The following is a 72089-nucleotide window of genomic DNA, read 5'->3' on the forward strand; positions in this document are numbered from 1 at the left end:
TTTCAAAAAGGTACTACATAGAACCATCTATAACACTTTCTACATCAATCTAAAGAGCCACTGCATGATGCGAAGAACCCTTTAATCATGAAAAGGGCTCTTTGTTCATGGTTGTATGCAGAAACATTTTCTTTACTGAAGAACCCTTGAAGAACCATCCCTGCTGAAAACAGATCATTAAAGCCATTTGGACTAAAACCTGATGGTTCTGCTTTCTAATGGTTGCCATTAGTTTCCTGTGATTCAGGAGGGTGCACTAACTGTTCATGCTAACCATTTATGCTAACTGTGTGTGAAATATCGTGAACACAAGCTAGCCCTGTTAGCATGCTGTCGGCTTACAGTCAGTAATCCTGTCCTCGGTTCCTCTCTCCAATCAGTGACCCAAAAAACCCTCGAAGGGCGCTTATCTCCGGTGGGTTTGATCGGATCAGGTCGAGCAGCTGATTTAGAATCTTATTAAACTGTGAGGCTGCGGGTTCATTTTTAGCTTCGCTGTTTGCATTTGACTGCTGCGTTAGCCGTGCTGGTGAGGAGGCTATCACAAATCCTCTGTGTTTATTGATTTATTGAGTCAAAATAAATTTTGTGATTTTTGAACGCTCTTTGATGGACTCGTGTATCCTGTTCACATTACCTTTGAGCATTAGCTCAGTCAGGTTGACCTGAGGACATTAGCGCTAAGCTAATGCTAAATCCTCTCCTCAGCCGGCACTGGCCGTGTAAAGGGAAGAGGCTCGCTAATTGGTTTAGCTCACTTTGTCTCTGTTTCCTTATCGGGTTCAGTGTTCATCTTTGATTCTAACTAAAGAAATCCTTCAGAACCCTACAGAATCCAACAGAACCAACTCAAACAAGTGCAGACACAGATAGTGAGGGTTTCTGAGGAGATATTGGTGAATTCAGGCTCATACATATTATCTCTAAAGGTGAAAATTAGTTAATTTTCCACACATTGTGAAACAAGGAAAAGAGGGTCATTTGGTGAGCTAAAACTACTCATAAGGCTGCGTTAAAGAGCTTTATGAGTCATATTTTAATTATTATATGATAAAAAATGAGAAAGTTGAACAAAGATCATGAAATGACTGCATTTCTTATCCAGGCTCAGCAGTTTGTGGTTCTTTGGCAACAATAACCTACATTAAAAAACCTACATTTCTCGTTAAATAATTGTTTATTGTGATTATTATTAATTATAACAATTTTTTTTTTACACCAATTGTGTATTTTATCATATATTACATTGCTGCTGTTTTATAAAAGCAATAATCCACCTGTGTTACAGTGATTTTAACACAGATAAGGTGGTTTTACTCTTATTGTGGCTTATTGCTTTAAAATATTATATAATTATATTGAGTGTCATCACCAAATATAAAAAACACCAAATTATATAATATTATATGAATTAAATAGCTGTCAGTGCAAATTTTGACGTTTTATTTCAGTCTAATGATTCTCCACCCAGTCCAAATCTTGGATGGATGGATGTTTAAGTGGATTGTAGTTTTTCTGAGTGATTAACCAAATAACTGTGAGAGAACGTAGACGTTTCACTGGCCTACACTCTTCAAAAAGATGGTTCTTCAAGTGTTCTTTAGTAAAGACCAAAAGCACAGAAAATGTGCTATGTAGAAACATTGTTACAAGCTTGACATCATCACAACAGCAGAACCTTTTTGGTGCTATATAGAACCAGCACCTTCTCCATCAGTCTGAAGGACCATTTCATCATGCAGACAACCATTTAAGCATAAAATGGCTTTGAGTGTTCATTGCTCTATACAGAACCCTTGAAGAACCATCTTTTTTAGGAGTGTATCACATGATATTGAAAGGATGTTTGTACAAACCCATAAACACATGGAGAAACTGTATAATAGTCATACGAATCATTCCAGCATGGTGTTAAAGATAATAAAGTCTTTTTTCTCCTATCACTCCTGCAGGTCAGTATTTCCTGACCGTGTCCTCACGACGCCTCAGAAAAGCTGCTTCCAGTAAATCCAGGCTTAGCCAGGCCTCCAGCAGAGCTTTAGAACCAAACTGAAGCTCCTTCACAGCCATGCGCTCCCATCAAGAACAAGAGTTAAAGAAGAAACTTCATTCCCCTCTAATGTCTGAGGTCACAAGTCATGTACAATCAGTAAAAGTCCATTCTACAGACTTTCAGTCTGACGTTCTATGATGTTCTCAGGTGCTCATCGTCACCACGTCAAATCTGCAAGCGCATACAAGGTGATGATGATGGCAGATCCACTTGCTTCTGTTTGTAATTTCCTTTGTTTCTGAACTTTTTTGCCAGTACGTCCATTTGGCTGCAGATTTAGCCAAAGTCTGCTGAAGTCTGCAACCCAGACGGTGTGGAAGATCACAAACAGTTCACGTGATCACACTGAAGTCTGCCGACTTTGTGGAGCTTTTCAGAAGTCAGTTGTTTTAGTCTGTGAGTTTGCAAACATGGGGACGTCTGGAGTTTTGCGGCGTGTCCTGAAGTCCACACTCGTAGATTGTGGTTTTGCTTAAATGCACACTAAGGTGTATCTTTCCGATGTTGTCAGGATGTTACGTTCTTCTGTGTTATTTCTTAAACAACATGTTCAAACACCGCCACTGCATTGAACTGTGGGATATAAACAAACCCAATTCCAAAACAGGTTGGGACAGCGTATGAACTGCTAATAAAAACAGGAAGCGGTGATTATTCTGATCGACCTGTGTTACATTGAAAACAGTACAAAAACATGATATTATATGTTTGTCCTGATGAACTTCATTGTATTTTGTAAATATATGTTCATTCCAAAGTTGATACAGCAACACATTCCAAAAACATTGGGACAGGAGCCCATGTTGTTCTTACATTATTGGATTTTTTTACTGATTTTTTTTTTGATGTGCCTCATACATAAAGCATCCTGCCTTTCCTGGATGCTCCTTTTATACATGGCTGCATTACCTGTTTAAGATGTTTTTGAACATTAAACGAGTCCTAAATTGCTCTTGTACCAATTTTTTTTTTTAATGTTTTGCAGGCATCGACTTCAGAATGAACATATATTTACAAAAAACAATGAAGTTGATAAAGTACCACACATCTTGTCTTTGTACTGCTTTCATCCATATTCAGGTTAAAGTATATATGAAAATGCAAGTGTGATCTTCGGGACAAACTGGTGGTCCCAAGATTATTCCCAGGTTAAGTGCTATTTCAACAGCTAATTAAGTTCTAATCAGTTCCTACATACAGAAGGAGAGCTGAAGTCCAGCATTACAGTAAAAAGTAGACCCAGTTCTTTATGCTCTGCCTGAGGTTTTTTGGTATTTATGGTGATCAGGTGGAGTCTGCCCACCACTACACACAATTTTCCCTCTGGAAAACTATCCCATGTCCCATCTCTGAAAGAATGAATTAAATAGATTTATAAAGAGCTTTTATGTTTTCTACAGAAATACCTAATTAACTAACAGAGTTCATCATCTGCCCATTGGCTTCTATTACAGAGAGCTTGGTGTTAGCAGATTTTCGGTTCTAAGTGTAGAAACAGTCGTTGGTCGTAACCGACTGTACGCTGTACTCAGCAGATGTGGTTGTAAAATGCTGAAATATTCCATTAAAGCTGAATTAAAGCTGCTTCTCCACCGCAGGGTACCAGCTCGGCTCGGCACACCTTTTTTGGTTCTCCATTATGCAAACAAGGTAGCTAGTATTGTTTCTTTTATCACCTCTTTCGAGTGTCCAAGCAAGCTGAGCTGATACCAAAAGGTGATGTAAAAGCGCTGCAGACTGTTGATTGGTCAGAGAGAACCGCTAAACACATATGCTAACGTTAGCTACCAGGTTAGCGTAGCCTCTTGCTACACCTTTGAGCACCAGAATCGTCTTGTTGTCTGAACTCTGATGTAGTTTTTCCCAAACTCTCCTGTTTTTTTCAGCAGTCTTTTTGCTGCCATCAGCCTCTTCTTAACAAAATCTGTCTCCTTCACGTCACAGCAGTTTCATGCTGCGTCGCTATGGTGACCAGCTACACTGAGGGGCCACTATATCTGCAGTGGAAATCAAAGCAGCTGGTACCAAAAGTGAGTCGAGTAGAGTTGAGCTGTACCTTGTAGTGGAAAAGCAACTTTATAAATCCATCAGCAGTGCTGGAGGTGCTGAGGTGGTCTTGTTCGTAGGGTCAGGGGTGGAAATAGGCAGAGGTCAGAGGGCACTCCAGGGTGGAGGTGCTCCCTTTGGTCTCAGTTAGGGGGGTCCTGCTGGGGCTCCTGCTAGGGCTTCTGCTGGGGCTCCTGTGCTCGGGCTGCAGTGAGGGGGCGGGGCTGGAGGGGGCGCTGTGGGCGCCGTGGGTGCTATGAGTGCCATGCAAGCCATGCGAGCCATGCGAGCCATGCGAGGGGAAAAAGTGAGGGATGTAGGGAATGACCGCCAGCAGGGGGCTGGCCTGGGGGCTTTCCTCCGGAGAGAGCGGAATCACCACGTCATCCTGATCCCACACATGGAACGCATTCGGGTGGGACATGGTCAGTGCAGGGGGCATGTGGGTGGGGGTAGAAGTGCCTGTCTCAGTGATCTCCTTTAGGTCATCTTCATGAGGACCCAGAGTGTAGTCTAGAGAGAGAGAGTGAGAGATTGAACTACTCTCACTATAGTACTTGACATTTCACTGTAACAGGACCTTTTTAATAATAATTTAATCATATATGATGTTGCTTTTTTCCAATAAAGCTTTTCACTGTAACTGTTTTATTTTTTCCATCTTAGTAATTTTAGTCAATTTAATCTCTCTGTCACATGACGTTACCAAGCTGGGAGGGTGAAGGAGCTATTTTTATTCTTAATAACTACAGACAGAGTAAAAGTAAAATCTCTGCTTTTTTAAGCAATAAAAAGCTTTTTAAGGCAGTTTAAGCAGTAGAACAACAGAAGTGTTTTGTGGTGAATAACATTACAGGTGTAATTCGGACACGAGTACAGTAGATTATTCACCATAGTAACCCATATGGAAAAAAAAATACATTCCAAATGTATTTATCAAATATGTGTTTTCAACTGTGTGTAGTTTTAATAAAGATTACAGATGTAACTAAATTGTACTGGCTTCTGTGATCTGCATTGTACTTCACATTAACCATGTATGCAGTAAGACACTCACATACAATGTATTTCAGATAAACAAGATATCAAATCATAACTGCATTTTCACAGAGTATCAATAACTACAACACCTGCTTTTGTCATGTTAAAGATTAATTTGCTAATAGGATTTTGACTTTTTTGTACATTTTAAATAGATTTGATAAACACATTTACATACATTTATTTTTGTGAAATATTTCCTGATACATTTTAAAATGAATGTATTTTAAAATATATTTGGTCAACATGGTAACATATTCTGAAATATGTTTTAGTGTTTAAAATGTATTTCAGCATGGACTGCAATGTGTATGAAATGTGTTTCAAATCTATAAAAATACATGTCCATATATTTTCCATATTGGACATGACCTCCATGACAAACACTAATAAATAAACTTATTACTGAACTTCAAACAAGTATATTTAAAGCTTGTTGTCTGTTCTTCACAACAAAAAACACTTCCTGTCCTGATTTAAGAGCTATAATACAATATTTATGCTCCCACACGTTAGCAGTGCTTTAGCCAATACATCTGTGAATGTTAAAGTATTTATTTAACATCATCCAGTTTTATCAAAAGACACATCAGTAAGGTCTACTAATCAATCACTGATCTGCTAAATCATTACCGAGGACGTCATGTGCGAGGTCTTTGATCAGGTGACCCACGATGGCGTAGGCGACGGCCACCACCACCACGGCAGCCATCAACAGGTAGAGCAGCGTGCGGGGCAGCTGGAGCAGGTCCCGGGGAGGGGGCCGGTACTGACGGTACACCGAGGGGTCCGCAGGGTCCATCACTAACACACTCCTTCTGAGCTGCTGAGGGCGAACTGATCAGCCTTAGTACTGAGCTCTGTTCCTCCCCACCAGCAGCTCAGTCTTTATTGGATTAACACTAAAGCCTCTCTGACTATTAGCAGGTTAGCGCAGGGCTGTGTGATAAAGGACCTCACAGGAGGCGCGCTAATCTCCCCAATTACCGTGATTCACACGTGCTGGCCACTTTATTAGAAACACCCACCCTGTGCTTCCACCCTGGCCACTTTATTAGAAACACCCCCTTGTACTTCCACTCACTGTAACGCCATTGTTATGAAAAGCACTCTATAAATAAAAGTATTATTATATTTGCACGACTTAGTCATAGATGAGTTTCCACACATCAGTTGTGGATGATTAAGGTCAGTGTCTGTTAGTCTGTGTCACTCCACTCATTTAAAACCATTTAAAGATGTTATTGAAATTTTAAGAGCATCTGTCAACAACAACAATTAATATTTTAAATGTAGTCTTACAAAAGATGTTGGGTGTGTGTGTGTGTGGAGCACAGCAGTGTAGTTTGTGTGTGTGTGTGGAGTACAGCAGTTTAGTGTGTGTGTGTGTGTGGAGTACAGCAGTATAGTGTGTGTGTGTGTGTGTGTGTGTGTGTGGAGTACAGCAGAGTAGTTGGTGTGTGTGTGGGGGTGTGTGTGTGGAGCACAGCAGTGTACTTAATGTGTGTGTGTGTGTGTGTGTGTGTGTGTGGAGTACAGCAGTGTAGTTGGTGTGTGTGGTTAATTATAGTGTGTGTTTTTATCGTGCGGCTCTTGCTCTCCCAGAATAACTCCACGCTGCTCTCTTATCATCCAGCAGCAGAACTCAAACCACGTCTAACCACCCCAGCTGACCCCCTCCCCGCCCACACACACACACACACACACACACACACACACTCATCCACTCCACCCTGCACTTACCACACCCTTTTTTTCCTCTTAGTTTATTGTCACGCTGCAATAAACAAATCCATGTTTTCAACATTTCAGCATTTATTCTTGGTCACTTTAAAGATGAACTAGAAGGGAAGGTTCATGTACAAACAAAGTTGGCTTGACAAAACCAGCGCTTTTGAATCCCGCGTGGTTGCGAGGCTGTTGCTACGGTATCCCAGGTGGTTGCTAAGGTGCTGCTACGCCGTTGCTACAGTATCCCAGGTGGTTGCTAAAGTGTTGCTGTGCTGTTGCTATGGTTTCAGCCACAGGAAAGGAGGCCAAACTATGGGAAAATACAGATAGCCAGGCTAACTTGCTAACCTCAGCTGTTCTCCACATCTGCGACTTATTTCTGTGTTTGAGTAATCAGTCTCTCCACTATGATCTGCACACAGTTACTGCAGTTACAGCTGCAATAATATCGTCCTCTTTCAACCAGTAACAGTGTTATTATTATTAGGGTAATAATAATAGTAATTATAATAAAAAAATAATAATAATAATAATAAAAGCTCACTCTGGAGACACTACTGAGCCGTTGTAGTGTTTTTTAAACGAGCTTTTTTACCAGCAAATAAAGATCTGTGTTCTTCATGTTAATCATTACATCACAGAAAAGGGTGCTCATTCTTCGAAGGCAAAATAACAGTGACGTCACTGGCCTTTTGTTTCTCACAGCTAAAGTGTGTGTGTGAAATGTGATTCTGTGCGTGTGTGTATTTTTAATGTGAACACGCCTCGCTTCACGCGCCTCGTTTCTCAGAAGCCCCACCCTGATGCTCCTCATCTTCATCCTCATCCTCCTCCTCCTTCTGCTCAGTAATATCATCTCTCTGCAGCGCTCTTTGTTGCTCGTTTTTCTTCTTGTTGTTTCTGTTGTTGTTTATTATAATCGTCTGCCGTTTTACTATAATCCCAATAAAAGGGTTTAATATGTGAATGTATTTGTAATATTCCGCTAAAAAAGCCACGCTGCGTGTGAATCGAACACGATGACGCGACGCTGAGCTCCTATTGGCTTAAAAATCTGTCAGTCTGATCTTCTGTGCTCTGATTGGAGGATTCGGTCACCGCGCTCTCTCAGCCGTAAAGCAATCTGGGTTGCCAGATTGGGATGATTTTTAATCACTCTGAGCTGCGGGGCGTAATTTGGCTGATTCTTTGAACGTTGATTTGTGTATCTTATGAATATTAAATTCAGCTTTATCATTGTGTGTGTAGTAGAAATAACTGAGCTGCCAGCGCTATGAAAAATGCTCTATTAATAAAATACTGGGTAAGGTCAGCGTTTATAAGTGATCACTCATTTAACACCATTTTAAAAATGTTATTGAGGTTTTGAGAGTGTGAACAACAAACATTCAATATTGCTGATTATTTAATATGCTTTTTAGAACATTTACACTGTTGTTAGTCAATCAATCAATCAATTAACCTAGATTTCGACTCAGTGGTATACTTAGGGTGACACTTATGTCCAGTGTAGCTGAATTGAAAACCAGAAAGTTTATAAAGCAAGAAAAATAACAATTCAAATAGGAAAATATGCATAAAACAGCAGAAAAATATAGGATGAAAACACATTTAAGGTAATTAGAAGAACCAAGTAAGATAATAATCAAAAAGAAAACTAAAAATCTTAGAAATAAACATTATTTAATAAAACCGTGAAATAAAACAGAACAGTATAAAGTTGTTCTGCTGCTGTTGCAAGCTTGAAATCGTCTATATACAACAACAGCAGAACTGTTTTAGATTTTTAAAAAGATTCTATATAGAACCATATACATCGCACTGTCTATCACTCTGAAGAAATTTTTTACCATGAAGAGAACCATCCAAGCATTTGAGTGCTCATGGTTTTATGTAGAACCATCGTCTTTACCAAAGAACCCTTAAGAACCATCTTGCTTAAAAGTGTGCTGTATAACTGTCCATCCATCCATCATCTAAACCGCTTATCCTTCTGGGTCGCGGTGGGGTGCTGGAGCCTATCCCAGCTGTCATTGGGCGGAAGGCAGGATACACCCTGGACAGGTCGCCAGTCCATCGCAGGGCAGGCTGTATAACTGTGATATTTATTAATAGTTATGCTTCGATTATTGTTAATAAGTGTTTCTGTTTTATTTTCTTATGTTAATAGAGCACAGTGTGAGCGGGTGGGTGTAAATGTGTGTAATAGAAAACTGGGCTTTGGACTGGGTTTGGGGTGTCAAGGACCAATCTGGCAACCCTGCGGGGAGCGTTTGTTTCCAGCAGGCAGAGAGAGGCGGAGAGACAGAGAGAAAGAGAGAGAGCGAGAGAGAGAGAGAGCTTTAACACATTCCTACAGGACTAACGCAAAGCAGCAGCAGAGCAAAGCAGAATGGAGCCAGAGGAGAAAAAACCCAAATACGGTGAGTAAACAGCTTTATTACACACACACACACACACACACACACACAGAGAGAAACACAGAGAAACGGGGAGAAGGAGAGAGAAGGGGAGAAGGAGAGATGGTGATGGGTGTGGATTTGAACCCTAACACAGAGACGAGCTCTGCTGCTAAATCTGTCTGTTCAGCCCCGCCGAGCCGTTTACAGTCAGACACACAGAATAAATTATAAAAAACCTAGAAAATACAGCCGATTATTCTGAATTCCTCCTGTTTTCTCTGCACAGAGGCTTCAGCTGCACCCCCTCACTGAGAGCACACAGGCCTCACTGCACACTTAGTCATAATACTACTACTGAAATAATAATAATAGTAGTAATATAAGGATAGCATTCAGAAAACTTCTACAGCAGCATCATATACTGCTATAATAATCTATGTATGTGATAATAATGTAGAGCTCCAATCTACACTCTTAAAAATGGTTCTTTAAGGGTTCTTTAGTAAAGACGGGTTTTATATAGAACTGTTTCATGCTTAAATGGTTCTCTGCATGGTGAAATCATTTATTAGTTTGATGTTTTTGAAAATGGTTCTGAATAGCACCAAAAAGGGTTCTGCTATTGTTATGAGTCAAGCTTGTAATCAATAGCAGAACCCTTTCTGGTGCTAAATAGGAGCATTTTCAAAAAAGGTTCTGTATTGAACCATGCACAATACATTCTCCATCAGTCTGAAGAGTCATTTCACCATATGAAGAACCACTTAAGCGTGCAAATGGTTCTATACAGAACTCATGGATCTGTAGAGAACCACTACCTTTACTAAAGAACCATATTTTTATTGCTTGTGTAGTAAACTGTAGTAACTTCTTGAATGCACTGATAGATGCTCATGAGAACCCTGTAGGTCATCATAGATAGTTTTCAAGGGTGGCAACAACAACAGTCCAAAACAAAACAGTGTAATTGAGCAGTGTCAGATCAAAGATCAGGATAATCTGATTAAGGAGCCGAGTCTGAATGAGGGGAGATTTGGTAAATAAAGATTTAGACGGCTTTAGCTGTAAACTGTAAACACTGTCTTTGTATGTTTTATACTGTTTACCACATTACCACATTAGAGAACCAGAAACACACGGCTAAACCGGCAGTGTAAATGGAGTGGATCTTGAGTGAAATCTACTGTTTTAGTCAAAACTCTGATTTGCCTCATTCTGACTCCTGATTAAAGCTCTTTTCAAGCTGGATTAGTCTCAGCAGAGGAGGTCAGTAATGTAATCTGTGTGTGATTTGACTGGCCGATTCGTACAGGATAAAGGATCTGTAATTTCCCCCAATTACCCCAAATAGCCCAGATCCAAACATCTTCGCACAGATGTTTACATCAGCATAATGCAACAGGAGCCACACTTATATAGAATAACAACGCGCTGTGCGAGGCTAGTAAAAGTGGGTTCATTCAGCTCACCAAACGCAGCCCAACGGGACAGAAAACTTTCAATTTAGAAGTACATTTTCGAGGTATTTAATTTTCCTACTCTTTGTAATTTGCCCGTCACCAAAAAAGTCTGTGGATTTCAGTAGACGCACCATGAACGTGACAATTAAGAGTCAAATAGAGCTGACATTTTTGCTTTACATAAAAAGAAAATAAAGGGAGGCACTGTTTTCTACAAAGTCTATGTCACTTCTTATTTGCCAGCTTCTTGTTAAAATTTTCCTGTTCCACCTTAAATAGTGCAGCATTTTCTTATTCATACCAATTTCTTATTCGCCAGCTTCTTGTTCTCTTTAAGTGGTGCAATTCAAACAAGATGCTGGCAAATAAGAAATCTGCGAGCATAAGAAAATGCTGCACCAAGGTGGAACAGGAGAATTTTAACAAGAAGCAGGCGAATAAGAAGCGACTTCAGCCTCGTCCGTTTTCTGTTAGCTAGTTTTGTTATCACATTATTGAGTTGTGAAATAAAAGGTAATTTTCTCCAGAATTATTACAGAAGAGACTGTAAAAAATCATTCATTCCAACGAGCATGTAGTCTGTTTCAGTGTCGCTCCGAAAGTGTTGTGTAGCATCTGGTTCCGGGCAGCGCTCTGCTTTTACACATGCACATACTGAGAGAAACGAAAGAAATCAGAGTAAGGGTTTGCACTAAAGAACCCCATTACTAAGCTCAAATACAGCCTTTTTATCAGATTTCTTAATCAGATCTATAGACCTTAGTCTGATCTAAGAAATCAGAGTGTGTGTTTACATGACCACTAATAACCAATAATCATTACAGAAATCAGATAATGATCAGATCATTAAGTGCATGTAAACGCACTCAGCAACCACATTTACATGCAGCCTGATAATCCGTCCATAATCTGACTAATAGCTCAATTGGAATAGAATACTTCCATGTAAATACCTCAGTTGGAATAGACTAATCCGATTGAGGCCACTCGGAATACAGTTTCTATCTGATTGAACATGGCGGGTAATCCTGTAAATGATCTATTAAATAGAAGAATAATATCCGTGTAAACACCTGTATCTGATTACAATCAGAAAGTTTAAGTACGTTCTGCACACATGCGTTCACGTCATAGCGAAAATTTATAACGTTCAAATGGCGGGAGCAGAAACTGGTCTGCAGAGGAGACAAATTTTATGCTTTGAGCTTTAAAAAAATGGTGGTGGGACGGGCGTCCAGTTTATGTGTCTCAGAACACGTCTTCCTCTCGCCCTTCTTTAATAAGTACATATGAAGTACGTTGTCCTAAGTCTGACATAATTTTAAAGTAATTAACTGGACTCATGTGATGCTTGTTGTCATGGTAACGTCTACACTAAGCGGTTCTCTACGCATGCGTGTAATTTTGGATCTGATTTCTTGTAGTGTACATGTAAACAGAGATTTCCCATCAGATTGTTGAGTAGGGGTGGGAATCTTTAGGCACCTCACGATTTGATTCGATTACAATTCAGAGGGCGGCGATGCGATTATAAAACGATTATCGATGCATCTTTTTTTCTCTATACAGGATTTCTATCTTCCTACTGTCTAAAAACTTGGTAGTTTTAAACCAAAGTATTTGTAATGATCCATAATGTAAATGTATTATGGATCATTACAAATACTTTGCTTTAAATATCTAAAATATCTTTTATTAATTAATCAAATGGAAGTGATGTGACAAGTGAACTAGAAGGCTCTCATTCAGAGACGCTGCTGCCACTCATCTGCGATAAAATGCGCTGTTACCCTGAAATAAGATCCAGAGGTAATGGGTGTCCACGCAGCACGTTACAGCCATCCTTCCCATTTTCTTTAGTCATTTTATAATTTCGGTTTTGGTCTCGTTGTAGAGGCGGGGGGCGGTATTTTCGAGACTGGACGCTGAATCTCGGCTCCAAAGTGTCCAGCATAGCGCGAAAGCCCTGGTCCTCAACGACTGAGAACAGACAGCAGGTCACATAGCCCCGAAGTCTGGCCTCGCCAGTAGCGAACGAAAAAACAGAGATTAAGACGAACATTTGGAGGACTTATTCGCATTTGTAAGCAGCGCGGTTGGTTAAATCTGCAACAAGAGACTGTCTTTCTCTAAAAAGTCGCGAAAAAGAACTCGCTTCTCTTCCGAATTTTACCGTTCCACCTTAAATGGTGCAGCAGTTACATTCGATGCCTAAGGCGACTTCAGCCTCGTAAAACAGCCAGATGCTGAGACATTTTACAAGAAACTCTTCTAGTTTTGAAGAAAAGTTTTCTGGCGGAGATGGGAGGAAAGCTGCTGTAGCTAAAGCTTAAAGCGGAGCGAAGTAACTTAAGTCTGCGCTCTCGTTCATATTGTTTAGCCCATACTAGGACATTAATACATACTAAGACATACTGGGCATTAAATGTTGTGGCTCCCGAGGTGGTTTGACTTTGTTGAAAGGACAAAATGGCTCTTCTTATCATTTGTGTTGTGACTCCTGACCTAACCTGGCTTTTAATGCAGAGGAAGCCGCTCGGATTTCTCACTCATCCTTTTGTGTTTTTGTTATGTGCCGCGAGAGACTGTCCGGGCGCTGCATTTACCCATTTTCATTACCCATGTTCCGCCTTTTGCGTTCCGTCAACATTACGTTATAAATTAAATATTTAGAAAATTGATTTTTGACATTTATGAATCGATTCAGAATCGTTCACGTCCGCATCGCGATGCATCTAAGAATCGAGTTTTTCCCGCACCCCTATTGTTGAGTAGTGAGATATAAACACCTCTCAGTCTTCATCTATAATCGGAATGAATTCACTTGAATTGGCAATGTACTCAAATTTTCTTTGCATGTAAACACACTCAGTGTCTGATAGTTTGACTTCTGTTTTGTCAGTTTTGACTCATTCTGGAGCTAAATTAAGCCCACTGTGCTGTCAGCATGTGAATGTTTCATCAGGATCTATCCATCCATCCATCCATCCATCCATCCATTCATCCATCTAAAAATAAATGAAAGAAATAAACACATTCATAGAGACACACCACAGCACTTATTTGAACCAAAAAAGTTCAAACTTCTAATGTGGTTCTCTAACACGTTTAGAGGGCAGTGCCTATAGTATTCTTTTGGTTTCTTAGCTGTGTATCCAGTTCTGGGGGGTGTTTTACAGGAGTTCTTGGTAAGCCAGATAACTTAAGCCCAAAGATGAGGACTGTCCAGTAGGAATGTCCCTCAGCTCTTTTCATATAGGACAAGCTTGACTTACACTTAAAGAGGACCTATTATGCTTTTCTGTTTTTTCCCTTACTTTTGGTGTGTTGCAGCTTTTTGTGCATGTAAACATTGTGCAAAGTCACAAAGCCCAAAGTTTCCTCCAGAGGGAGAAACTCTTTCCCACAGAAACCACTTTTCTCAGCTGCCTGAAACGGCTTGTTGGGATTCTAGCCCTTTTCCTTTGTTACAAGATGACGCAATCTCATAACACAGTCCTTACTGCCCGCCTAAAGGTGACCTCGGCACGCCTCACACAGTGCACAGCAGCTACTGGAGGAGGAAGAGTGTGTTCAGTGTTGTAACGTTTGGAGAAGACGCTGACTGGACCTTCATGGCTGACTCTGGATCAAACTGATACAGCTGAACCGACGCCGCTGGAGAAACAGCCACAGTGGAGTTTACAGCTGCTCAGGAGAGAAGGGTCTGTCTGCAGACTGCAGGACAGGGGTGGAACGTGGAGGGGCGGAACCGCTCTGAACCAGTCAGAGCACACTGGGCCCATCGGGAGGCGGAGCTTAAAGACACAGGAGCTCTAACAGAGCGTTTCAGACAGGGGGTGAATAGAGATGTACAGTATGAGGAAAAAAGTGTGGTTTTGGAACATTAAAGCTGTAAATCTGTTCTGGTAGAGCCCAAAAATGAAATTATGAATACTGAAAATGAGCATAATAAGTCCTCTTTAGGTTATCTGGCTAAACTGCTTTGTGAAATACTCCCCTGATGTTTTTAGCATGCTGTGCTAACAGAATGAGGTTTTTAAAAGCTTTGCTTGTGTTCGCAGGGTGAGGGAGTGTGTCGTCTCACAGTGTGAGAGCTTGTGTTGTCTCACAGGGTGAGGGAGTGTGTTGTCTCGCAATGTGAGGGAGTGTATCGTCTCACAGTGTGAGAGATTGTGTTGTCTTGCAGTGTGAGGGAGTGTGTCATCTCGCACTGTGAGAGATTGTGTTGTCTTGCAGTGTGGGGGGGTGTGTCGTTTTGCAGTGTGAGAAATTGTGTTGTCTCGTAGTGTAAGGGAGTATGTCGTCTCGCAGTGTGAGAGAGTGTATCGTCTCGTTTGTTGTCTGTAGTTCCTCATTTAGGCTAAATGAATCAGAAGAAGATCGGTCAGCAGTCCTTCCAGTTTCACACAGGTAGAGCAAAGGGCAGACTGTTTATGTAATCCTTAAAACTCTAACCCCTTAACCCTAATTTAAACCCTTAAACTCTAACTTTAACCCCATAACCTCAGACTTTAACCACTTAACCTCCAACTCCTTAAACTCTAACTTTAATCCCTTAAACCATAATTTGAACCCCTTAAAACCTAACTTGAATCCCTAAAACCATAGTTTGAATCACTTAAACTCTAACTTTAACCTCTTAAACTCTAAATGTAACTCTTTCAAATGTTAAATTCTTTGGATCTGTATGTTCCTCTTTCCTTCAGTTCCTCACTCTCAAAATAGTTTTATAATAGACGCTGAATGATTCATAGTAGATACTGAATTATTCATAGCAGATACTGAATAATTCAGGGTAGATACTGAATAATTCATAGTAGACACTGAATAATTCAGAGTAGATACTGAATAATTCATAGTAGACACTGATTATTTAATATTAGATACTGAGTAATTCATAGTAGATACTGAATAATTCATAGTAGATGTTGAATAATTCATAGTAGATACTGGATAATTCATAGTAGACACTGATAATTCATAGTAGATGAATAATTCATAGTAGATGAAAAATTCATAGTAGACACTGAATAATTCATAGTAGATACTGAAAAAATCATAGTAGAGAATAATTCTTAGTAGACACTGAATAATTCATTGTAGATGTTGAATCGTTCATAGTAGATACTGAATAGTTCATAGTAGATACTGAATAATTTATAGAAGATACAAAGTAATTCATAGTAGACACTGAATAATTCATAGTACACACTGAATAATTCATAGTAGATGTTGAATCATTCATAGTAGATACTGAATAATTAATGTTATTTACTAAACAATTCATAGCAGATATTGTATAATTCATAGTGGATACTGTCCTGTTTATCTAAATTGTCAGAGGGAGAAATAAAGGAGAACGAGTTTAGCATTTCGGCCATTCTCTTATCAACTCATACCATCAGGAATCTAGCAGACGTTCAGAACCTTCTAGAACATCAGTGGGCGCTATTGTGTGAGGGAGATGGAGTTGGTGGTAAAGGTCAGTGTGAGTGCAGCGTCTGTTTCTGCTCTGATTCTCACTGTAATGAGGAGACTGAGGCTGACAGAACTGACACACTGCACTGAACTTTCACTGTTAAAGACAGAAACCATAAAGTTCAGAGAACAATTTAACTTATTCATAGTTTTTGATAGTATTTTTAAAATGTGGTACTACTTTTCTGTATCTTCTCGTCAGAAAAGTAAATATTGTGACACGTTATGTATCATAAAAGATCCTGAAGTATTGTGATATTACATTACTGTTATATCGCCCACCTCTCGTTTTAACCCATAAATGTCCATCTCTGCGTTTTCACATTTGTCCCAAATAGTTGAGTCCGTATGTAGTACTGAACAGAAACTTTCAGTGGTTTCTATGATTTTTTTCTGCAGTTCTGTAACAGTAATAAGGCACTGCGGTTTTTAAAAATGATTACATGAAAAATTTCTGTTCCACTTTATATTTTAGAGGTCACTGAAAAGAAAAACTAAACAGCTTAGCAGCAGCTTAGCGACGGCCAAGAGCTCCACTCGCCACAGAACACGCTCAGCTTTCACTCCAACACGAGCCGCTCCACTCTGAGCTCTCAGATGTCCTTCAAATGGGTGATTTTAGCTTCAGGTAGCTAAAACCAAGGCTGTGCTGTGCTGAGTAGTGCATTTGGCTTGCTAACTGAGCTATCATTATATATATCCAGCAATTAGTTGGAATCAAACCTATACTGTGGTTTAGAGCTCTGTTTGGGTCTATAGCCTGCTTGCTAAGCTAATGTTAGCTTAGCCAAAACCGTACAGTCCCAGTCACCACAGGATACATTCAGCTTTCACTCTAACACCAGTTGCTCAACTCTGCACTCTCAGATATCCCCTAAATGCTAGAGGATAGAGTTCAGCTAGCTGGAACTGAGCCTGTGCTGTACTGAGTGGCATCTTTAGCCTGCTAACTAAACTGTTTTTAGCTTAGCCAAAAAGGTTTAATTTCAGCTTTCTGTCCCTTCAGTGCCATCTGCTCCACTTCACTCCATCACATTTGAATCTTTATCATCCAACCTTGTGTCCATGCTTTACTTAGCTAGAATAGAACATGTTTTGTGTTGCGCAGAGCTAGCTAAGCTAATGATAACCAACTCCTCTTTCCTAGTAAGCAGCACTGTTTATAATTTATTATAATTGATTCATAAATAGATATGTTCATTTGATGACCGTGTAGAAAAAAAACTTTGTTTATTGTTGATCTTCAAGAAACGCATGACAAGATGGCATAAAAACGACATAAATGCTACGTTAGCTCTGAGCACAAATCTGAAGAAAGTTTTCTAAACTTATCAAAGCAGGGGTTAAGGGTTAAATTTTGTTTTTTTTATCAGTCATTAAGCTCAGTCTTTTGATCACATGGGATTTTTAATATAGGATTTTCCACAAAGCAATGTAAAATACAAATATGACTGTAAACAAAACTATTAATAATAGCTGTTAAATATTTCAGAATACAAATATTCCTTGTTATTTTTTTTTATCATACTAAATGTAGCTGTTGGACGTGAAATTGGTTCATATCGACTGATTTTATCAGTTAAACGGTGTATCAGCGAGCACCTGCAGCAGCTGCTTCACGAAAAAACAAGTTTCCTATGAGACAGGAAGTGCTGAGAAGGCAGCAGCGTTGGTGTTTATATAGAGAGAGGAAGTCAGTCATGGAAAGCAAAAAACACGGTAAACAAGCTTTAATTTGTACTTTAACTTATTTTCCCAAACAATACTAAACAAGCTGTTTATTAACTACTGATCTGTCCCGGCTGCTGAACAAAAAGGTTGTTATAGTAACTGAAACAGCCCATAGTGCTAAAACTAAAACTAGTGGAGATAACTCGGCAGTTATAACACGGCAGTTATATTGATAATGGAAAACGAATGTGGTGTTTATATCATACAGGTCTGTATCGGTTGTGGTGTTTATATCATACAGGTCTGTATCGGATGTATTGTTGTCCATATTGTTTCTGTTGCGGTGAGTTCAGTTCTGTGTATCTAGAACTGTTCACTCAGAGGGGTTCTGCTTAATGATTTAAGCAAATGCTCAATATCACTCAAACAGACTGGCTATCAGGCTGCATTAGAGCTCCTACTGCAGTGTTTATACTGTATTGATCACTGTATTGATCAGATATTGACACATTAAGATGAATGAATTAAAGTTTGTTGTTTTTCTCCGCAGGTGACTCCCGGACATTTGACCCTAATTTTAAAGGGCCCATTTACAACAGGTGAGAGAGACTGTTATTCACTTCACTGATGCAGTTGTAACAGTTACAGCTACTGTAAGAGGTTTTTTCCTGTTTCAATTCTCGTTTGTGTCAAATATTTCCGTCTCATTGCCGGCCACACCGCTGACCACATGGTGAGTCATCAAAACAGCAAGTGATGTAGCGTCGTACTGGAAAGAGCAGGACATTTTGTCTGTTCTACTTAGCTCTATTTCAGTTAGAAACTATTTTAAATTCAGTTTGTATTCAATTCTAATTTGGTTATAATTCAGTTTTAAACCATTTCAATGCAAATCTTATTCAAGTGTAATCCTGTTCTAATTCAGTCCTAAATAATTCAGTTCTTATTCACTTGTAATTCCATTCGAATTCAGTTACAACTCTCTGACCAACCATGTCATTACATCCACCTCCCTGCATCTACACTCACTTTATCAGCTCCACTGACCATATAGTTTGACTTTGTAGTTCTACAGTTACAGACTGTAGTCCATCTGTTTCTCTGCATACTTTGTTACCCTGTTCTTCAATGGTCAGGACCCCCACAGGACCCCTACAGAGCAGGTATTATTTGGGTAGTGGGTCATTCTCAGCTGTGCAGTGACACTGACGTGGTGGAGGCATGCTAGTTTTAAACGCTGTGTCCACTCACTTTCTGCTCTATTAGACACTCCTACCTTGTTGGTCCACCTCGTAGATGTGAAGACGACAGCTCATCTGCTACTGCACAGTTTGTGTTGGTCATCCTCTAGTCCTTCATCAGTGGTCACAGGGAGCTGCCCACAGGACGCTGTTGGCTGGATGTTTTTGGTTCTCATTCCAGCAGCGACACTGAGGTGTTTAAAAACTCTAGCAGCACTGCTGTGTCTGATCTACTCGCACCAGTGCAACACACACTAGCACACCACCACCACATCAGTGTCACTGCAGTGCGGAGAATGACCCCCCACCCAAATAATACCTGTTCTGTGGGGGTCCTGACCATTGAAGAACAGGTCAACAAAGTATGCAGAGAAACAGACTCACACACTCACACACACACACACACTCACACACATATACTGTGTCTCTCAGAGCTGCAGGTCAGTTCCTCTTTTAGAGTTAAACTCAGAACATCAGAGGCCACACAGAGACGCCAACACCCCGTCCACACCCAGCGCAGTGTACAGCTCAGCAGTCTGAGTGTGTAACTGTGTGTGTGTGTGTGTGTGTGTGTGTATGTAGGAGCTGTACTGATGTTCTCTGCTGTCTGCTCTTCATTCTGGCCCTGCTGGCTTATTTTGCAGTGGGACTTCTGGGTAAGTTTATGGTTCTGACATCACTAAAATAAGAAAACCTCATCTGTCTGTCTATCTATCTATCTATCTGTTTGTCTATCTATCTGTTTGTCTATCTATCTATCTATGTATGGAACTGTAACTTGGCCACATGAATGAACTTTCAGTCGTCCATTATTATGCACAGCAGTCGTTTCATTAACTTTTTCAATTTCTCTCATAAATTTATCCTAATATCACAGTATATGTAGCGATTCCCGTGCTACCCGGGGATCAGGAAGGATACTGGAGGCAGGATTGACGATGGTAGCAAGCAGTCCCACTTTATTTTCACTCAAAACACAAACAGAATCACAAAGAACCAAAAGCTGACCACACTATCATGGCTTCTCAACTAGACTCTTCGGTCCTGTTCTCACAGCTGAGCTTTTCAGCTCATCAGTCTTTTTCTGTTGCTCTGCTGCTGCTCGTCCCTCTCCACCCTCTCTGTGCCCTCTCTGCTCCTTTTGAAAGGTGCCCACACCAGGATCCTGTAACCAGGATCAGCTGGCTCTCGTTAAGGCAGTGCAAGCTCTTGAGCCGAGAGGGAAAGAGAGCTCATTGCTCTGCCTCCCCGTCACTGCCCGGGAGGTGGGGTTCGGGACTTGTGTGCCATCTTCATGCCTCTCGACTGGCGACTGGCACAATATAGCAGTGTTTATCCTTCACTTTATAAGCAGCTGATTATCATCACTACACAACTGCTACTGTCCATTAGCACATCTATGGGATTTGCAGAGTTATTGCTGGTCGCCTCTATCAGTGTTACGCTCGGTACTCCGTGAGAGCAGCGTAACACTCAATGATTATTCCAATAAGAGGTCAATGTTTTTAAAAACTTTGTGCATTAATACAGAATTCAGCTGTTGTGTGCGCTCACATTTGTATCTCTTTTACCCCTCAGCCTGGTCTCAGGGTGACCCGCGGAAGGTGATTTACCCCACAGACAGTAGGGGGCAGTTCTGTGGTCAGATCGGGACCCCGCTGGAGTGAGTGCACTAAAACACTGACTCACACACACATGCACACACACACATAGTTTAATTCAGTGAAAACATGAGAACTCAAATGAAATGAAATCAGTCAATCCTTACTCTGTGTGTGTGTGTGTGTATGTGTGTGTAGGAAGAAGCCTCTGCTGTTTTATTTTAACATTATGAAGTGTGCCAGTCCACTAGTGTTGCTGGAGTTCCAGTGCCCCACCACACAGGTACTACCTCCCCTCTCCCACAAAACCTCTAACACCCTACAACACAGGTAATACGCCATTTACCCCAACAAGAAATCCTTCTTAGCTTACCCTAAACCCCTCTAACCCACACTAAAACCGTCTTACTCCACCCTACCCTAGCCTTAAACTCCTTTAGCCTACCCTTTTACTATATTGCATTTCTGTTCTAGCTTTAGACTCTTTACCCCAGCCTAAAATTTTTCTTAACCCCCCCTTATACTTTGTTACCCCACCCTTCGTGCTCTGTGATTACACTGTGTTGTGGTCAGCCTAACTACCATATGCAGTAGTGTAATTACACACTGTTACTGATGTTAGATGTTGTGTGTGTGTGTGTGTGTGTAGATCTGTGTGGAGAAATGTCCAGAGCGGTTCCTGACGCTGGTGAAGGCTAAACTGAGCATGAAGGACATGCAGTACTACTCACAGTTCTGTAAGGAGGGAGTGGACACTACACTGGTGAGTTAAACACACGCACACACAGACCTGTCAATATTTACGTATTTTGTGTAGCAGGTATGCATTTTGACATCAAAATACGCTGGTACGATTTGTCACTCTTTGCAAAAAACTGGCGACGCCTGTGAGTTCAGTTCAGAAGGCAGCAGCGTCTAGCCTTCCGAAAAAAAGAAGAGTTTGACCAATCATGGCGCTGGGTTCATTCCCCAGTCATTTCAAGAGACTGCAAATTGACAGCAACTCGAAATGATTTTTATCTCTCGTTCCTTCCTCACTCACTTTGGGAAAATATTGAACGTTAATAAAGTTAGCTTAATGTTACATAATTTGCAGGCTAGCTTGCTTGTTTGCATTTAAGTTGGCAAAGTAACATTAAGTTATATCATCCGTGTGTCGCAGATTGTTAAACGTGACTTTTCACAGTACTGTAGTCATAATTATTATTTCAGCCAAACCTGTAATCGTAATGAGCAGATCATGGCAGCATGAAAAAAAAAGTGGACATGCCGCAGAAATAACACTAGAAAGTTACCGGGAGATGTAGGTGTGTGTGTGTGTGTGTGTGTGTGTGTGTGTGCGTGTGCACGCCTTACAGTTAAAATAAACATGACATCAGATGAGGAGGACACTGACGGGACACTGAGAGAGCAGCTGACCATGTGGAATAATGAAACGATGATATGGCGATGAGAGGGGAAATGACTCTGTGCTAAGTAAAGTGTTGTGAAAGCATGTGAACGAAGTATTACATTTGTTTTTCCCATGGTTGGCAGGTCTGCACATACACTCATACAAACACACATACACATCGGTACTGAGAGCAATAGAGTACCAAAGAACACACATCTAACAGAGAGAAGATGCAGTTGTGTTGACTGAGCTGTGCTGAGTTGAGTTTGTTGTGCGACACTGACGTTGTTGTATTTTGCTGTTTTTATTTATAGGCGGCTCCTCAAGTCCTGAAAGATGGAATGTGTCCGTCTTTGATTGTTCCCAGCCGGCCATGTGAGTTATTCAGCTTTACATTAACGTCTGTGAAGAGCAGTGACTGTAGAAAGCATGGACGACATGGATCTATGCTCTTCTGTTCTATAGAAATGAAGCCAAAATTCCTCCACCATGTTGTCAAATTTGAAACCAGAGATTGTGCAGTAGAGACTCAAAGTCAGGTACACCTACTCATTTGGTGGGCCCAACCCCTTCCCTCAACACCAAGGTCAAACGCATCACTAGAGTTATCAGTAGTGTAAAAGTAAACAATGCCAAAAGACAGGGCCACTCGATGTGCCGTGTCCACTGTGGCCTGTGCTTTAGAGAAATGGAGCATACCAGTGCATTTGCGAAGCTGTGAATCAACTCAGCCCATAGCTGTCAATCAGCTCGTCACTACACCTTTTTAAATGTCACCAAATAACTTCTATAAAACGAGTTTATTTGTGAAAAAAATATTGGAGTATGTTTTAGAGCCATGGAAGCTTGTAGAAGCAGCACAACACAACAGGCAAAAAAAAATATTAGTTGTGAAAACTTAATGTTTGTTTCAGTTGCATTCATTTTCATGGGAGTGGGCGGGGTTAAAGTTGTACTGAAGCCAGCCACTAGGGGGCGCCAGAGACGTTTTGGCTTCCCTTTTCACCCCCTGTCGTCCAGTCCACTCTTATATATAGTCTATGAGCCGGAGTCATGGTGGTGTGTGTGTGTATGTATGTGTGTGTAGTTACGCGCAGGTGTTTGCCAGCCCTGGAGACGAAAAAGGGGGGTGTCGTCGTCGTTGGTAATGAAACAACCTTCACTTCCGGAGACATCAACTTAAACGCCACTGACCTGCTGGAAGCAACAAAGTCAGTCTGTGTGTGTGTGTGAGAATGTCAGTGTTAGTGGTGTTAAAAGTGAGAAGCTGAATAGATTTTGTGTTTCTGCAGGAAGTCCAACATTGTTGTAGAAGCTCGGCAGGTGGCCATGAGGATCTTTGAGGATTACACACAGTCCTGGCACTGGATCCTGCTGTGAGACTCTCAGCTATAACACACCAACTAACATCAGCATCACACACTGCAAAACAATGTATTACACTATATAAAACTACATATAACACACTATAACACTGCGTAACACACTGTATAATACTACACAACACTGTATAACACTGCATAACACATTGTGTATCACATTATAACACACTATAAGACTGTATAACACACTGTATAATGTATTACACTGCACAACACAGTGTGTAACACTGTATAACATACTGTATAACACTGTATAACACATTACACACTGCACAACACACTGTATAACAGCTTCTCCTCCTCAGCTTCTCTCCTCCTCTCTAACGTTGTTCCCTTTAAACAGAAAAAATCTAAGTAATCTGAGTAAACAATTAAACCGATAAGCTATTTACAGACAAAATGCAATACTAAACAGTGAACAGCAGTATTTTAAACTGGTTCTCTCTTTTATTAAAGAGTTAGCGTCTTTACACAGCTAGCCTAGTAGCTAAGCTGACTAACATTAGCGGGTTACAAACACAGCCAGTCAAATTGCGTTAGACAAGTGAGCTGCTTAAATTTAACCACAGGAACCATTTCTAGCTATCTGCAAACACAAATATGTTAATATTTTACACGAATAAGGCAACAAGTCTAAACTCTGAGAAGGATACATGCAATGCTGCCTTCAGATTTTGTCAAAATAAGGCAGCTTAGAAGACAAGTGACTTATGCCACTGCCTGACAGGGACAGCCTTCGTCTGGGCTGCCTACTTAGACAGCTACCTCCCTGCACCACATGTACAACACAACACACTGTATAACACTGCACAACACACTGTATAACACTGCACAACACACTGTATAACACTGCACAATACACTGTGTAACACTGCACAACATACTGTATAACACTACACAACACATTGTATAACACTGCCTGATGTGTAACAGGTCATATTAAAAGTCTCTCTCTCTCTCTCTCTCTCTCTCTCCTCTCTCTCTCTCTCTCTCTCTCTCTCTCTCTCTCTCTCTCTCAGTGGATTAGTGATTGCCATGGTGCTCAGTCTGCTCTTCATCATTCTTCTGCGTTTTCTGGCTGGGGTCATGGTCTGGGTGATGATCATCTCAGTCATCCTCATTATTGGTTACGGTGAGGACGTTTATTCTGCTGTAGGTCAGGCTGTTTTCATGCACTAGTAAGCAGTTTATGTGGAAAACGTTCCAGGCAGAGAGATCGAAGCACTTAAACTGCATTCGTTAGAGTGGAGGACTAGACCCCCGGCTCAGTGCCAAAACTAAATCACAAGTGGGACATCCAGAAAGCATCGGTTGGGGCAGCACATTCACACAAACACTCAAACATCTGTTAGCTTACTCTGTTAGTTTACTCTGTCTGTTAACCTACTATCTGTTAGCTTACTCTGTCTGTTAGCTTACTCTGTCTGTTAGTTCACTCCGTCTGTTAGTTCACTCCGTCTGTTAGCTTACTCCATCTGTTAGTTCACTCCGTCTGTTAGCTTACTCCGTCTGTTAGTTCACTCCGTCTGTTAGCTTACTCCATCTGTTAGCTTACTCCGTCTGTTAGCTTACTCTGTTAGTTCACTCTGTCTGTTAGCTTACTCCGTCTGTTAGCTTACTCAGTCAGTTAGCTCACTCTGTCTTTTAGCTTACTCCATCTGTTAGCTTACTCTGTTAGCTTACTCTGTCTGTTAACCTACTGTCTGTTAGCTTACCCCTTAGTCCATCGGTTAGCTTACTCTGTCTGTTAGCTTACTCTGTCTGTTAGCTTACTCTGTCTGTTAGTTCACTCCGTCTGTTAGCTTACTCCGTCTGTTAGCTTACTCTGTCTGTTAGTTCACTCTGTCTGTTAGCTTACTGTCTGTTAGCTTACTCCATCTGTTAGCTTACTCCATCTGTTAGCTTACTCCGTCTGTTAGCCTACTCCGTCTGTTAGTTCACTCTGTCTGTTAGCTTACTCCGTCTGTTAGCTTACTCTGTTAGCTTACTCTGTCTGTTAGCTTACTCTGTCTGTTAGTTCACTCCGTCTGTTAGCTTACTCCGTCTGTTAGCTTACTCCGTCTGTTAGCTTACTCTGTTAGTTCACTCTGTCTGTTAGCTTACTGTCTGTTAGCTTACTCCATCTGTTAGCTTACTCCGTCTGTTAGCTTACTCCGTCTGTTAGTTCACTCTGTCTGTTAGCTTACTCCGTCTGTTAGCTTACTCTGTTAGCTTACTCTGTCTGTTAACCTACTATCTGTTAGCTTACTCCTTAGTCCATCGGTTAGCTTACTCCATCTGTTAGCTTACTCCGTCTGTTAGCTTACTCTGTCTGCTAGTTCACTCTGTCTGTTAGCTTACTCTGTCTGTTAGCTTACTCTGTAGCTAATTAGCATAGTCAGTCTGTAGCTAGGTAGCTTACTCAGTCTGTTAGCTTGCTCTGTCTTTTGACTTACTTCATCTGTTGCTGGTTAGATTACTCTTATGCTTATAACATTTATTTACTGACCATTTATGATTTCATTTAAATTAAATCATTGTATTTAACAGTAAAAACAAAATATAATGAACTCAGCAACATTTAATGGGGTATGATGATGAAGATGGTGTGTTGTTGGTGCACTAAACCCTTGATAAACACTTAGATGCTGATCTGTGGGCAGTTTTGTTGGTTTTAGTGTTCTTACATTCTCTCTCTCTCTCTCAGGTATTTTCCACTGTTATATGCAGTACGCTGCTCTGAAAGGCCAGCCTGGATCAGATGTTACCATAAAGGATTTGGGGCTGCAGACAGATTTCTCCATCTACCTGCAGATCCAGCAGACCTGGCTGGCCTTCAGTGAGTTTGTTGCTAATAATAAATAGTAGAATAACTATTAATATTGTTTTTATTATGTATGGTGGTTAGCTTATCTTTCAATTTGTGTGTGTTTGTCTCTCAGTGATTATCCTGTGCATCGTTGAAGTGGTCATCTTCCTCCTCCTCATCTTCCTAAGGAAGAGAATCCTCATCGCCATCGCTCTCATTAAAGAGGCCAGCAAGTGAGCACAGAGCTTGTATCACCCCCTCACCCACACGCAGTGACAACAACAAAGTGTAGAAAATTATATCAGATTATGATATACTTGCGAAAGCTGCACACTGAGTGAGATTCTAAAAAAGAGCTAATGTAACAGATTGCATGCTGGCTAACTCACCTGGCATAAACAGTAAAAACATAAAAGTAAACAAAATTATGTCAGATAATGATGTACATGAGAGTATAGTGCTGCACACTGATCTGTAGTGTTAAAGTGTATATAACTTCAACAGTGATAGTGGAGTGAACTGTGTGTAGCTTCAGTTAGCAGCGAGCTAACATTGCAGTTAGCAAGCTGGCTATTTTGCCTACTATAGTCGTAAAAACACAAGCGTTGAGATGATAATACAGTTTCAGGACTGACTGTGTATCATACAGTCTCTCATTATGTGTTTATTTATAGTCAGTGGTGATGAACTGCTTAAAGGTTTGTGCATAAACACAGCTAAAGTAGCTTTTTCTCAGTTTTGGTGGTTCAGTCAGAGCCTGTGTCTGAAACTGGGTCCCCTCCTCTCTAGTCAGTGCACTATTTTGGGGTTCCACTATTTTTTTGGTGGTGTCTGAACACATGCAGAAGATCCAGTGCACTCAAACAATCTAGTGCACCGCAATAAGTAGTGAACAACCGATGTGCCCTAGCAGATATGCGATACCCATAATGCACTGCATTGGTTGTTTTAAAGATTCACGAGCAACTTGCTAAACCTGGCTAAAACCAAACACTTCCTTTAGTTTTAGAAAGTATTTCACTCACAAAAAAACACACACACAAAAATGACCTGTATGTTTCCTTTTTTCTACAGCAAACAGGTTTCAGGCAGTATGGACACTAACGTTACTGCTACTGAGCGCTGATTGGTTAGCATTTCTGTTCTGAGTGCTAATTGGTTGGCATTATTGCTACTGAACATTGATTGGTTAGCATTACTGCTACTAGATGTTTATTAGTTAACATTACTGCTGCTGAGCACTTATTGGTTAGCATTACTGCTACTAAGTGCTGATTGGTTGGCATTACTGCATTCTGCTCAAAGGTCACCCCTACTGAACTTCATTCAGTGCGACAAATTCTGTTGAAATGAATGTAATTTTGCTTGCAAAGTTTGCTGGCAAACACAAGTATGAGTGCACATTAAAGGGAATTTGGGTTTGAGAAAGATGTTAAATAAATTATTCTAATTATGTTTTATTATTTTCATTTTGTAAAAATGTAGAAATTTAAACAGGCAAATAACATTTTACATAAAAAATATTAAATTCCATGTTTTGTTGATTTGTGATTTGAAGTGAAAACATCCTCTGTAGAGAACACACTTACAGATAATTAATTTTTTGCCAAAATCAGTGCACAATTCTTATTTATTTGCTAAATATAATTAGAAAAAAAGCATTTGCATAAGATTGCAAATAACATCGCTGTCCAATGAAAAACATCTCCATTTTTGGTGACTTTTACTTTTCTGCATCATTTGAGCAGCTGTTCTTTACATTGTGAAAATTTCATCATGATTTGACCAATAGGAACGCTCCAAAATTGCTTAGAATAAAAACTCTTTCCATCAAACTACATTGAAAGCAAAGAACATTTTGCCCTCTCCTGCAAAGTTACTATTTTGGAGATACTTGTTTTCCTTTAGACAGTGGCAATATGAATATTTTTTATGAGTAAATTATAGTTGTGATAGTTATACGCATGTTATAGTTGTGTTATTGTAATTATCACCCCATCTGTTTTCAGGGCAGTAGGTCATGTGATGTCATCGTTGTTCTACCCTCTGCTGACCTTTGCCCTCGTGTCTCTGGTGATCGCGTACTGGGCCATTACCGCTGTGTATCCACATCAGAGCTACACACACTCTTACAGCACAACTGACTCACCGCACAGATTGAATTTAACAATAAAAACAATAAAGCAAAGTTGTATAGAGTAAAATATAAGAAGTACAATTCAAATAAAATATAAAGAGCTCCAATAGAGGAATGTCCAGCTGATCCTTAACGGCCTCCTGCAGCTTCTTGTCCACCTCCAGTGAGCCTGTCTATAAGGTTTTCAACACCACAGAGTGTGAATACTCCAGACAGACCTGCAACCCTGAGGTTAGTCTCCATGATTAATAACTAATAACATTAATGAGTAATTACTTCATACAGTTCACACATACACCACAGTTTTTTTTCTCCTTTCAGTCCTCTTGTATGTAAACAACCTCTGTAAATAAAACTGCTGTAGGCTGAATGGGCGGGGCTAAACTGCTGTAGGCTGATTGGGGGGAACTAAACTGCTGTAGACTGAATAGACAGTCATGTATAAATGAGTTCATGGTGGTGATGTGATAGTCAGATTTTCTTCTTTTTTTTCGATTTTCTTCACAGAACTTCAACAGCTCCAACATCTCCGCGCAGTGTCCGGATGCGGAATGTCTGTTTGCGTTCTACGGTGGAGAGACGTACTACCACAAGTACCTGATCGTGTTCCAGTTCTATAACCTTTTCCTGTTCTTCTGGTGTGTGAACTTTGTGACGGCGCTGGGTCAGGTGACCCTGGCCGGGGCCTTCGCCTCTTACTACTGGGCCTTCAAGAAACCAGATGATATCCCGGCGTTCCCCATTTTCTCCTCACTCGGACGGGCCCTCAGGTGCATTCACTATTCTTACTGCACCTGCTCCATTCCATAACTGCACAATACCTGGCCTGCTCTGCTTTAAAGCGATAGTTTGGCAACAGTTCAAATTTACAGCTTTACCCTGAACACAGCCGATCAGCCAAGGCATACTGTTGCTTCTTTAGTTTTAGCACTGGTGATACGAGGCTAGCACAGCTAGCAAGTAATAAAAGTTTAAACCCCACCAATTAGCACTGTGCTAACTGCATGCTTGAAGTATCACACAATCGCTTCAGATGTGTTAGTGAAGTTGTCTTCCTATTCGCCAGTTTCTTATGTGAATTTTCCATTTCACCGTAAATGTTACAGTTACATCAGTGTTTGTTATATTTTTTATGTTTATGTCAAATTATTGCCGCTGCTGCTTTAGAATGTAATGAAGTCAATCAAATCTGGCGTTTACTGCCAAATAAATACACAGCTAAAAGATGCAAAGTGTCAGAATGAATGTTATATTCTAACCGCTCTTTTGTAACTGCTTTTATTTAGTAGCTATAATTTACTTTTAATTTTACTTTTGATTACAATTACATTTATCTTGTAATTTAAATCACATAACTCCATTACATAACCAGTTACTCCCCAACCCTGTATATGAGCTACGTATAAATATTCCTGATTGAAATTGCAGATGAGTTTGTTAAAAAGAAAGTGAGCTGGTGAAGGCGGGGGGGGGGTAAGGGGGTGTTGGTAAGTAGTAAGTAGCGGCAGCGCCTTGAAGCCTGAATTTCTGTTCTCCATTTTCATAATAATGTGATTAATGTTCTTTCTCTCTCTCTCTCTCTCTCTCTCAGGTATCATACAGGCTCTTTGGCCTTCGGTTCTCTGATCCTCTCCATCATTCAGGTGATCAGGGTGATCCTGGAGTATTTGGAGCAGAAGCTGAAAGGTGAGCTGTTTTGCTTGGTGTGTTCAGATCAACAAGATCTTGCTTAATAAAAACAGCACTGACCAGTGGCTGGTCTATGCTGGTCTAAGATGTTCTATGCTGGTCTGTGCTGCTTTATGCTGGTCTGTGCTCGTCTAGGATGGTTTGATGCTGGTTAAGCTAGTCATCCCAGCATGGTTATCCTGGTTGACCAGCATACCAGCATCCAAAACACAACATATGCTGGTTTTGCTGGTCATTAGCCATGCTGGTCTATGCTGGTTTTTATAGCAAGGAAAATGAACCATTTAAGACGAAACAGGACAAAATCAAACAGCTGATAAAAATAAATAAATAAAATATGTTGGGCTGCCATCCAGTCAGCTGCTTGTTGCAGTTATTTCAGTTATTATATGGTTGTTGTTATTTACAGGCTCTATAATTTATCTAAATTTGTCTTTATTTTGATCCATGCAGTTCTTAAAATATAATTGACCCCCGTGTTGTCTCTCTCTCCCAGTTGCTGAAAACAGAGTTGCTAAGTTCTTCCTGACCTGCCTGAAGTGCTGCTTCTGGTGTTTGGAGAAATGCATCAGGTTCCTTAACAGAAACGCCTACATCATGGTACGATTGTCTGTACTGACAGTTTGCGATTCCTGTATTTTTTTGCTCTATCAGTACTTTTTGGATGTAAATAAATCATTGTACTTTTATGTTCACTTAAGTTCCTTTCTAATACATTTGCAACATATTTTTTTTATTTTTAAATAACCAATAAAGCCAAACCAGTAAGCCAATGGAACCAGACTTTTTTCCAAGTCATTTTGGGTCATTTCTTTTAATCCATTCATTATGATCTTAATATACAATGTAAAGGATAATAACTGTTTTCAAATTATGTCAAAAACGTAAAAACATCCAAAATGGAGACACAGCCTTTTCTTCTGACAACATCGACATGTTTTACTTTAAGTGCTTGTTAGTTAGCTAATTTGGCCAGTGTCAGCTACCGTTCAAGCTAAGGTAATGGGGAACTCATTGATATCTTAGCATATTGGAACTTCAGCATAAAAATACTCAAGAACCTCAAAATAATTACCGTAGTTTTACTCCTATACTTCTCTTAAACCTATTTGTTCCTATTTATTCTTGAGTCATTTTTTTTTTATTAACACTTTTACTTTAAACACATTTATCACTAGGTAGCTTGATCTCACTGATTTATCACTCCTTACAGACTGTTAGAAAGCTGTACATTATACTTTTACCATTAGAGAGTAAAAGTAAGTGTACTTGCACTTGCTATCTAAGCTAATGTTAGCCAGATAACTGTTTTTTGACCATTTAGAATAACAAGCAGAAAAGCTTTATTAAATCTAAATCTGAGGTTTATGTTTTATTTTGAGTGCCTGTTAGCTAATTTAGCAAATGTCAGCTAATGTTCAAACTAGGCTAATGGGTTAGCTTATTATTACTGAAATCTTAGCATCTTAGTTGGAGCTTATTTGTGTGAGGAAATGTTCCTTAAAGAAGCTCACAGTGATTGTCAGAGTAGTTTTTACTCTTCTACTCTTTTTCTCTTAAATCTGTTTATTGTTCAGTCATTTATTAATGATTTTACTTGTATTGAAGTGAATGTATCACTACAGTGGTGGCTAATCTTAGTTAAGTGGGATTTTTACAGTCTTCCTGTTAGAAAGCTGTAAAGTTAATTTTAGTAGTGATGACTCTGCATCTCAGAATTAAAGGTTAATAATGATTTTTCACTTATTCTCTCTCCCAGATCGCCATTTACGGTAAAAACTTCTGCACGTCTGCTAAGGACGCTTTCTTCCTCCTGATGAGGAACATTGTCCGGTGAGAGAAACTACACATCACACAGTGCTGTTACTCAGCCAGTATTAGACAGAGATAGTGGATTACAGAAGAATAATCAGCAGGAGTGATTGTACTTTGTTACCATACTGAATGTACTCTTACACAATTACACTTCTTAGAAAAAAAATCAGACTTTTATACTCCCTACAAATTTGTTTAAACATTATAGACAAGCTTTAGTTTTTTGCAAAATATACATATAATTTACAGGTTTAAGTAGATCCCTTAAACATTTCACATAAGATGAATACTTAAGATGTTTTTTGTAAGTGGCCATAGGAGATTTTGCTAATGTATTATACCAGTTGAGTTACCACACAATTAATTTTCAAAAAGGTTAGTTAAGGTTAAAAAAATAAATCCTGCCTTACTTTTGACTAAAAAATTCAGCTTTTAATTGATTTTGAAACAGTATACACTTTTTCTCTACTTTAATTTATTTTAGTGTTTTTTTTTGTTTTAAATGATCAGTAATTGAATAGTTACTGTAATAAAGTCAAAGTGAGCTTTATTGTCATTTTTTTGCTCATATCAGTTGTGTTGAGAAAGAAACTAAATTAAAATCTCCAGTACATGCTGCTACATTTAACACACAACAGCAGCAGACAGACAATAAATACAATAAACTCAAACTATTTAAACACTATACAATAAATTCTTCTCTAAATATTTACAAACTACAGCTATACAACTATACAGCCATTGAGCTCAGGACAATAGAGGAAACAGACCACAGTGTTGGTCCACAGCAACACTGACAGTTCTGTGTGTATATGTTTATCAATGCACTGATAATTTGCAGTAGTTTTGTAACGCAATCACCAACATCAATAAAACTGCAGACAGTAAAGTGAGTGCAGAAGTGAAAGTGCGGCAGATAAAGTGAGTATTGGGGCTGAGGTAGCAGATCATTGAGAACGTTTAAAGGTCCATCAGGTAGATCCGTTCAGCCGTCTGACCGCCTGCAGGAAGAAACTGTTTCTGAGTCTGGAGGACTTGCCCTGATGCTCCGTCGTCTTCTCCCAGATGGGAGTAATGTAAACAGTCCGTGTGATGGAAAGATCCTTTCTGTAATAAATTCCTGTTTTGTTTCAGGGTAGCCGTGCTGGACAAAGTGACAGACTTCCTGTTGTTTCTGGGAAAGCTGCTGATAGTGGGGATCGTGGGTGAGTGCCGAGAGCGGCTGAATAAAATATAGCAGTAAAACTGAAAGCCGTTCCACACAAACTAAACCAAACCTCATAGAAAAGCAGGAATCTGCTGTTTACAAAACTGTTCACATAGTTTTTGTTTTGTCTCTGTTACACTTCACCTTTATTTTTATACTTCAAATGTATTATTCAAATGTATACTTATTCAAATGTATACTTCAAAACGTAAAATATTAATGACACTGATTTGACGTTGTTTAAAGTGCTGCACAGTGTAAACAGTATAGCTGTAACTTTTTTTACACTTCAAGGTGGACTGTTTTGAATTCGAAAGCTGTTCAAATGATGTCAGTACCTCAAAAAACGTGGGACAAGTGAGCAGACAAAAATGCAGAAAAATGACAAAAAAAGGAAGAATAAAGTTGTAATGATTTCTGCTATGAGGAAAGGAACATGCTGTTTCAGCACGAACCTTGGGTTTATTCACTGCTATGTGGCCACAGCTTGCCTTACATAAGGGATGTGATGCTAAGCTAAGCCGTCAGCCCCCCTTGGACTCCACTGCTCCCCAGGAACTCGGCATAAACAGTCAGCTTACTTCCACCTTTACAGTAAGAGTCTATCCACTAAAAATAACTCAGAAAATAACACTGTGGAAAACAAACCCAAATAACATGCAGCCATTTTCTGAACTCGCTACAATATAAATCAGATAACAACAGTGTTGCGCATTGCAAATCGCTAAAAAGCTGTGAGATGCGGATGCCAATTAGAATGGTACTAACTGCATGGCCAAATCATCACACCTGCCTTAAACGTGTTAGTGAAGTTGGCTTCCTGTTTAGCAGCTTCTTATTCAAATTTTCTGTTCCACCCTGCTGCACCATTTAAGGGGGAGGGGAAAATATGAAGAAGCTAATATGAGTTGACTCTCTTAAAGCTCAGAGTAGGGCGAGATGGTCAGCAACATATCTGAACGAGTGGCCCAGGATGAGCTAGAAGAGACAGAAAGGTGAGGAGACATGTCAGCTGTCGAGTCCCTCTGTTTACAGTTTGTTATAAATTGTTTCTGCAGCTCTCACTGTGATCTCAGCGGTTCTCACCACATTTTCCCCCACAGTTTGGGTTTTCACTTCTGGCATCAGCATAAAAACAGCTTGTGCAGCTTGCAGGATGTTAATTAGTGTGATCTGATGATACATTTGCTGAAATAATTTAGAAAAGTAGTAACTTTGGATGTGTTTTCTCTCCTGTCAGGAATCTGTTCTTTCTTCTTCTTCACGGGGAAGATAAAGGCTGTGGAGGAAGCGGCTCCGTCACTAAACTACTACTGGGTTCCCCTCCTGGTGAGATCAGACGCTCACTGTTCACTAGCTTTAGCATTATACCACAATAATACAGGCTGCATTCAGATCAGCTTTCTATTATTTTTATTATTATTATTATGATCAGATCTATGAAACTGTTTAGCATTAGTATTTATGACATACCACAATAATACAGACTATAACTGAGTTTAGATCAGCTTTCCATTCTTATAATCTCATTATTATAAGCATTCAGATCAGGTTATTATTTGTAGTATTAAGAAAAGTTTGTTTCCATATTGGTAGGTGAGCTGTAACTGATAGGGCTTGTCTTATCACCATTACTGCAGATACAGCCCTGCAGGTGGATAAACACCAACAAAACAGACAAGAATGACCATGAAAAAAGATGAAAACAGGTGGACACTTTAGATACAGTGTCCAGCAAACACTGTGAGGAGAAGATTAGCTTTATCTATGGACTGGATCCATATAATGTTAACCTCCATATCTCAGATATTCAGAGAATTCCAATTCGTGAGATTTTACACAAACTAGTTAACACTAACTAATAAATACTCCAGAAAAAACGTGTTTTACTGCCTTTGCTGGGTCAATTATGGCTTTATTATCTCATAATAATCCATATCTGCCAAATGAACTCACAGTTTCCTGCCGAAATGGTGGCAGTGCGACTGCACAATGTCACTGGAATACTTTGAATTATGAGTATTAATGATATACCAAAATAATACAGGATTAGATCACTTCTCTGGGATTTTTTAGCATTAGCATGATTGATATAACCTAATAATACAGGCTTAGTTCCTGCTGTGTTGTTCTGGTATACCAGGATATACTACTGTGTTACTGAATCAGCTGTGTTTATGCTAGCAGGAGAAATATTAGCAGGTTGTTTCACTGCAGCGTGTGTTTGTCTCTCCAGACGGTGGTGTTTGGCACCTACCTCATCGCCCACGGCTTCTTCAGCGTCTACGCCATGTGTGTGGACACTCTGTTCCTGTGCTTCTGTGAGTGTTGAAGCCTTATTTATTCTGGCAGAGAAAACGCAGCACTCAGCTTGCAGAAACAAAACCTGTCAGGAGAGATACAATATGCTAAAAACTGACCCAAACATTTAGGGACACCTCACCATGTTTTAAATGCTGTATTGGTCTTGACTGATTATTTAAGGTGGAAAAATGGAAAAATTAACGGTTAATGGAACTCTTGACGCTTGACCGCTATGGTACGCTGCCATTTCCACTGGCAGTGCCAGAACTTTCCATCACTGCTCCATAAAAAGCAGTGGAATATCTGGTTTGCCGTCGACAGCCAACATGCAAAGGCTCTAAAATAGATGCAAATATTTAAATGTGTGATACTGTTTCCCTCTAAATATCCCAGACTAGGCTTTAATATGAGAATTTATTGTAAATCAGAAAAGAAAGCATGACCATTTGGACTCAAAGTGCTTTGAAAAGTGATGGGCATATAGTATATAACCGATAGAACACTGGAAGTTAATATAATCACAGCTGTGATTTGGTCACAGTAAATCATCCCAGCTGTGATTTAATTCACTATAACTCACCTCCTCCAGTGTTCTGCTGCCCGTTTAACAACAGTTCTACAAAATAAACAAGTAATATTGTTTCAATATGTGTTTTTAATGGTGCCATTTTCTGAAAAAAAAGTAGTTTCAGCAGCTTTTAGTAAAATGACTATTGTACTTACTTTGCAGCTGGTGAAAGGTACAGATATGGTAAAGAAAAATGTGCTGACATCAGGTAGAATAACATGTAAAGCAGGAAGAACATTTTTCAACCAATCAGGTTGGGTGGGTGGAGCTAAGTGTTAGGATTTGAACTGGTTTTATCCACCTTACTGTATGTGCTGATGCTTTATGCTTACTGTAACACTCCTGGCTGTTTTCTCCTCTTTTCACTTCCACGTTTCTGAAATGCTTGTAAGCTCTTTTCGACTGGCTTTGAGTCTAATCCTTTTCTCTTTCTCTCTTTTCTGCATCGTCTCGCTCTTCCTGCCCTGCTGCATCTTTGCCACCCCTCTGCTCTCACTATAAACCACTAACCCAAAAACTGCGCCAACCCAAACCCGCCGGGCCGAAGGCGAGGACCTAGAGAGGAATGACGGCTCACCTGAACGACCGTACTTCATGTCTCCTGAGCTGCGTGAGATCCTGTCCACAAGCAAAGTAGAAGAGGCTGATCACGCAGCGACGGAGCAGGAAGAGGCGGTGCTGCTGCAGGAGAACGGTGAAGTCCATCCGAAGCAGCAGGACGTTCTCAAACAGGAGAATGAAGAGGAGACGGCGCTGACGCAGGAGCCCCCGCAGGAGCCACTGCAGGAGGAGGCCACAGTGCCTAATACCCTGGAGGTGCAGGAGGAGAAAGCTGAAGAACATGAGGTACAGCAGGAAGCAGTGCTGCCACTGGAGACTCCGCGAGAAATGGTGCATCAGAACGGCCCTCAGGAGGCTGAGGCGAAAGAGACGGAGGAACCAGAACAAGAACATCAGCAGCAGCAGGAGGAGCCACAGCCAGAGCTCCAGCAGCCAGCAGCTGAAGTGGAAGAAGCGAAGCCACAGGAGAACGGCCCTCAGGAGAGCGAGGCTCCACTAACACCTCAGGACTAACACTTATGCTAGCAGACTGCGCAGTCAGTCCAGTCTAGCAAAACAGAACCTCACAGCTAAAACCTGGTTTACTTCAAGTGATACTTTTGCAAAAAAATCTAGTTTACAACTAATGTAGTCAATCAGCCAAAATACATTTAGTTTTCCTTGAGGTTAGCACTGAAGCTACGAAGCTAACGTAGGTAACAAGTAATGGAACACCAGTTAGCATGGGTTGTCCAAATCATCATTTGTCCATTTTACAGTACATCATACGTTTTCAGAAAGTCTTTTTGAAATGAACTCATGCTGTAAAAAAGCTCCACACAAGCCGTTATGCATCTGATCCCAGACCATGATGCCTAGAAGTGCCTGTACAGAATGAATCTATAGATTAGCTTGGTGTGAAATTGCTTAGTTTAATCAGAACTCAAAAAAGCAGACAATATGTAGAGAGAACTGCCTCTCAGTAATGTCTTCTGGGTCTGTCAGGCATTAGAGGGCACCCCTGAGCAAGTCCAAAATGAATGGGTTTCTATGGAGCTTTTGTGCCAAATCAGAGTTTTTAAATTCTTAATGATGTTTTATGTAGAAAAATGCACTAATCTGCTCAACACAGAACATTATACAGTCTTTCAGCACTGCTGCTATATTTTCAAATTCCACTTATAGGACTTTATGTACATTCATGATGTCAGTGAGAGCAAACAGCTTCACTCAGCTTACCAACCAGTCAGCACAAGTGGCATGCTATGGTACACGCTAACCAATCAATCAGTAGCATTAACGCTAACCAGTCAGCAATCAGTAACATTAACACTAACCAATCAGTAATCGGTAATGCTAACCAATCAGCAATCAGTAACATTAACACTAACCAATCAGTAATCGGTAATGCTAACCAATCAGCAATCAGTAGCAGTAATGCCCACCAATCAGCAATCTAACCAATCAGCACTCAGTAGCAGTAATGCCAACCAATAGCAGTCATTAATGGCAACCAATCAGCAATTAGTAATGCTAACCAATCAGCAATCAGTAACCCTAACCAATTAGCAATCAGTAGCAGTAATGGCAGCCAATCAACACTCAGTAGTAGTAATGCTAACCAATCAACACTCAATAGCAGTAATGCTAAATAATCAGTGCTCACTAGCAGTAATGCTAAACAATCAACGCTCAGTAGCAGTAATGTTAACCAATCAGCACTTAGTAGCAGTACTGCTAACCAATCAGCACTCAGTAGCAGTAATGTTAACCAATCAGCACTCAGTAGCAGTAACGCTAACCAATCAGCGCTCAGTAGCAGTAACGCTAACCAATCAGCACTCAGTAGCAGTCATGCTGTCCAATTAGTACTCAGTAGCAGTAATGCTATCCAAATAGTACTCAGTAGCAGTGATGTTAGCGTCCTGCTGCCCAAAACCTGTCGCCTGTAGAAAAACGGAAAGGTACAGGTAAGTTTTCTATTAACTTTTTAGGGCTGCCAATTCTTACGCATCTCTCACAGTTTGGTCTAATCACATGTTCTCACGCCACACTGCACATTTCTCACACATTTTTACAAAATGACCTGCAGATCTGGCAGCAACAGTTTACCTGAATGCAAATGAAAGAGATCACGCTGACTAGTCAGTTACTGCTGGTCCATGTGTTTTGTAGATCAGTGGAGGCTGGGCTGGTTTCCATAGCAACGGGGAACCAATGCGTGAACTAGCCACAACACACTCATGTGTTGGAGAACAGAGAAAACCTTCACTAAACACACACCAGACAGACGAGAACCGAAAGAATATAACAAACTTGGTCAGTAAACTAAACCTGATCAATAACGAGCAGCGTTCACTGCACAGTTTGTGCTGCAGAATGAACACAGTTCTTTCTTACAAGCTAAACAGTAAGCAGTGCTAAAAGTAAACTATCCTACAGACTTGAAGCGTCTCACGTGGTCTGTCTAGTGCAGTTTCTTGATCTTGTTAGCGTAAGTACCCCTGTTATCGGCCACCTCACAACAAAACATCGTGAATCTAAGCTAACTGTAAATAAATGAAAGCACTTTACTCACCCAAATCAATGTTTTTCGGGAGAGATACGTGTGTAGATTAATGTCCAAGAGTCATTTGACATGATGAGAAAACAGTTTTTTCAATAATAATGTTTTTGTCTACTTTGACACTAGTATCGCTAGAATGATGGGGGTCCCCCACTATCGGCCACCTCACTTCCGGTTTTCCGTAACTCATCTTTCAGCCTAAAATTCAGCGTATAAAATTGTAAAAAACATAAAATATATGTATATATTCGTTAGTAAAATGTGATGTTATTGTATTGTTTCATTATTCAACTTGATTTGCTTGTTTATCTAAGTATAGAGCTCAGCTCTTTGCTGCGCGCCTGGTTGTGCCAGTCAAATGAGAAATCGCGTTTACGCATCATTCCTACCAGACTCAATGCTTTACAGTGGTTTACAATGAGGTTAAGTTTGTCCTCTGTGGGCACTCTTACGCCATATACATAACACCACGATGGCGGCAAACTTTTTTTTTTACCTCAGAGAAGAGAAAGCTAACCGATAAGCTAACTTTCTACACAGACCAATATCCATCGCGGAATGAAAATGGGTTGTGTGTTCCATGCGGTTTTGTACATGCAGAATTACAACGTTATTAGTGATACTTAAATATTGTTTTCAGATATGATTTTTTGCTAGAATAAAGTTTAGATGCCTTTGTAAGGTGCAAGCTTGTGTTTTGAATTTCGCCTGAGCAATTGGCGGAGAGAGAGAGAGGAATTGCGCAATACGCGCAAGTGGCCGATGTTGGGGGACGGCCGATGTTAGGGGTAGCTACGTTAACATATAGGCGTTAAGACATTTGCTGTGTTCCTCAGAATCACAACTCCAAACAGAAACAGCCACACCTGAGATTCCAGAAATCTCTGACCAGGCTCGCTAGGTTAGCTAAGTTAGGTCGCTAGGTTAGGTAAGTTAGCAGGCTATGTTAAAGTAACTTTGATTTTTACTTCACAGATACAGAATATAATGTTGTATTAACCGAGGTGTTTGCTAAGTGGCATTAAAAAAATTAAGTAACTATGTACACCTTTACAAACAACTGTATTAAAAAGTTGAATGTTATGGAGCAACCAACGCCCCAAAAGCCCCATACCATCCACCTCATAACCTCTCCAGGCCCCGCCCACTGAAATCTCATTGCAATAAAAATGTAAAAGTTGGCAGCCCTGCCTTTGCAGCTACTATAGCATAGATAACAACTAGGCCAGGCTGCCTTGCTACCTAATGTTAGCTAGCTAACCATGTCCTGCATGTTACGATGCCACAGTTTAGGAGGATAATGATTTTGTTTGGAGGATAACAAGTTACCCCAGAGCGTTCTAAGTCTGTTTGCAGTTAGCATGTTTCTAAGTGGATTCTAAGCTTCAGTTACTTGTTAGCTACATTAGCTTTGTAGCTCCAGCGCTAAAGGTAAAGAAGCAAACATATTTTGGCTCAGCGACTACATTTGGGATAAGGGAGGAGGGGCTCTGTGGAAATCAGTTTTCTCAGCAAAAGTTATCGCTTCAAGTTATGTTGGCATGTTATTCAGTGGTGGTAATGCTGCGGTTGTTGTTCAGTTCAGTGAGATGTTCTTCAGAAACACTAGTGTAATTGATGGCAGCTCTAAGCATTTTGAGACAGAAACTCGCAGATGTGCTAGAAACTGTTTAAATCTATGAACTTTCTCGGCTGTTAAGTGGACGCCTCCGTTAGCCATGTTTATGGCGAGAGGGAGGCAGTGTTGTGTTCAGTGTCGGAAGTGCAAACGTGTGAATGTTTCCAGTGAACCGTACTGTAGGTGATGGACTCGTGCCTAATTATTATCGTGAATTATCGTCTAAGTCATTTCGGAGAATGCACTAATAAAGAGTTTAGTGTTGCGATGTTTACATTAAATAAAAACAGGCAAAAAAGAGAACCCTGGTTTACATGAGTACCAGCTATAGGGCCAAACCATGAAGTGAAATTATTTAATATAAAATGGTGAAAAATGAATCTAACAATATGAGTAAAATTGATTGTTTTTATTTACTATGTTAAAAATGGATCTTGCAGTACCACAGCTGGAATTATGAATGAATCTGAGAGTAATGAAAATAGTTGACGCTGTCAAAAGTTGATGCACTTTAAGCTCACATGCGCAGAACTGTGTAGCGTCTTAATTACTTTATTAAAACTTTGTTCTGGATATTAATTTAATTATAATAATTATTTTTTAAAACTTCATTCCGGATGTTAATTTTAGTGTCAGATTTGAACAGACGTTTATCCTGCGAGAGCTTCACAGCTTCTGACAGCGTCCACTGTTTTGGTCACACTGCTGTGTTTGTGGTGAATATTCAGCCTTCTGTGTGATTGCGTGTGTATGTGTGTTTCTGCAACTTTTTGATCGGCCGACGTGTGTCGTTGTTGCCTTTAGTCTGTTTCTACCTCTCTCTATCTCCCTCCTTTTTCTACCTTTGTATGTGTATGTCTCTCTCTCTCAGTGCTCAAATAAAACTCTTTCAGCCTCGCTGCATCATGAGTCTCACTCTGAACAACATTCAGTCCAGCGTTCAGTGCTCACGGAAACTAAATCAAAACTATAACATCCACTACAAAACCTAAACTAAACAGAATTACTGAGAATTAACTTTTAGTTTTTGTTTAGGAGTGTATTTCTGTGTTTCATACTTTAGGAAAGCTGGAGCCGAGTTCCATCTACTGTTAATTTTATTCAACTCTTATCAAATCCCTGCTATCACACCGTTCATTATAATACTAAAACTAAATATGAGTTAAGCTAAAATTATTACTACTTAAAAAAAAATATTAGTACTAAAACTGATGAAACTGAACTGAAAACTAAACCTAATTGAAAATAAACTGAAAACTAAAACAAACTAAACTGAAAATAAACTGAAAACTAAATCGAAAACTAAAACTGAAACTAAACTGAAAACTAAAACTAACTTAAAATAAACTTACTGAAATTAAACTGAAAACTAAAAACTGACTGAAACTAAACTGAAAACTAAAACTAACTGAAAATAAACTGAAAACTAAAACTGAAACTAAAGGGAAAAAACTAAAACTGACTGATAATAAACTAAAAAGTAAAACTGAAACTAAACTGAAAACTAAAACTGACTGAAACTAAACCAAAAATTAAAACGAACTGAAAATAAACTGAAAACTAAAACTGAAACTAAATTGAAAAAACTAAAACTGACTGAAACTAAAAGGTAAAAATGAAACTAAACTGAAAATAAACTGAAAACTAAAACTGAAACTAAACTGAAAAACTGAAACTAACTGAAAAATAAACTAAAATGTAAAACTGAAACTAAACTGAAAACTAAAACTGACAAACTAAACTGAAAGCTAAAACTGAAACTAATTAACTAATTGACATTTTATTCTGGATATTAATTAAACTTAATTCATTTCATTAGAGCTTCATTCTGAATGTTCTACAGCTTTCTCAATCAGAATCTTCTTCAGTTCTATTTATTGTTCTAACATTTCTACAGTTTTATTTACAGCTTCCTTATGATGATCTGAAAGCTGTGAAGATGTTCAGGACGAGCAGATTATCGTCATTTATACGTTAATGTAAAACCAGATTAAGTGTCTGTCTTAAAACATTCTGAACTGTAGTGTGTAATATAAAATTGTGTGTTGCTCTAAATGAGAGCAGTAGAAAAATTTAAAATATCACTGAGAAGGTCCATTTCAGCAGGTTCTTCAATCAGGCTATGATTAATCGTTACGGCTCCAGTCGTAGTGAGAGAGTGAGTTAGAGGTTCACACCGTTACTGTTCACTGCTGAGCTGATTTTGGTTCTGATTTAATGGTTGTTCCCTCAGTGGAGGATCTGGAGCGCAACGATGGATCTGCAGAGAGGCCGTACTTCATGTCCCAGAACCTCCTCAAAACGCTGAAGAAACCCAATGAGAAGGTCAAAACCGCCTGGACGACTGAATAAATCTCCAAAGAGAAGAGACAATGGAGGCAAGCAGGAGAAGGACGTGGGAGAACTCAGCCATCAGAGATGGCTTTATTTGTATTAACAGTGTGGACTCCAGTCAGGCCACTTTACTGTTCAGTGTAATGTTGTGAGTATTGGGCTGTTTCATTGTTACTGAGTGTTACATTTGCATTTTGAGGTTAAATTCTTTTATATACGTCTGGTCTGACTGTATATTTGGTTTGTTTACCTTTTTCTCACTTGTTGTTTGTGTTTTAATGCATGCAGTCCAGTCTGAGTTTACCTTACAGCAGCCTCACACCACTCAGTATTTCATTTCAGTATGTATTGATAATCCATATGTGTTTTGGTAATCTGTAGGTTAGGAGTGATAGATCAGGCCGCTGAAGACAGCAGTTCTGAAAACATTGTAAACCTATTTTTTTTTTTAATAATTAATGTTATTATTGTTGTAATTATTCTTTAAAATAAATACTTAATGTTTGATTCGAGTGGAACCTGTGTGTTATTTCTGAAGCTGTTCACTGACTAGCTGGTTTGGGGGGAATGGGCGGGGCTTCGGTGCATCCACAACGGAAGAGCGAGTTGCCAAGACAACAAAAAAAAAAACACAGCAGTGAAGCCGGACTTCAGCTTAAAGATTATAAAGATCATGAAAAACATAAAATATTTAATAATGCTTTCAGCTCGGATTCCTCCCTTCTTTAACCTGTCATCCCTCATCCCACCCCTCTTCTTTCATCCCCCCTTTTTCCTTCTCTCTTTATTTTCTTTTCTGTACATCCATCTTTCTCTCTCTCTCTCTCCTTTTACTCCCTTTTTCATTCCCTCCATACCGGCCACCTCAATAAATCGTACCTCCTTGTTCCATGTTACCTACTTCACCAACCCAGTCCTTAACTGCTTTATTGCCTTTAACTGTTCCAGTGCTAACGCTTGACCCTCGATGCATCCTCCTATTTCTTCCAGCCTGCCCCCACATCTCCTCTCGCTTCCACCTGTCAATCCTTAAGCTTCCAAGCTTGCCCTCTCTCCCATCTACTGGAACACTGTTTGACCTGCCTTCCCTTCTAGACAGCATCCATCACTGCATGTTCTTGGCCTTTGGCTGTGCACCTCCAACTATGGATGGGGAGGAATTCCGCTTCTCTGAAGTAACTGCACACCTACTTGCTGTGATGCTGTGACCTTGTCCAGCAACCCATGGCAAACCTTAACGGCAGTCTGGCACACTTCATTTGTTGTCAAAGTCTCAAGCCAAAAACAGTGGTCTGGTTGGCCAAATCATTCAGCCCTGCCTTTGGGAACAGATTGCCTCCACCCACTCCTACTGGCGCTTCCAGAGTCTGGAACCACATTACCTCTTCGAGTAACATAAACCCCTTCCTGCTACCCAGCGTTCTCATGTAGTCACCTGTTGTCTTCTTTCCAAACCTACAAGTGACCACATTGGCCACTCGCAGCACCGCAGCAGGGGACAGGTCCACCACTTCACTGGATGTCACCATGTCCTTCTATCACTCTCCATTCTACGCCTCATCTATGGACCTGGCCCCCTCTCACCATCTCTGTACCCCAAAGCGCTAAACTTCAACTCCATCAGTCTCACTTTTAGTATTTTACCACAGCAGCTCTCCTCCGTCTCCCATCCTGACTCACCTGCTTGATGCCCCCCTTCCCTCTCAGACTGCTCCACCATCCATTTGTGAAGATGTTGTCTGTGTCCCTGGGACCCTGCTGCCCTCCTAGTCGTTTCGGCCACACTTCCACCCTCACTGATTTGACTGCTCTCTCATCCCCAAGTATTCAGTCCTGGGAATCTTGCTCATCCACCATCACTTGTTTTGGGGGCTTGAATTCCGAGCAGGTGATCCTCATCCACCGTCATAATTGAAATTGAAGCTTTAGTGCAAGTTCTACCAGGAAGACTCCAGTGCCACCGCAACGTAAAAATTCCCTCAGGTTCTCACTGGCAAGGCCTCCACACTGGGGGATTTTGCACACATGTAGGTGAACAAGAAGAAACTGACCATAACGTTCATCCAGGCCAGAAGAACCTCACTCAGAGGAAGCATGTTTCAGCTTTAGGTTTGGTTGAAGTTGTGCTGAACTGCCACAAGAGGGCAGCAGTAGATCAGACTGCAGTTTAGTTTAAATGCCCACAGCAGCCTTTCTGCTGGTGGTATCTTTAGTTTAGGAGTTTCTGAACTCAAATCAAGACCTGCAGGTTTGGAGTCCATTTTAATGTTAATTTAAGTGGATTATGTAGTGCTTTATCAGTTATGCTCTTACATTGTGTGGATGGGTTGCACTGGAAAAGTAAACGCTGCTGTGTGGTAACTGTTTGGAATATGGTTCTTAAAATTAACTGCATTTAGTTTTTCTTTGTATTGTTCTCTAGTTTGTTTACTGGCAGTGTTAAGGTAGCATATTTGTCTAATTATTATTGTTATTGTCATTATTATTATTTAATGCAAACATTTCTAATTAATTTCAGGTGTGTTAGATACTAATGTCCAACGCTTCTTTATTCTGAACCTGAAACGGCCTATATCATGGAAAAACAGTTCTATTTTGAATTCAGTGTAGAAGTTTAGCCCCACCCATTCAGCCTACGGCACTTTAGCCCCACCCATTCTGCCTATGGCAGTTTAGCTCCACCCATTCAGCCTACAGCAGTTTAACTCCACCCATTCAGCCTAGAGCGTAAAATTATGGAGTGATGCTTATTCCCAGATATTTAAAGCCAGTTTTTGCACATTTGAAGGGCGTATTGTTGGGGGCAGTGAGTGAACATCGAAATGCATAGGGAAAATAATACCTTATTGAAAATATAACTTATAGCCTGTGATGGACCCAAACTTATCCAGATTGTTGAGTATATGTGGAAGGGAACAGCCTGGGTTACCAGCATACATCATACGAGATCATCAGCACATACAGAGATCTGTAACGTTTTTGTACTATTCGTATTCACTTTGTTTCTTCAGTTGACCTCGACCTTTTGCGACATGCCATGTCATCTTTCGTCAGTCATTTTAGTCCTATTTCTTCATATACCCAGGGGTGTAACGAGTACTGAAAATCCCTACTCAAGTGCAAGTACTGTAGTGATAATTTACTCAAGTACAAGAAAAAGTATTAGTAAATAAAATTACTCAAGTAAGAGTAAATAAGTATTTTTTTGAAAAACTATTTAAGTACTACTCAGGCTACGTTTACACAGCAGGTAAAAGTGGCCAAATCCGATTTTCTCACCAAATCCGATTTTTCAGTTAGGCTGTTCACACTATCTTTTTAATGTGACCTATTTCCGATATTAGTCTGAACAGATCACGCTCCTAAACTGACCCGCATGCGCAATGTTTAACGCGGAACGCTCTTTCAGAAGTAAACAATCGAAATGGAGTCAACAGTACCAGCAACTAGCCTAATGTCAATTCTCATAATAATGTGCAGTAAAGGGCGGCTGCAAAGTCATAAACAAATTATCATGAGAGCGAGAAAACGCAAACGGGCCAAGATTTTGCTGATGGGTCTGTGTGGACTGATGGCAGCTACTTCATTGGAGAGGAACAGCTGGATGCGAAATCGGAGCCAGGAGTGGTGGGATCGAGACGTAGATGCGTTCTCAGACCCGGAATTCATCCAGAATTTCAGGATGTCGCGGGTGACTTTCAGCTACATATGTCAGCGACTGTCCTATGTATTACAGAAGCAAAATACTCACATGAGGCGAACCATATCTCTGAGAAAGCAAGTAGGAGTTTCATTGTACTGGCTGGCAACCGGGGTGGGTTACCGCACGTTGTCGAACTTGTTTGGCATCGGCAAGGCGTCTGTTTCCTTGATTATCCATGATTTTTGCAAGGCCGTGCGCTATGTTCTCATGCCTGACTACATCAGGCTACCCCAAGGAGATGACCTCCAGGACATCCTTCGAGGCTTTCGAACAAGATGGGGCTTTCCCCCATCTTGTTCGAATGTCTGATCTTTACACTTCCTAGGCAGGCCATTTAAATTTATGGCTGTACAATATCATATTAAAGATTAGACACCGAATTTAAGTTTGATCATAAAATAATTTTAATTATAATTATTTGCTTGTACTTTCATATTAATTGTTCTGCTCTTGATAGCTTCACCAACATATATGTTGGATGGCCTGGCAGTGTCCATGATGCCAGGGTTCTTAAAAATTCAAGAATCTATGCTATGGCAGAAGGAGGGGAACTGTTCCCTGAAGTAGGTCTTCTTTTCTATACCCTTCACATACATACAACATTGATTATCTTTGTAGATTATAACCATTAAGGACGTGAAACTGAATTATTCATTTCTCATAATTTGAAATTATTATCAAAATTATGACATTATTTTTCAATTTTGCCCAACTGAAGTTACACTGTATATCATACTGTATACTGTTTTTCTACTTGGTATCAGAACATGTAACGACAAACACTGAAGAGCTACTGACTAAAAAATGTACCTCTTGAAAATGAAATATGAAAGCATATTTAATCCTCCTGAATGTAACCCATGTCATATTTCCATTATGTCAGGACACAGAAGACATCAACATTACAAATCAGGCCACAAAAAAGAACGCATTTTCATTATTTAACATTTACAGACCACCAGGGCCCTACACAGAATTTTTAAAATAATTTAGTGATTTCGCTGCAAACCTAGCTGTGTGCAATGATAAAGTAATAATTGTAGGAGTTTTTAATATCCATTTTGAGAAGGCAGATGACCCACTAAAAAGGCATTTACTTCAATCCTGAATATTTCAGAACTCTGTTGGTATTACGCAAAATGTAACAGGGCCGACGCACTACTGTAGTCACACTTTAGATCTAGTTCTGACACTTGGACTTGACATAGACAGGCTTAGTATCCTACCGCAAACCTCAGTAATCTCTGACCATTACTTAATTTCTTATGAGCTACGTCTTAGCCATGATATATGTACGTCCCCTCGCTATTCTACAAAGCGCTCAATAAAACCATTTACCACCCTGCAATTCATAGAAAACCTCCCAGAACTAACAACCCTAGTCTCCACTCCATCAGACCCAATGGAGCTAGATGCACTAACCGACTATTTAGAAAATACCATTCGATCTACTTTAGAAAATGTGGCGCCACTTAAAATCAAAAGGATAAGACAGAAAAAGCTCGCCCCATGGTACGATGATAAAACCCGTACCTTAAAACAAACAGTACGGAAACTAGAGCGGAAATGGCGATCAACCAAGCTAGAAGTCTTCCACTTTGCCTGGAAGGAAAGCCTTATAGAGTATAGAAATGCTCTCAATAAGGCTCGCTCAGCATATCTGGCCTCGCTGATCGAGAATAATAAATATAATCCTAGAGTACTGTTTAGTGTGATTTCCAGAATTACAAAAAATCAGGCAGGCACTGAAGCACAAATTCCGGCGACTCTCACCAGTGATGTTTTTAAGGACTTTTTTAATAATAAAATTGAAAATATTAGACAACAAATTCAACCCACAGTATTAAATCCAACTTGGCTGTCATCTGATGTGGCTGATATAAAACATAACGTAGTTGCAGAGGAAAGGCTGGAAACTTTCTACCCACTACCACAGTTAGAACTAGAGAAGATTATCTTCATCTGCACACTTGATGCAATCCCCTCAAAATTACTCAAAGAAGTACTACCAATTATCATTAATCCTCTTTTAACTATAGTAAACTCGTCCCTTAGCCTGGGCCATGTACCCAGAGCTTTTAAACTAGCAGTTATTAAGCCTCTGAGAAAACCAAACCTTGACGCTAGCGTATTGTCTAATTACAGGCCTATTTCTAACCTACCATTTATATCTAAGATCTTAGAAAAAGCTGTAGCCCAACAACTTAGTTCATATCTACATAAGAACCACATATATGAAAAATTCCAATCTGGATTCAGGCCACATCACAGCACTGAGACAGCTCTAGTTAAGATAACAAATGATCTTCTTCTTGCCTCTGATCAAGGCTACGTACCCCTGTTGGTACTACTTGACCTCAGTGCAGCTTTCGATACGATAGACCACAATATTCTCCTAGAAAGGTTAGAAAACATGGTTGGAATCACAGGGACAGCCCTATCATGTTTCAAATCTTACTTAACGGAACATTATCAGTTTGTAAATGTAAATGATTCATCTTCCAATTATTCACAAGTAAGATTTGGAATTCCGCAAGGCTCTATTTTAGGACCATTATTATTTACATTATACATGTTACCGTTAGGCACAGTTATAAGTAGCCATGGCATTAACTTTCACTGTTACGCAGACGATACGCAATTGTACATATCAGCCAAGCCTGATGACAAATCCAGGTTAAAGAAAATAGAGGACTGTGTAAAAGATGTGAAAGGCTGGATGTTACGTAACTTCCTCCTTCTAAACAGTAACAAAACAGAGGTTCTCCTTCTGTGTCCAAAAGTGGCAAGAAATAAACTACCAGATTTAATTTTAAATCTTGCTGACTTTCCAGTTATACCTGGTTCATCAGCAAAAAATCTTGGCATCATAATTGATCCAGATTTATCATTTGATCAACACATAGGCAGTATCACTAGGACATCTTTTTTACATCTTCGCAACATCGCCAAAATAAGAAATGCCTTATCGCTGCACGATGCAGAAACATTAGTACATGCCTTTATTACTTCAAGGCTAGACTATTGTAATGCACTACTATCAGGATGCACCAGCAGGAATTTAAGTAAACTTCAACTAGTTCAAAATGCTGCAGCCAGGGTTCTCACTAAAACTAGAAAATTTGATCATATCAGTCCAGTTCTATCATCACTCCATTGGCTGCCTGTTAAATTCCGTATCGATTACAAAATTCTTTTATTGACGTATAAAGCCCTACACGGGCTCGCTCCTGAGTACCTGCAAGACCTTATTTCCCATTATGAGCCACCACGATTACTCAGATCACAGAGTGCTGGCTTTTTAATAGTTCCCAAAATTCAGAAGGTTTCATCTGGGGGAAGAGCCTTTTCTTATAAAGTCCCCAAACTCTGGAATGATCTTCCAGAAAATGTTCGGGACTCAGACTCAGTCGCAATCTTCAAATCTAGGCTGAAAACTCACTTGTTTAGTTTAGCTTTTGGTAGTTAATGTTCCCCCTTAGATAAAGGCAGCAGATCCAGGGGTCCATGGACACAGGGAATTATAGTAAACTGAGACGCTGGTGCTGTTGCCCCGCCGCTCGCACACGATCACTTCAGGTTTGTGGACGGTGGAGCGGAGGGATGCCAGATTGTTTCAGGGTGCTCCCGTGTCTGTGTGTCCTTTTGGTTCTCTCCTTTTAATTAAGCTGTTATAGTCAGATTTACCGGAGTCATTAGCCACACTTTGGAAATGTTCACATTCTCTGTTTTACATACACTCAAACAGAACAAAACTAATTCCATCTCCCTACCTTTTTCAGAGTAAACGACTGCCCACCTGCCGGACGGACACTGATGGATGATTGTCTGCGGAGCTCTCCTGCTGTCCGCTTCAGACCAGTTGCCCACGCCCCAGTCGCCGCCACTTGCCCAGCTACCGCCACTTGACTTGGACTAGCTGCCCACTCCCACTCTACACTGACGTTTTCATGGACTCCTAACTACTACTACTACTACTACTACTACTACTACTATTAATATTAGTAGTATAATAATTTTATAGGTAGTTTGACCAGAGGAGGATGGGTCCCCCCATGTGAGCCTTGGTTCCTCCCAAGGTTTCTTCCTCAGCTCTGAGGGAGTTTTTCCTTGCCACTGTCGCCCCTGGCTTGCTCACTTGGAGGATTTACATTTCATGTTAAAACTTTGTCTTTAATGGATTTCTGTGAAGCTGCTTTGTGACAACATCAGTTGTAAAAAGCGCTATACAAATAAATTTGACTTGACTTGACAGAAGAGATCAATGGCATCAAAGTACCAATTATGTGACCCAGCGTATCCCCTATGAAGCTGGCTGCTCAGAGTGTACACCGACACAGGAAACCTGACAGAACAGCAAAAGTACTTTAACGAGCGACACAGCAGGGCCAGAATGACAGTGGAGTGTGGGTTTGGCAGACTAAAGGGGTGGTGGAAATGCCTGGGGAAACATCTGGATATAGACATTTCTAAAGTCCCCACCATCATAAGTGCATGCTGTACACAACACAATGTGTGTAAAAAGCATGTGGAGGCCTATGAGGATCCTGGGCAGACTGATTCTCTGGACTAGGGGCAGAAGGAGGGGCACAAGATATAGTGAGTCCAGGAAGAGTCAGAGATGCACTGGCACAGCTTTTTTACAGTGAACGTTGAGTGGGTTCTTGCTGCAATGTAACACTGCACAAAACCCATTTAAACAAAAATGTGAAGTTACTTTGTTTTATATGGAAATATTTAATTTAGAAGTGTTTTTGAGTTAAAGCAATTATTCTTTATCAGACAGATTTTGGTGATGGCAATAACTAAGATTTATTTTCAGGTTACAAAAGATATCAGCCACCATTCAGCCTTAAATTCAGTAGTGACAGAAGAGTTTATTGCCATTTTATGTAAAACACTGCAAACATTACATACTTGCATACATCCTTTCAAGGAATGTCCTTACAACCTATATTTTGTTTCTCAATAAACACTTGTGTAAGGTCAATCTAAACTATATGCAGCATCAGAATTATGACCAGAGTAACCACAGTATTCTATAGAAATGAACTGTTCTGCTCTTGACAGTCTCACCAAGATGGCCTGGCAGTGTCTCTCTAAATGCTCAACTATTATTGACCTTCATCGTCTGGAGGCTGGTAAAATGGCTGAGGGTGTGTTGGACCATGACTAAAGGACAGCGGCTGAGCCAAATCTTGCAGGAAGGATACAGGCTGGTTGGTTGTTGGGTTGTTTACTGGTGGAGATTGAGAAGGAGCCATGTGGAATGCAGAGGGCTGAGCAAAATTTTGGAATGGAGGTTGTGCAGGAGTTTGTGTTGGGTTGTAAATGGATGGAGGGGGAACAGGTGCCAGGTAGAAAGGAGGAGGTGGGTATATGTTTGGACCTGGTTAGAAACTGGGTGAACATAGTCATCATTTTGAGCTCGTGCTCATGTTGTACTGCTTGCATTTTCAAGTGAAGCTCTGCATCATCTGTGCTGAGGGCCTTGCTTATTTTCAGTTTCAGTGAAGACCTCAAGTGTTGCTTCTAATTTTGTCTTTCTTTTTCTATTCTTGACAGATTTAGCTGTAGAAAGAGAAAGTGTGCCTTAAACCAATTTTAGAACAATCACTATTATTAGTGAACTAGAAGTGAAAGGAAAAGATGAGAAAAAGGAGTTAATTCTTTATAGAGGGTTCATTAAGTAATATGGCACTGTGCTTAGCATATGGAATGGATAAAGACAATGAGGAATGTAATATTTAGTGTCTCAGTGGGATATTTAGTCATAGCAGCCATGAAACAGCACTTGGGGACCAACATGAATGAGTTGGCCAGTGCTTAGGTTAGGGACACTGACAGGAGTAGGTTTGCTAATAATTTGGTTTGCCTACATAGTGGTATACCAAGTGGCAATAAGTACTACAATCATGATATAAAATTTGCAACGAAAGTCATGTGTTTCGCAGACAAATGTAAACATTCATTCATCCAAGCAGCCAACTAAAAGCAGCAGTGGTAGAGTGGTGATTGGTGACCATACAAAAGCCATATCAAAAGTTCAGGTCAGTCACCTCCAGATGACACAGTAGCAGCCATGCCCTCTCCTAAGGTCTCTGTATTAGCTGTCAATGATGTGCTCTCTTGAGAGGTTGATCAGCTTTCTCCAGATGTACATGGGAGTGGCTCAGTTTTGCAATAGACTACACAATGTGAAAAGCTGTATCAAGTGCACATTTTAGAACTATTATATAGGGGCTGTAATCACTTAAAATTTTCCCAATTTTCCCGGAGGTTTCGGTATCAGTATCGTCTTCGGCAGCATCACAGGAGCTATCAAGAAGTTCCTATGGCTGACAGCTGGGCTTATCACCTAGAATGCGTTCGAGCTCGCTGTAAAAAGGGCACGTTATTCGGCCACGGCCACTTCTTTGGTTCGCGTCCTTGGTTTCTTTAAACGTTGCTTTTAGACTTTTGATTTTCCTTTGACACTGCAGCCACGTTCTCCTGTGGCCGCGTTCGGACATTTCTTTCTAAATCTCTTCGAACACAGAGCGGTTGCGATAAGTGCCTTCTAATTTTGATTGTATGGAAACATCACCCCAAATGTTAATGAGGTCTGTTACCTCACTATCCCGCCACTGAAATGTTTATGTTACACTGCATGCGTTTCATGGTTAGATGATTATATAAGATGTCCTAGTTTATCTGTTACCAATAAAGTATTTTAGAATCCCTGAAAGACTGTGCAGAGGCTGTTACTGTTTAAGTTCATTTAAGAGAAAAAAAACTGAGTCAAAATTATGAGCAGAGTGCTTAATTAATAATGTGATTTTAGTGAAGGTCCTGCTGCCCATCAGCTCCCTGGACTCTAGCTTACATTAATAGGTGTGAACCTCTACAGACAGTAAACACATTCACAGCTTTCACACTGTATATTTTCACTGATATCTGTTCAGAACATTTACAACATTAAGATCAGCAGCAACATCAGCAATTTACTCAGCTTTGGTTTTTACTGTTATACATTTCACTAATCATGCTGATCACTTCATACAGAATCAGACATTATTACTGCATTTAACAGCTGAACAGCTACACAACCTCTCACAGTTAAAGACAAACACCAAGGCAGAGAGAGAGACAGAGACAGAGGAAGAGAGAGAGAGAGAGGAAGAGAAAGAGAGATTTGGCTTAAAATAAAAAAAAACATAACGTCTTCACACAAGGACCTGTTCCTCTGTGCTGTATACATCCCCCCCTCAGAATCCCCCTACTACTCCGAACACATGTTTTCTGAGTTGGAGAGAGAGGCGTGCCATTTCCAGGCCCAGGGAAATGTGCTGATCTGTGGGGATCTGAACGCCAGAACAGGGACACAACCTGACTTCATACATGCACAAGATCAATTTAACACAAAGAAAATGTCCTTTATTAACAACAATTTTCTTCATCCCCCCAGAAACAATCACGACAACGTAACAAACAGGAATGGAAAAGAACTCCTGCAGCTCTGTCAGAGTCTGGGTCTGTACATCGTCAATGGTAGGACACGAGGGGACTCTTTGGGAAGATACACGTTTTGCTCACCTCTTGGGAACAGCACAGTAGATTATATGATAACAGACTTAGACCCTTTCAATCTCAGTGCATTCACTGTTAAAGCCCTAACCCCTCTGTCTGACCACAGCCAAATCACTGTGTTCATTAAAAGGACAGAGACTAACAGCACTGCACACACTCAGCCCAGTAAGCTGTACAGCATCAGGAGACCATACAGATGGGCCCAAAACAGCACAGAGGAGTTCCAGAAAGCAATCAGAGACCCCAAAATTCAGACACTTTTAGACAGCTTTCTGGACACCACACACACTCACAGTAAAGAAGGTGTCAATCTGGCAGTAAAGAACCTAAACACAATCTTTGAAAAAACAGCAAAAAAGGCAAAACTGAAAATTAAGAATATATCAAAACCTACACTGAATAAAGAAGACAACTGGTTTGATCAAGAGTGCCAAAATATGCGAAAGAAACTCAGGAAATTGTCAAATCAAAAGCACAGAGATCCAAACAACTCTAACATTCGCCTTCTTTACTGTGAAACTTTAAAGCAATATAAACGTACACTCAGAACCAAAAAGACTCAGTACACTCACAAACAGCTGACACTAATCGAGGAGTCAATCAGAACAAACCAGTTCTGGGAGAACTGGAACAAGCTTAAAAAACGAGACCATGAAGAACTGGCAATACAAAACGGTGATATTTGGACAGATCATTTCAAAACACTCTTCAGCAAAGTAGACTCGAGTACGAATCCTCAGCAAAACCATATAAACAAAAAGCTTGAAGAACTAGAATTGGCTATAAAGGATAATCAGAACCCTTTAGACTCCTCAATTACTGAGCAGGAACTGAAGGAGAACATTAACAAACTAAGACCAAAGAAAGCCTGTGGGCCTGATGGAGTACTGAATGAAATGATAAAAAACTCAACTTCTAAATTTCAATTAGCTATTCTAAAGTTATTTAATCTGGTTCTGAGTGTAGGTTACTTCCCTGAAATCTGGAATCAAGGACTAATAACCCCAATCTTTAAAAGTGGAGATAAATTCGACCCAAACAATTACCGAGGCATCTGTGTGAACAGTAATCTGGGGAAGTTACTGTGCAGCATTTTAAATTCCAGATTTCTAAACTTCCTTATGGAGCACAATGTTATGAGTAGAAGTCAAATTGGATTTTTACCAAATTACCGCACCACCGATCATATTTACACCCTACACACCCTAATTGATAAATACATCGTCCAAAATAATACCAAAATTTTTGCATGTTTTATTGATTTCAAAAAGGCTTTTGATTCTATTTGGCACCAAGGATTATTCTATAAACTTATAGAAAGCGGTGTAGGGGGTAAAACATATGATCTAATTAAATCAATGTATACAGGAAATAAATGCGGCATAAAAATTGGCAATAAACAAACAAACTCCATCTCCCAGGAGCGCGGAGTGAGACAGGGCTGCTGTTTAAGCCCAACACTATTTAATATTTACATTAATGAATTGGCGAAGATATTAGAGGAGTCCACAGCTCCCGGCCTCACTCTGCACGACTCAGAGATTAAATTCCTGCTCTATGCAGACGACCTGGTTCTGCTGTCCCCCACAGAACAGGGCCTACAGCAGAACCTGGACCTGTTAGAGCAGTACTGCCAGACCTGGGCCCTGGCAGTAAACCTAAAAAAGACAAATGTAATGATATTTCAGAAAAGATCCAGATCTCAGGGAAAACAACACACATTTAGGTTAGGTATGAATAATATTCAGTATTCAAATAGTTACAGTTATTTAGGTTTAAACATCAGTTCTTCTGGAAATTTTAACTTGGCAGTGAATGAACTGAGAGGCAAAGCTCGCAGGGCTTTCTATGCCATAAAACAACAAATTCCTGTGGAAATTCCAATCAGAATTTGGCTAAAAATATTTGAATCAGTAATTGAACCTATTGCCCTTTATGGCAGTGAAGTGTGGGGCCCGCTTACTAATCAGGAATTTCACAAATGGGACAAACATCCGACTGAGACCCTGCATGCAGAGCTGTGTAAAATTATTTTAAAGGTGCACAGAAACGCCACAAACAACGCATGCAGGGCAGAATTAGGCCGATTTCCATTAATTATAAAAATACAAAAAAGGGCAATCAAATTTTGGACACATTTAAAAGACAGCGACCCTCACTCATATCATTATAAAGCCCTGCAGTACCAAGAGTTGAGCAAAGACAACAGTCCCCTCACTCAGCTGGTCCTGAAGCACAGTTCAACACTAACACACACTAACACCTCACTAACACACACTAACACCCCACTAACACACACTAACACTCCACAGGCTCAGGACCAGAACACACTAGGAAACCTAATTAGAGTGAACCAAATTACAAAACAGCTCAAACTGAATTATCTCACCTATTGGGAAACCGAGTCAAACTCACAGAGTAAAATGCAGTGTTATTTGGCCCTAAAACGTCAGTACAGTGTAGCAGATTACCTGAGCACACTGACTGACCCTAAACTGAGGTCCACCTTGACGAAGTACAGACTCAGTCAGCACCGTCTGGCCATAGAGACGGGCAGACACAGGAAATCTTGGCTACCAAAAGAGGAAAGACTGTGCCAGCAGTGCCAGCAGAATAGGCCTGAGACAGAGCTGCACTTTCTGACTGAATGTACCAAATTTACTCAGATTAGAACAGAATTCTTCAGTAAAATCACCAAAACATGTCCTGTATTCGAAAATCTTCCCCCCACAGAGAAGCTGCCGTATGTTCTAAGAGAATATAAAGAGTTCTGCACACTGGCAGCGCAGTACGTTCACACCTGCCACACTCTGAGGGACAGTGAGTGACCACACCATGTCAGAGATTCACACCTATAAACACATACATTCTGCTTATTATTATTATTATTATTATTATTATTATATTATTATTATTATTATAACACCTGCTATATCTGTTATTGCTTTATATCTGTTATTGCTTTATATCTGTTATTGCTTTTTGTATATGTTGTACTTTGTTCTTAATCTCCCAACAAAAGCTTTGGCAATACAAGTGTTAATATTTGTCATGCCAATAAAGCAACATTGAATTGAATTGAATTGAGAGGGAGAGGAAGAGAGAGAAGGAGAGAGAGACAGAGAGAGAAAGAGAGACAGAGGGGGAGAGAGAGAGAAAGAGGACAGAGAGAGAGGGAGAGAGAGAGAGAGATGGAGAGAGAGGGATAGAGGGAGAGAGACAGAGGGGGAGAGAGATAGAGGGAAAGAGGGAGAGGGACGGAGAGAGAGACAGAGGTGGAGAGAGAGATATAGATAGAGGGAGAGAGAAAGAGAGAGATAGAGAGAGAGAGAGGGATAGAGAGAGAGACAGAGGGGGAGAGAGAGATAGAGAGAGAGGGGGGAGAGGGAGAGAGGGTGGGGAGGGATCATATCAGGCCAGTCAGCTTAAAGAACGACGGCGCAACAGAATCACTGTCCAGAGTTCATGACCTGTATTAGACTAGATTTCTTGTCTCACATCCGTAAACGACCGTTTATCTCCAAAACAGCAGCTATAGGCTGTATTTTAAACGGTAAACTGTGGGCTGTGGGCGACACCTGTTAACCAAAGTGTCTGAGAAGCACTGTAATAAAATATAGCTCGGTAAAGTTAGGTTGATATTGGATGTTCAGCGGATATTCGCGTTTTTCCCCTACTATCGGTCACAAACAACCTCTTAAAATTTCTTAAATAACATTTTCTAAATCGTGGTAAAACAGACAACAAACTACAATCTTTATATTTCGCCGAAGTACGGTAAGGGACCGTCTATAAAGTGCAGATACTGCTTAAAACGTAAAACATCCACATACAGGAACGGCTTGTTGGTGTTGTTTATAAAGACCTGAAACCTACTGAAATACAAAGATGATGTGAAAATCAATACCTGACATTAACAAGTATACACTTTTAGCAAATTAGGCAATCTAAAGGCGTATGCAGTGGACCTACAAATTGTACTGAGACACACTGAGAAAAACCTACTGCAAAATAAAATAACTTGTACTTAATTAAACAACATAATACAAATAACATACGAGCTTTGGTTTCAGGCACACCTGACAAACATACTACAACCTTTAGTATGGTAAAATATGCCTCAACTGAATTTTAATTAATTCTTTCTAGAAATAAATTGATACTGTGATACAATTGTAGTGTACACTGATTTGCAGTGAACATTTAATACCTTTAGTTTACTAAATTTATTCTTTGATTGAATTTTATTTCCTGCAATGGACTTGCGACCTGTCCAGGCTGGGATAGACCACCCCCCCACACCCCCGTGCGACCCTGAAGGATAAACAGCTTAGAAAATGTGTGTGTTTGTGTGTGTGTCAATTTTAATTATTCTTCTTAAAAATGAATTGTCACCTATTAGAAATACTGAGCTAAAATCACTTTTAATTCATTAAGACACATCAATTGACCATACTATAACTTTAGGTTTAAAAAGTACCTCTAAATTTTTACGGCCACCGGAGAATCACCTCCATCTTATATGGCTGCTCAACCCTGCTTGTGACAATCTGTGCATAGTTCCAATCCTGATCTCACATACTTTAGAACATACACTTGTTTAACATCTTTAAGAGCATTTGAATACTAGAGTCAGGTGTGGTGGAACTACCCTGCTGGGTGGTAGTTTAGGTGTAGAGTTGAGTATTTTTGAGCACCCCATTTCCAAAAAAGTTGGGAAAAGAATTTAAAATTTCAATTCATTGGACCACAGGAAACTTTTTCACTTCCCCTCAGTCCATTTTAAATGAGATTGGGCCCAGAGAAGGTGACAGCATTTCTGGATCCTGTTTATAAATGGTTTCTTCTTTGTGTTTCTTCTTCTGGTGAGGTTTAACTTGCATTTGTGGTTGCAGAGATGACTGTTTTCACAGACAGTGGTTTTCAAAAGTGTTTCTGAGCCCATGCAGTGATTTCCACTACAGAATCATGTCTGTTTTTAATGCAGTGCTGCCTGAGGGCCCAAAGATCACGGCCAGCAAATACTGGTTTTTGGCCTTGTCCCTTGCATACAGAGATTTCTTTTATCTTTTAATGATATTATGTACCGTAGATGATGAAAAGCAACAGTTCTTTGCTATTTTATGTCAAGAAATGTTATTCCTGAAATGTTGCACTATTTAATTGTGCTTCACAGAGTGGTGAACCCCTCCTCATCTTTACTTCTGAGAGACTCAGCCTCTCTGGGATGCTTTTTTATACCCAATCATGTTACTGACCTGATGCCAATCAAACACCAGGTTTGTTTTTTTAACATTTCACAACTTTACCAGCCTTTTGTTGTCTCTGTCCCAACTTTTTTGAAACATGTTCAAAATACTTTTCAAAAAACAATAACATTTCTCAATTTCGATATTTGATATGTTGTTTTTGTACTATGTACTGTCAATTACATATTGAGTTTAAATGATTTGCACATCATTGCATTTTGTTTTTATTTGCATTTTGTATAGTGTCCCAACTTTTTTGGAAATGGGGTTGGAAATGATCAAGCTTCAGAACTAAACTTTGCTGCTCTAACCAGCTCACAATATCTCAGGTACTTTTAAAAACATAAGAAAAAAATATGCTTACAGCCAAGACAAATGGTTTTAAATGTAAGGACTTTGGTCTCTTGCCTTGCAAATTGTTGCAGCTTACTGAGTGCATTTCTTAACCATGTTCTTGTTCTGCAATATCTCGTTTTAATCATTCTTCTGTTTTGTTGGATTTTGATTGTAAATTTGCCTAGTTTGTGCCTGCTTGCCGATGTACTGTCACCTTCCTCTGATGACTATCAGATTGTCCCTAATAAAGAGGGTCAGTGCATGTATACTACCGCAGCACCCATTTGTTTTAACAAATAACGCAAACCTACAAAAAAACTATAAATTTGAAAATTTTAATATTTTTAATTGTTTAATTTCTAATAATTATGACTATCTGACAAACTATTGATATACAGATCTACAGATGTACAATCACCTTTAGTGTACTTACGCACATCTCATAAACGTTTGGTTTGGAAAACATGCAATATATATATAAAGAGTTTTAGGAGCATGTTATGCAAAGCTGCGCCATGGGCATTTTAATTTTGGGCAATGTTTTGGCATGTTTTGCAGTCCTACTAGAATATTCAATATACATGCACTAGAATTTTCCTAAAAAAAACCTTTCTCAAGCAAACTACAACCTTATTAGCATATTGTGGCAGAATTAGTTTTTTTCTGGAACATATAATTTGTCGCACATGAACAACATATAGTAGTCTGTTGTCATTATTATTTCATGAATGAAGTGTTGCTGAGGCATATCCATGTGACAAAAAATATATTCATCTTTAGAAAACACAGAAATAAAACTGACAAAAGTGTTAAGTACAAACTGCCATCAGTGTATCCAAAGATGTGCAGAATTAAAATAAATATATTCTGGGGTATCAATTGATGAACAGCTGACTTACACAACACTAAGCTAACAATACACTAAAAATTAAAAATTATTTGTTGCAATGTTTCTACTTTTAAAATACTTACTTCGCAGTACATATATCTTCCTGAACTACTGTTTTTATATATCTGTTTCACACATTTCACATTGCCATGCCGTTTTCTCAATCCGGAACAGCATCTGTTAACATTTTAAAACAGTCTGCATGGAGCCAACTTTTAGTTCCACTATTTATATAAATAGCCAAATAGAATAACTGTGTGATAACAGTACCAGCAAATTTTAAATTCAAACATTTTAAAATTTTAGCAAAATAATAATTTTCTGAAAATCTCTTAAAAACAAAAATCAGTGAAACAATGCAGCGGCCACGCCAAAAACCAACTATCAAGATCTCTATGTCATATGGATGTGACACAGCAATAATTTATTTCTAGAAAAAAATTCATTAAAATTCAGTCGAGGCATATTTTACCAAACTAAAGGTTGTAGTATGTTTGGCAGGCATGTCTCTGTATACTACAAATGTAATCTTTGTACGTCATATGGATGTGTCACAGTAGGAATTTATATGTCATAAAAAATAAAAAAAAGTTTTATCAAACTTAAGGTTGTATTATGTTTGCAAGATGGGTATCTGTACAATACAAGTGACTTTAGATGTGTATGTCTTATGGCCGTCTCACAGTAGCAATTAATTACTTATAAAAAAATTCTCTGCAATTCAACTAAGGCAAATTTTACCAATCTAAAGGTTGAGGTATGTTTGTCAGATCAGGTCAGATGTATACTTGTTAGTGACAGTTGATTTTCACATCATCTTTCTATTTCAGTAGGTTCAAAGTCTTTATGAACAACACCAACAGGCTCCCCATGTCTTTGAATGTTTTACGTTTTTAAGCAGTATCCGCACTTTACCGACGGTTCTTTACCGTCTTCGGTGTCCGCTGCAGCGATTCCAGCTATTTTCATCGTATCTATTAGGCGAAATGAAAAGATCGGGTACTTCGGCTACATATAAAGATTGTAGTTTGTTGTCTGTTTTAACACGATTTAGAAAAGGTTATTTAAGAAATTTTAAGAGGTTGTTTGTGAGCGATGGGAGGGGCGAAACGCGAATATCCGCTGAACATCCAATATCAACCTAACTTTACCGAGCTATGAAATATACGCAACAGATTTCCAGTGTAATAAACAGAAACATTATGAAAGAAAGAAGAAACCCGTAAACACGATACCTGTTCAGCTCAGATCAGTTAGCTCGGCTAACGCTGCCTCAGTCGAGTCGAGTTGTGAAAGCGGATCTCAGCAGGTTTTGTGTTTGGCCGCTGATAACAGCGCAGTTTTCTTTAGTTCGTGTGAAAATGAATACAGATGACCGTTTGGTCGGTCTGCTCCTCGTGTGTGCTGGTTCAGTTCTCCTCTGTCCTTCTCTACTAAACTGGACATCTCTGACCGCAGTAAAGTTGGTTTGCGGTTAGGATTTCTATCGGCTGTAACTCCGGAATGCGGTAACGTGCATCCAGAAACACTGGCGCGCTTTGTTCGTCCTGATTTGTGAATTCAGATGACGTCATGTTCCACGCCAAAATTATACATCGGGGTTTTATTTTCTAAAGCTAATAACTTCAAAAGTTGAGCTCTCAGATGAATGAAACCAGGTTCAGACTGACCAGACTGATTTGTGAAAACATTCACAGTTCTTATTTTGCCCGTCCGTGCCCTGTGCAGACCGCGAGCACGGAAAGTGAAAGTAAGTGAAATATAAGCGGGTTTTCAACACAAATGACTTCAAAATCTATGAAAATGTGTTTAATTAAGCAGAACTCGATTTGTGAAAAATGGGTCTCGCTATGTTTGATTGCTCCGTGCAGCTGTTTTTCTTCAGGAATAACCTGACTTTGCAGTTCAATTCCACATACAAACATGATCAGTAACCTTGCAAATTCCCTTGTTGTTCATATTACTTGATTTGGAAAAATATTCATAAACTGATTTTGTGATATTTTATTGTTTTATACAGGTCTATTTCCATTACCATGCATACAAAATTGGACATTTCTATCATTTACCCAAACATTGACACAGTAATATACATGTCAAGAGATGTAAACAGGCTAGAATTATTTGTCAGTCATTGATTAAAAAGCTGTTGCTCAAAAAAGCTGAAAAATTAGTTTTTTGCATTGGAACACAATTAAAAATATATATACTCTACTAATAACGTAATGCATACATGCACTATTAAAGTCATGCAATGTTGGTTATTATCTGATTTGTGAAAACTTTCACAAACACGGTTTGGTATATTTGAGTGATTTATGCAGTTCTACTCTCATTTTCATGTGCAGTACCACAGTAGTTCAGATTTTGGTGGCATATATAGAACATTAGTGCATATAACTTAATAACTGATTATGTGTTGAGATAACAGCACACTAATATGATCTTTTCTGATTTGTGAAAACTTTCACAAACACAGTTTTGTATATGCGAGTGATTTATGCAGTTCTGTAGTGTTTTTCCTGCCGGAGCTGCTGTTTTTTGGTTTTTTGAATCTTTTAAATTTAACCGCACGTCGTTCGGATTGGTTTCTGAACTGATACTGTCATCATTATTTTTACTCTGTAACGTTATGAAAATTAAAGTAGCGAACTAAACGTATTTCATTAAAAATGAACTCAAGTAAGAGTAAAAGTACTATAATTCTACTCAAAAACTACCGTTACAGGGAAAACTGTACTGAATTACAGTAACGAGAGTAAATGTAATTCGTTACTTACACCTCTGCATGTACCATTACATAACATACTAATCACTGACCTTAAGCCGTTACATTCAGTTACACCATTATCTATGAGTCAGAAGCCAGATTGCCTCCACCCACTCCTACTGGCACTACCAGAATCTGGAACCACATCATTACCTCTTCAAGTAACATACACCCCCTCCTGCTACCCAGCGTTCTCATGTAGTCACCTGTTGTCTCTTCTTTCCATACCTATAAGTGACCCCATTGGCCACTCACAGCACCACAGCAGGGGACAGCCCACCACTTCACTGAATGTCACCATGTCCTTCTATCACTCTCCATTCTACGCCTCATCTATGGACCTGGCCCCCTCTCACCGTCTCTGTACCCCAATGCGCTAAACTTCAACTCCATCAGTCTCACTTTTAGTATTTTACCACAGCAGCTCTCCTCCGTCTCCCATCCTGACTCAGCTGCTTGAGCCTCTGCATGGTCCACCCTCTTCCTGGCCCCATCTCTCATCTCCCTCATGCCTGACGCTTCACTATACTTCCGGATGCTGTTGCTTCTCAGGCCTCTCCTCTGCGACAGCTTGGCCAGGCTTGACCTCCTCTCTTATTTAATCGCTCCCACTCCCTCTCCACTGGGTCACCACTGCATCATGCTGCAGAGGAAATCCCCCTCAATATGCCCCCCTTCCCTCTCAGACTGCTCCACCATCCATTTGTGAAGATGTTGCCTTTGTCCCTGGGACCCTGCTGCCCTCCTAGTCGTTTCGGCCACACTTCCACCCTCACTGATTTGACTGCTCTCTCATCCCCAAGTTCTCAGTCCTGGGAACCTTGTCCATCCACCATCACTCTTTTTGGGGGCTTGAATTCCAAGCAGGTGACCCTCATCCACCGTCATAATTGAAATTGAAGCTTTAGCACAAGTTCTACCAGGGAGACTCCAATGCCAGAACACACTTTAAGAAAATGCACATATCTAACTTTTCCATGTTTTCAAGAGAGGGCAAAGGGTCTAGAATCTATTGATTATTTTAATTGTGACTAAACAGTGACCACCTTCCTGTGTGGAGTTTGCGTGTTCTCCCTGTATCTAAGTGGTTTTCCTCTGGGTGCTCCTGTTTCCTCCCACAGTCCAAAGACAAGCAGTCAGAACAACTAGAGATGCTAAAGTGGCCCTAGGTGTGAGTGTGTGTGTCTGTGTGTGTCTGCCCTATGATGGACTGGTGGCCTGCCTCAAGGACTGTGTTTCCTGCTTTCCACCCAGTAAGCGCTGGGATAGGATGACGAGTGAGTCAATGAGTGACTAAACAGGTTATTCCTAAATGTAACTAAACAATGAAGTCCTAAATTATATTCTTTGCAAATGAAATAGATGAAAAATAAAGTTATGATCAAAGCTGGGTCTGTGTGTGTGTGTTCTTGTGTGTGTGTGTGCAGGCCGAGGTTCTTAAATGATGGCCTAGTGTCACTAATTAAATACAATTTATGCTTCTGGATGGGACTGAGCAGTGTTTCCCAAGCCTGGTTGAAACACTGCGATACAAATTGTAGCAACCTATGTCAAAGATTCAGTCAACACTTTGGAAGCACACAGGCTCATACAGAGAGTCACTCAGCATAGTGTATTATGAAGTCAAATCAACCATTAAGATTTACTATTTTCCAACAGTATTATTCATCAATCTTAATCAGTCTTCCACATGATTATGTAATGCTTAATGTAAATACGTAAACACCAAAGAAAATCCCTGATTTGCTGACATTGTGCCTTACTGTGTGCCTGTAATGGGGTGGGGGGGTACCTAATGTAACACTAATTAATAAAAGAGCACTGACTCAGGGCCTCCCCTGTAGCTCACTCTGCAGTATCATTTTATTCCCGTTACGGTGGGCCGCGCTCTTGTAAATTAATTTTATCTCTTATAGTGGGAACATACAACAGGATTGAAGGTTCTAGATGCACATTTTGTTGCCAGTTATGAAGGTCATTACATAGAAATGTTAACTTTTTGCATCATGAGAGCCACTTATTTGATTTTTTTAGGAATGCAGAAATTTTCCTGCCTGAAACTTCATGTCAAATATTAAGTTCAGGATCAGTATCATGCTGTAGCAGTATAAGCTTCAAATGTTTACCCACACTCAAATCTGACCTGCTTTAACAGCAACACCACACACATCCATTTATATGCAAATGAAAGACAAACAGATTCAGCTCTGAAATGACATCTTCTTGTATAAATATTGTATTTATTATATTTACAAACAATGTGAACTCTGCGCCGACTACAGCAGTCCACTTACGTTATAATCTTGTGACCATCTAAGACACCAAACTCTCGTTTCAAAACAGGAAACCCATCTATAGGTTACATATAGGGTCCATATGGTTTTAAGACGTGTGAAGTGCCCCAGTTGTGGTGAGAGAGGGAGAGCGTGTGTGTGTGTGTGAGTCTTTCTTAGGATCATCTCAGAGAAATAAAGCAAATCTTAATATTATAATGATCACTGATTTCTGAATTCTTTCTCCTCAGGAGAAAAGAGGAGATTAACATCAGCATCACACTGTAAGAAGAGTTCTCCTTCTGCACTGAGACAGAGTTCTGTGATCTAGAACAGAACTGTATAAGAAAACAATGAGATCTCACAGCTAGCCCTGACTCTGAGACTGTTTAGAAAAATAAAGTTCCCCTCAGAGCAGCTAGCCCCGACTCTGAGACTGTTTAGGGTAATAAAGTTCCCTCAGAGCAGCTAGCCCCGACTTTGAGACTGTTTAGGGTAATAAAGTTTCCCTCAGAGTAGCTAGCCCTGACTCTGAGACTGTTTAAAGTAATAAAGTTCCCTCAGAGCAGCTAGCCCCGACTCTCAGACTGTTTAGAGTAATAAAGTTCCCTCAGAGCAGCCAGCCCTGACTCTGAGACTGTTTAGAGTAATAAAGTTCCCCTCAGAGCAGCCAGCCCCGACTCTGAGACTGTTTAGAGTAATAAAGTTCCCCTCAGAGCAGCCAGCCCCGACTCTGAGACTGTTTAGAGTAATAAAGTTCCCCTCAGAGCAGCCAGCCCCGACTCTGAGACTGTTTAGAGTAATAAAGTTCCCCTCAGAGCAGCTAGCCCCGACTCAGAGACTGTTTAGAGTAATAAAATTCCCCTCAGAGCAGCTAGCCCCGACTCCGAGACTGTTTAGAGTAATAAAGTTCCCTCAGAGCAGCTAGCCCTGACTCTGAGACTATTTAGAGTAATAAAGTTCCCCTCAGAGCAGCTAGCCCCGACTCCGAGACTGTTTAGAGTAATAGAGATCCTCTTAGAGCAGCTAGCCCTGACTCCGAGACTGTTTAGAGTAATAAAATTCCTCTTAGAGCAGCTAGCCCCAACTCTGAGACTGTTTAGAGCAATAAAGTTCCCTCAGAGCAGCTAGCCCTGACTCTGAGACTGTTTAGAGTAACAAAGTTCCTCTTAGAGCAGCTAGCCCCGACTCTGAGACTGTACCCAATTATCTCCCCAATTTAGTCGTTTCCAATTCCACCCGCTAGTTAGGACTCCCCCAATCACACGATGCTATCAACGCTAGGAGGGTGAAGGCTAACACAGGCTTCCTCCGAGACCTGTGAAGCCAACCACCGCTTTTTTTCGAACTGCCGCTCACGCAACGTCACTGGACAGCCGAACGCGGAAAGCGCCAACCGCCAGATCTGCTACGTCAGCTAACAGACGCCTGCGCCAACTAGCATCGCGCTGAGTGATGGGGGGAGAAGGAGGGGCCATCCTACCCACCCAGAGAGAGCGAGGCCAATTGTGCTCTCTCGGACTCCCGGCTACGGATGGCTGTAGCATCACCAGGGATCGAACTCGCGATCTCCTGATGATAGGGCCAACGCTTAGACGGTTGCGCCACTCGGGAGCCCGACTCTGAGACTGTTTAGAGTAATAAAGTTCCTCTTAGAGCAGCTAGCCCCGACTCTGAGACTGTTTAGAGTAACAAAGTTCCTCTTAGAGCAGCTAGCCCCAACTCTGAGACTGTTTAGAGTAACAAAGTTCCTCTTAGAGCAGCTAGCCCCGACTCTGAGACTGTTTAGAGTAACAAAGTTCCTCTTAGAGCAGCTAGCCCTGACTCCGAGACTGTTTAGAGTAATAAAATTCCTCTTAGAGCAGCTAGCCCCGACTCTGAGACTGTTTAGAGCAATAAAGTTCCCTCAGAGCAGCTAGCCCTGACTCTGAGACTGTTTAGAGTGATAAAGTTCCTCTTAGAGCAGCTAGCCCCGACTCTGAGACTGTTTAGAGTAACAAAGTTCCTCTTAGAGCAGCTAGCCCCGACTCTGAGACTGTTTAGAGTAACAAAGTTCCTCTTAGAGCAGCTAGCCCTGACTCCGAGACTGTTTAGAGCAATAAAGTTCGTCTTAGAGCAGCTAGCCCCGACTCTGAGACTGTTTAGAGTAATAAAGTTCCCTCAGAGCAGCTAGCCCTGAGTCTGAGACTGTTTAGAGTAATAAAGTTCCCCTCAGAGCAGCTAGCCCCGACTCTGAGACTGTTTAGAGTAATAAAGTTCCCCTCAGAGCAGCTAGCCCTGACTCTGAGACTGTTTAGAGTAATAAAGTTCCTCTGAGCAGCTAGCCCTGACTCTATGCTAGTTAGAGGTGTTTGTCCGTTAGTTGCTGTCTGATAGTTTGACTTCTGTTTTGACTCTGCTGTTAGCATGTAAATTTTTCACCAGAAAAAAGAGCAGACAGACGCTCAACAGAGCAGGTAATGGCCATGTTTGATTTTATTTAAGTCTTATTTTCATGATGCTTTCTAAAACAGTGCTGCTATGTATTTAACAGTTAAAGTAGAATTGACACAAATCTTCCTTCTCGGCCACAATAAATAGAAATGGACAAACAGACTATTATTTTACGAGTACTTTAGCAACCTGCTACTGGTTCGTGAGAAGCTGTAGATGCACAGGAGGCGCGGCTACAGGCACAGGCTCCTGGGAAGCACTGCAGCCACGACAAAAGAGACTCAAAAGCAGATAAATAGTTGTGACTGTTAGCTGGGAGCTGTGTATATGTGCTTAATGGGCTGCTGTGATTCAATAAAAAAGCTCTTGTCTAAAGCTATGTTTTCTGTGTCTTCTAAACACACTGAACCAGTTACTGACTTAATCTTATTTTTTTCATGGGAGGCATGTAGTTTAATCGCTACAGCCACGATTAAAAAGACTTAAAGGCATGTACATAATTGTGACCATTAGCTTGGAGCTCTGTATTTGTGCTTAATGGGTGATGACCTGTCTGCAGTCCCAGCCATTTAGTTCTCACCACTGCCGTGATTTAATAAAAGAGCTTCTTTCTAAAGTGCTATGTTTCCTGTGTCTTTTTAATCTCCACTGACGCCACACTGCAAAGGTAATGACAGGCAGTGAGGGCAGTGGTTAAGGCGGCACAGCAAGGCTCGTCAGCAGACCCCAGCTGGAAGATGGCAAGGTGAGGCTGGAGGCCAGAGTTAGTGTGGGAAGGCCTGGTGACAGAGTCAATGCAACAAGGCCTGACAGCGAGCCCTGCACAGTGAGTCTGGAGACTAGAGGCAGTGTGTGTGGCCAAGGGTCAGGCTCCAGCAGACACGGGCAGCAGTCTTGGTGGTGTCTGTGGCATGGTGGGTGGTGGAGAGAGTGGAGAGAGGTGCACCGCTGCTGTTGCTGCCTCCCCCAGTAGTGCGAGGAGTGATGGCGCAAGCCGTGAGGAGAATCGCCATGCTGGGGAGGAGTACGCAGCGCTCAGTCTCTTTCTGCTCTGGTGCTTCTGGGAAAAAGGACGTGCCCCCGAGGGAGGACCGGCAGCACATGCAGCTGAGAGAGTGGTTACATTCTGTAACCCCTGTTGCACAGAGCCTGTGAGGGGGTGCATTGTGCTCCCAGGCACCTCAGGGACTCTACTCGCACTCTATGGGGTTGCCAGGATGGCTCTTTAGGAAATGGAGAGCAATGAAGTGTTCTACTACTGGCTAGCGTGAAGACGTGTATAGGAGGCCACACATACAAGCTTTTGGGAAGCGCCACAGCCATGATATGAACGATTTGTGACTGTTAGCTTGGAGCTCTGTAGATGTGTTTAATGGCCTATGTTGTGCTGGGCTGTGGGCTGTTTAGTGAGGTAGTAGTGCAGTAGTGGTGCCTACTGCAGTGAGAGCTGTATGGCTATTCAGCAAACGCTCCCATCTAAAGTGTTTTGTTTCCTGCGTCTTCTCACTCTGTGCTGACACAGCTGTACAAAACCACGGATGTGGGTTGCTATAGGGGTTAAGCTATCTAGACAGGGCTGCCAACACTCTCACGCCACATTCAACATTTCTCATGTGTGTTTACATCTCTTCTCAAAAATATTTACCCACAGAGAGGATACATGAAGCTAGAAGCCGCCAATGTTTCTGGGAATGCACAGTGGTGGACGAAGTACACAAACCATGTACTTGAGTTGAAGGAGAAATACCCAAGGAGGACCCAGTAAAACTAGAAGTCCTCTCTCTAGACCTCCACTTGAGTAAAAATACAAAAGTATTTGCCTTCAAATGTACATAAGTATCGAAAGTAAAAGCACTAAAAGATTAATTATGTCCTATTATCATTTTTGTAACAAGACTCTTGCTTCATTAACTCATTTTAGGTGAAAATACTCCCGTGTCACTCTCGGTAAACCAACCTTTTAATAGAATGTCATTAATAAGTCTGACGCTGATATCTATTAAAATTATCATAAATACAAAACACTGAAGGCAAACAATTTCCATTAGGTAGAACCAAGTGGCTCTAAAATAACCTGTTGCAAACAAGCAAAGTTTCAGTTCAAGATTTGTTTACAACTTAGTTACAAGTTTAAGTTGAATAAAAACTTGCTTTAAACACAGGTTCACAAATAAATTTTCCTTTACTATATTACATCTGTAGGTCTCTGTTCATAAACATAAACTAGCCAAAACAAATTTACTATAAAATGAAAAAAATGTTTGTGTAAATTCTGAAAAAAAGACACATGCCAGTCCCAACTGCATATGTGTACATATTTCTATATTGTGGTCTATTTACACAAATTTAGTTTAGTTCCATCATTTATGTCGGAAAAGACTCCCAAAATTTTACGCTGCTGCACTGTTGTAGAACCATGTGCTTGCACTGGGTCGGTACATCCAACAGGTCAAAACAAGCTCAGAACAAAACATGCCCTGATTGGTGTTCTTTTGTTTTGACATGTTATGTTTTTACACACACATAAACCACAAGGAATGACAGATTTCGCATAATGTAGTGGGGTAAAAAGTAAGACATTTGACTTTGAAATGTAGTGAAGTGAAAGTAAAAAGTCACCCAAAATGGAAATACTTCAGTAAAGTACAGATACACAAAAAAATGACTGAAGTACAGTAATGAATTACATTTACTTAGTTACTGTCCACCACTGGAATGCACAACCAAAAGTTTGCAAGATAGCCCACCTGTCTGTAGCTGCCTGTCACTCATTCATTCCTTTATCCACACAACAAGATTGACTGTGTTTACACGCACTTACTAATCTGATCACTATCGGAATTTTGCAGTTATCTGATTATTCAAATGGGTGTGTAAACAGCACACTCTGATTGAGGTCTAGAAATCTGGTAAAGGAAGCTGGATTGGAACTCATAAATCAGAGTTCTCAGTGCAAGTGTACTCTAACTCAGATTTCTTTCGTTTGTCTGAGCCTGCGCACGTGTGAAAACAGCAAGCAGCGTTAAACACAGCACCCGCAAGACGCAGCACAACACTTTTGGAGCGATGCTGAAACTGACAACACACTTGACAAAATGAAGGATTTAAACATTCTTCATCTTCTAGATGATGTATATTCATATTTTCAGCTAAGATGACTCAATGTTTTAAAAAATGCTGATCATGACATTTGAGTTTAATGTTGCGTTTACATCACATCTTATTTTGAGTTTATTGGCTGGTTAGAAAAATCCGATTACTGCCTGACGCATGTAGACCCAGAGTTTCTCCATTATCTGATCCCCCAAGAGCATGAAAGTTGCAGTTGTCAGATTATTGAGTGCATGTAAATGCACTCTTCGTTCCTTTGTCATTGCTTTGTCCATCCATTTGTTCATTCATTCATTCGTATGTATGTCCGTCTGTTCATTTGTGACTTTTTTGTCCAGTTGCTGATGATTTATATAATATAATGCCTGCAGTCCCAGCCATTTAGAGTGCTGGCGGTGGTTCTCACCACTGCCGTGATTTAATAAAAGAGCTTCTTTCTAAAGCGCTATGTTTCCTGTGTCTTTTTACTCTCCGCTGACACCACACTGCAAAGGTAATGACAGGCAGTGAGGGCAGTGGTTAAGGTGGCACAGCAAGGCTCGTCAGCAAACCCCAGCTGGAAGATGGCAAGGTGAGGCTGGAGGCCAGAGTCAGTGTGGGAAGGCCTGGAGTCGATGCAACAAAGCCTGACAGCGAGCACTGCACAGCGAGTCTTGAGACTCGAGGCAATGTGCGTGGCTGAGGGTCA

General features: G+C 40.3%; 1 protein-coding gene across 3 annotated transcripts; it reads left to right on the forward strand.

Moving 5' to 3' along the window:
* The first annotated feature begins 8830 nt into the window (after nt 1-8830).
* LOC118808666 (choline transporter-like protein 2) lies at nt 8831-43634 on the forward strand. 3 transcript variants are annotated; one of them, XM_036571517.1, is made up of 22 exons: nt 8831-9294; nt 18436-18484; nt 19709-19782; nt 20705-20789; nt 20926-21010; nt 21377-21490; nt 22435-22495; nt 23208-23331; nt 23413-23496; nt 24522-24634; nt 26189-26320; nt 26424-26523; nt 28300-28392; nt 28574-28658; nt 28935-29197; nt 30019-30113; nt 30613-30716; nt 31876-31949; nt 33066-33136; nt 34379-34467; nt 35375-35459; nt 36558-37929. In XM_036571517.1, exons 1-22 carry the CDS (start codon nt 9264-9266, stop codon nt 37082-37084), a joined length of 2538 nt encoding a protein of 845 aa, XP_036427410.1. In that variant the 5' UTR covers nt 8831-9263; the 3' UTR covers nt 37085-37929. The 3 variants fall into 3 exon arrangements, with proteins under 3 accessions (XP_036427410.1, XP_036427412.1, XP_036427411.1); XM_036571519.1 differs by lacking the exon at nt 36558-37929 and adding an exon at nt 42968-43634 and having other exon boundaries at nt 8879-9294; XM_036571518.1 differs by lacking the exon at nt 8831-9294 and adding an exon at nt 17885-17933.
* The last annotated feature ends 28455 nt before the right edge of the window (nt 43635-72089 follow it).

Source organism: Colossoma macropomum, unplaced genomic scaffold (assembly GCF_904425465.1).
Source record: "Colossoma macropomum unplaced genomic scaffold, Colossoma_macropomum, whole genome shotgun sequence".
Lineage (NCBI taxonomy): Eukaryota > Metazoa > Chordata > Actinopteri > Characiformes > Serrasalmidae > Colossoma > Colossoma macropomum.

Bases quoted from the DNA above. Each gene is read 5' to 3' on its own strand.
- LOC118808666 (XM_036571517.1), top strand. From the start codon at position 9,264: ATGGAGCCAGAGGAGAAAAAACCCAAATACG. The intron at 20,790-20,925 runs GTGAGTGCACTA...ATGTGTGTGTAG, and splicing joins CAGATCGGGACCCCGCTGGA to GAAGAAGCCTCTGCTGTTTT. The intron at 30,717-31,875 runs GTACGATTGTCT...TCTCTCTCCCAG, and splicing joins ACAGAAACGCCTACATCATG to ATCGCCATTTACGGTAAAAA.